The sequence below is a fragment of the Mesoplodon densirostris genome, chromosome 11 (genome assembly GCF_025265405.1).
Source record: "Mesoplodon densirostris isolate mMesDen1 chromosome 11, mMesDen1 primary haplotype, whole genome shotgun sequence".
Classification (NCBI taxonomy): domain Eukaryota; kingdom Metazoa; phylum Chordata; class Mammalia; order Artiodactyla; family Ziphiidae; genus Mesoplodon; species Mesoplodon densirostris.
In genome coordinates, this window is record NC_082671.1 from 47483644 (window position 1) to 47554784 (window position 71141).

The 71141-nt window shown below is 49.6% G+C and overlaps 2 protein-coding genes across 2 annotated transcripts in view; both read left to right on the top strand.

Moving 5' to 3' along the window:
• The window catches only part of KRT4 (keratin 4), a 6104-nt gene extending 4987 nt beyond the window's left edge, over positions 1-1117 (top strand). Inside the window, exons 7-9 of the mRNA XM_060113667.1 lie at positions 319-539; positions 793-827; positions 936-1117. Coding sequence (XP_059969650.1) covers positions 319-539; positions 793-827; positions 936-1117 — 438 coding nt within the window. The remainder of the gene's footprint in view (positions 1-318; positions 540-792; positions 828-935) is intronic.
• Positions 1118-26435: 25318 nt separating this feature from the next.
• LOC132499516 (keratin, type II cytoskeletal 74-like) lies at positions 26436-47172 on the top strand. Its single transcript, XM_060114178.1, is given in 18 exon segments — positions 26436-26906; positions 27546-27763; positions 28326-28386; positions 28881-28976; positions 35670-35839; positions 36592-36655; positions 37183-37282; positions 37621-37717; positions 37719-37773; positions 37954-38079; positions 39501-39586; positions 39588-39704; positions 40379-40413; positions 41219-41422; positions 41544-41606; positions 42182-42292; positions 42986-43088; positions 47115-47172. Coding segments are annotated over 18 exon segments (2235 nt in total).
• Positions 47173-71141: the final 23969 nt, after the last annotated feature.

Genomic DNA, 71141 nt, shown 5'->3' on the forward strand with positions numbered 1-71141 from the left:
GATTTGTAGCTCTTTGCATAAGTCATACCCAGATCTTTTCAGCAATATCCTAGTTAACATGACACAATAACCTCAGCAAATAAGTTTTCTTGGCTTTTTTTCATTGGTTTTGCTCATTTTGTCTAATCAGTCTGGTGGGGGCATTGGTGGACCCTAGCTGGAGTGAATAAAATGCATAAGAGTCAGGGAAGGTGGGGAGAAGGACAGACAGAATCCTGACATCCTAACCCAAGCAAAGCTGCTACAGGAGATGGGACAGATTTAGAGGTCTTGACAGCAGGCCCCTGGTGATTGCCTGTCCCGTGCCTTTGTCTGCAGTGCCAGACTCTGCAGGCATCCGTGGCTGATGCAGAGCAGCGTGGGGAGGGGGCCCTGAAAGATGCCTACAGCAAGCGCACAGAGCTGGAGGTCGCCCTGCAGAAGGCCAAGGAGGAGCTGGCCCGGATGCTGCAAGAGTACCAAGAGCTCATGAGTGTGAAGCTGGCCTTAGACCTTGAGATCGCCACCTACCGCAAGCTGCTGGAGGGCGAGGAGTGCCGGTGAGGGGGGCTAAGGCAGGGTGGGAACAGGAGGAAGGGAGAGGGTCCAGAGCCATGGCCAGTCTGGGACACCTCTGCTGGACCACTTGCTTCTGTGCTGGTGTGTTATGAATCAGGATGGTGTTATATAACAGGTTCACATTCAGGCCTCAAATCTGGCTGCTGAAGGATGGGAGGGTGCTTGACACCTGCTTGTTGAACGAAGTGTGGCTCCAGGTTTGCTGAGGTTCACTGCTCTTTTTGTCACCCACAGAATGTCTGGAGAATGCCAGAGTGCCGTGAGCATCTGTAAGTACCGTCTGCCCCCGCTGTGGCCACTTGTTCACCCCGATTTGGGGTGAGATTCCTGGTTTCCAGCACTGTTGGAATGACCTTGTTCTTGTCTTTCTCCCGCAGCTGTAGTTGGGGGTGCTGCCAGCGCAGGAGGCATTGGTGGAGGGTTAGGAAGCTGCTCCGGATTTGGCCTGGGTTCTGGCTCCGGAAGTGGTTTTGGGTTTGGTGGTGGTGTTGGTGTCGGCGGCAGTTCCAGCAGCAAGATCACGTCTACCACCACCCTGGCCAAGAGATCCCACCGATAGTGGAGGTGAGGTCCCTGCAGCCGTCTGAGGCCAGCCTGGCCCATTCCTGGTGTCTCTGCTTCCTTCACCCCCACCTCCACTCTCCCTTCCTGGGGCTCATCTTACCAATGTCGTCTCAGTGCCAGGGCATGGACTCTGCCCTCTTGGAGTTTGGTAGCTTCTTCCTAATTTGGGCTTGCTGACCCAGCTGGAATGGGAGAGATGTCAGCTGACTCTTCACCTCCCATGGACAGAGGTGAATCCAGCCAGGCGCTTCATCTTCAGAATTATTAGGGTCACATATGTCCCCTCCCAGCCCAATGCCGCCTCCTACCAGATCCCGGATCTCCCTCTACATCAGGACCAAACTCCTTCTCCATCCCTTGGCAGCAACTGACCCTTCAAGGTCAGGACAAGAGCCACTCAGTACCCTGTCCACCTCTTCTCCTTCTCTCTGTCCATCTTTGGGTGAATCTTCAATAAAAAGCTTTTGTCATTCACTTTGAGCAATCGTGTTTGTTCCTTGGAGAGAAGACTCCAGAATTCAGGTGAAAGTGAAGGAGGCTGGGGCCTGAGGGAACTGTCTGTCCAAATCAAGGTTATCAGTTAATTTCTCAGATCTCTACTTCTAAGTTGCCCAGCTTATTGGGAGAGAAGGGTCACGTGAGGAGCCTGAAGGCTGCCTACAGAACAGGAGCACAGTCTCAAAGCAACCAACAGTTGTCCAAAGATCGCGCATTGCAGGCAGTCAGGGTGGGGCCGTCTCAGTGCTGAGACCCAGGAGTATCTGGCAGGAAGGGGTGCAAGTCTGGAGGTGTGGGGTATAGGGCAGGTATGGGGACAGGCAGTCAGAGGTCTCCACTGAATATAGAACAAGAGGTTAGGGAGCTTATGGAGAGTTTATGCTCAGCGTCTAGCAAGGCCCTGTCTTCACGAAACTCCATGCATGGGCTTTCCCACCAGGCCAGCAAGGCTTTTGGGAACTTGTTCGCAGAATCAACAGGGTCACGACTGTTGGATGGAGAAGTGAAAACATGTCACTCTCACAGAGCTCTCGTGCTGAGGTCACTTGCCCTTGTCCTCAGGTGATTCTGTCAGAAGTTACGTCTGAGTGGCTGTCCCTGAGTGGTGGGAGAGAGGGGGGCGTAAGGCAGGCCTTTGGGGGCATTGGACGGTGTAGCTTCCTGTTTGGGGCCAGCCCTGGAGATTCCGGTTGGATATTCAGAGGTGGGGGTCTGGGTATAGCCTTTGTGGACATCCTGTTTTTATACTGGACCGATTCAAGATACCTGGAGCATCACAATCTTCCCTTCTTCAGAGGAAGTCTGCACAGCTCCCCTTGTGCAGTCTGACCTAAATTCCTCCTACTACGGATGCAGACTGCACTCACTCCCCTGGCCATCAATTGGTGCCTCCCACCCTCGACTGCCAGGGAGTGCATGCAGACTCCAACCCTCCACGTGGTGCCTCCCATGGGCCCTTACTATGTGCAGACTGAAGGGCACGCCATTCGCCCAAGGCTGGTCTCTGCCCACGGGGCCTTCGCCACATGCAGGCAGGCTCAGGGCAGCAGGGCAGAGCAGCGAAATGTTAACCTCAGGGGTTTGCATTCCCAGGCAGGGGCCTCCTGCCAGAAGCAGCTGCTCCCTGCTCCCTGGGCTGGCCAGCTGGTCATGCAAAAGCCAATCTCCCCAGAGACCTGGGGCTCACCCCGTGTGGCAGAGCAGGAAGCCTTTGACTTCCTTCCATCACTGAACCCCTCCCCTGGGAGAATGCTGAATCGTCTCTTTTCTGAGTTTCTGGGGTGGGGAGGAGGAGTCAAGGGTTGGAAGCAGGGGAGGGGCTTCTCAAGTTCACCCACCGGGAAGTTGTAGGTCGCCACGGGAGAAGCCGAAGCCCAGAAGCCGGGCAGGTTACTGCCTTTTTTGTGCCCTCTGAGTGCGTGGAGTGTGGGAGCGGGGAGTAGCCAGCCTGAGTATCACTGTTGGGTCTTTCAGGGCCTCCTCAGTTGCATTTAATGACTTACACTCAAAGTTAGATGGTAGAAATAAAATTAAAGGTCCCTGCCATCCTGTCATTCTGAGCCTGATGGGAAAGACAGAGAAATGTGTGATCATAGTACAGCGTGGTAAGACCTACAGACTGGTGTGCCAGGGGCTCTGGGCACAGAAGTGTACCCAAGCAGGGAATCAGAGAAGACCTCCTGGAGGAAGTGAGTCTTCCCTGAGTTGGAGCTGGTTAGGGAAAAAGGGAGGACGGGTTGGGGGGCATGTTTTCCAGCTGGAGGGAGAGGCTCACGCAAAGACTCAGAGACTTGAGAGCACATGGGCCCTTTATGGAACCTGGAACTGTTTGGCACAGGTGAAGAGCCAAGTAGGTGATGGGCAGGGGCAGTGAGAACTGAGCCTGAAGATCTTGGTGGATCTCAGATCTCAAAGCACCTTGATGCCAGGCTAGGAGTTTGAATTTGACCTTGACTTTGAAGGGCTATAGGCAGGGGAGTATCATAATCTAAGTTGTGTGTTGTAAAGCTGCAGTGTGGAGAGTATGGGAATTTCAACTGACTTTAAGGCTGAATCCAACCATCAGTGAGATCAACTGTGTTTTAAGGCAAATAAATCAAGCCAATGAACAGGTGGTTGAGTGGGAGGCAGGTGATAGGCCTGGCGAAGCTGGACAGATATCTACCTCTGCCACACTCCCCAGGCAAAGGCACAGTCTGCCAGGCTGAGCTCGGCTCCCTGCTTTGACCCCTCTCCCCGTAGTTCCAGGAGCTGCAGCTGGCAGCTGGCTGGCATGGGGATGACCTCAAACACAGCAAGAACGAGATCTCAGAGCTGACCCGGCTCATCCAAAGGCTGCACTCGGAGATCGAGAGTGTGAAGAAGCCAGTAAAGGGGCTTTGGGGTTTCCTGGCTCAATCCCAAGGGAGGGGTGAACTGTCAATCATATACACTCCCCCATGCCCCTTCTCCTTCTCTGGGTCCTCCATCTCAGAAACCCCTTCCTCAAATGGAGCCCCTGCTCTCATTGCCCGCACTTAGCTCCCACCTGAATTCTGGAACAATTGGAAGGGCCTTTTCAGAAAGCCAAGGGGCTGGGAATAACAAGCCCCCCAGTCCCAGGTTAACAGGACTCTATCGCCATGCATGGGGTTTTGCTCTAGGAAGTGGGGCAGGACAGGGCTTGGTCCAACCACAGTAAGCACTTGGGGCGGGGGGCGGGAAGGGAGGCTCAGGGTGCCTTAGAACTGAGGGGGCAATGCCACCTCCTGGCCCTCAGTGCTCCAACCTGGAGATGGCCATTGCTGATGCCGAGCAGCGGGACAACTGCACCCTGAAGGATGCTTGAGCCAAGTTGGATGAGCTGGAGGCCACCCTGCTCCAGGCCAAGGAGGAGCTGGCCTGGATGATGCATGAGTACCAGGAACTTATGAGCACCAAGCTGGCCCTGGACATCGAGATCGCCACCTACCGCAAGCTGCTGGAGGGTGAAGAGTACCAGTGGGTGATGGAAGGGGTCTTAGAATATTAGGGCTGGAAGGACTTTTGGAATCCTCTGACTCAATTTCCCAGATGTGGGGGGCAGGCTGATGGAGGGGCTGGAGATGCTTTTTTAGGTCACCCACAAACATAACATTATACAGAATCTGCTCAGGTAATAAGATGATGATTTCCTTTAGGGTTCTCCTTCCAGTCTTCACACTATGATGGGGAGAAAGTTTCAGTGTAGTGCTTCTGTATTTTTAACACTGCTGCCCTGACACCTGCAAATGTCCCTGTTAGTAAAGAGATGGTAGATCTCAGCTTCACAGCCTCTGGGCAGACAACAATATCTAGCCAAAATTTTTAAAAAACTGTTTCATGCATTATATTATTTTTACTGCTACAGTTTTTGTCTTTTTAGGTCCAGCAATACTGGTTTTCTGTTTACCCTGGTGATATGACTTCCTTTTAAGAGAAATGCGTTTTTTATTATAAAAGGCAGGATCACTGGAAAATACTAAATATATAAGAGTATGAGTTATACATGGTCGTAGCAACAATTGGAAGGGTGGTACATGAAGCACTGACATTTGAGAAACCCTGTTCTAACCTAGCACCATTTTATAAATGAGACCCAGAGAGGAAAAGTTATTGGTCCTAAAATCATACAGTTGGAGATACACCAGAAATACAGCTACACGTGGAACAACTCCTACAGAACACCTACTGAACGCTGGCAGAAGACCCCAGACCTCCCAAAAGGCAAGAAACTCCCCACATACCTGGGTAGGGCAAAGCGGAGAGGTTCCCGCACAGAGGAGCGGTGCCGGGCGGCGCTCACCAGCCCGAGAGGCTTGTCTGCTCCCCCGCCGGGGCGGGCGGCGCTGGAGCTGAGGCTCGGGCTTCGGTCAGAGCGCAGGGAGAGGACCGGGGCTGGCGGCGAGAACTCAGCCTGAAGGGGGCTAATGTGCCACAGCTAGCCGGGAGGGAGTCCGGGAAAACTCTGGAGCTGCCGAAGAGGCAGGAGACTTTTTCTTCCCTCTTGGTTTCCTGGTGCGCGAGGAGAGGGGATTGGGAGCGCCGCGTAAAGGAGCGCCAGAGACGGGCGCGAGTCGCGGCTGAAAGCGCGGAGCCCAGAGACGGGCGTGGGACACTGGGGCTGCTGCTGCCGCCGCCAAGAAGCCTGTGTGCGAGCGCAGGTCACTGCCCACACCGCCCTTCCGGGAGCCTGTGCAGCCTGCCACTGCCGGGGTCCCGGGATCCAGGGGCGGCTTCCCTGGGAGAACGCACGGCACGCCTCGGGCTGGTGCAACGTCACGCCGACCTCTGCCGCTGCAGGCTCGCCCCGCACTCCGTGCCCCTCCCTCCCGCCCGGCCTGAGTGAGCCAGAGTCCCCGAAGAGGCTGCTCCTTTGACCCTGTCCTGTCTGAGCGAAGAACAGACGCCCTCCGGCGACCTACACGCAGAGGCGGGGCCAAATCCAAAGCTGAGACCCAGGAGCTGTGAGAACAAAGAAGAGAAAGGGAAACCTCTCCCAGCAGCCTCAGAAGCAGCAGATTAAAGCTCCACAATCAACTTCATGTACCCTGCATCTGTGGAATACATGAATAGACAACAAATCATCCCAAATTGAGGAGCCAGGAGTCAGTGCTGTGCCTCTGAGGTGGGAGAGCGAACTTCAGGACACTGGTCCGCAAGAGACCTCCCAGCTCCACATAATATCAAACGGCGAAAATCTTCCAGAGATCTCCATCTCAACACCAGCACCCAGCTTCACTCAACGACCAGCAAGCTACAGTGCTGGACACCCTATGCCAAACAACTAGCAAGACAGGAACACAACGCCACCCATTAGCAGAGAGGCTGCCTCAAATCATAAAAAGTCTGCAAACACCCCAAAACACACCACCAGACGTGGACCTGCCCACCAGAAAGACAAGATCCAGCCTCATCCACCAGAACACAGGCAGTAGTCCCCTCCACCAAGAAGCCTACACAACCCACTAAACCAACCTTAGCCACTGGGGACAGACACCAAAAACAACGGGAACTACGAACCTGCAGCCTGCAAAAAGGAGACCCCAAACACAGTAACATAAGCAAAATGAGAAGACAGAAAAACACACAGCAGGAGAAGGAGCAAGATAAAAACCCACCAGACCTAACAAATGAAGAGGTAATAGGCAGTCTATCTGAAAAAGAATTCAGAATAATGATGGTAAAGATGATCCAAAATCTTGGAAATAGAATAGACAAAATGCAAGAAACAGTTAACAAGGACCTAGAAGAACTAAAGACGAATCAAGCATCGATTAAAAACACAATAAATGAAATAAAAAATACTCTAGATGGGATCAATAGCAGAATAACTGAGGCAGAAGAACGGATAAGTGAGGTGGAAGATAAAATAGTGGAAATAACTGCTGCACAGCAAAATAAAGAAAAAAGAATGAAAAGAACAGAGGACAGTCTCAGAGACCTCTGGGACAACATTAAACGCACCAACATTCGAATTATAGGGGTTCCAGAAGAAGAAGAGAAAAAGAAAGGGACTGAGAAAATATTTGAAGAGATTATAGTTGAAAACTTCCCTAATATGGGAAAGGAAATAGTTAATCAAGTCCAGGAGGCACAGAGAGTCCCATACAGAATAAATCCAAGGAGAAATACACCAAGACACATATTAATCAAACTGTCAAAAATTAAACACAAAGAAATCATATTAAAAGCAGCAAGGCAAAAACAACAAATAACACACAAGGGAATCCCCATCAGGATAACAGCTGATCTCTCAGCAGAAACTCTACAAGCCAGAAGGGAGTGGCAGGACATAATTAAAGTGATGAAGGAGAGAAACCTGCAACCAAGATTACTCTACCCAGCAAGGATCTCATTCAGATTTGATGGAGAAATTAAAACCTTTACAGACAAGCAAAAGCTGAGAGAGTTCAGCACCACCAAACCAGCTTTACAACAAATGCTAAAGGAACTTCTCTAGGCAAGAAACACAACAGAAGGAAAAGAACTACAATAACGAACCCAAAACAATTAAGAAAATGGGAATAGGAACATACATATCAATAATTACCTTAAATGTAAATGGACTAAATGCTCCCACCAAAAGACACAGACTGGCTGAATGGATACAAAAACAAGACCCATATATATGCTGTCTACAAGAGACCCACTTCAGACCTAGAGACACATACAGACTGAAAGTAAGGGGATGGAAAAAGATATTCCATGCAAATGGAAACCAAAAGAAAGCTGGAGTAGCAATTCTCATATCAGACAAAATAGACTTTAAAATAAAGACTACTAGAAGAGACAAAGAAGGACACTACATAATGATCAAGGGATCAATCCAAGAAGAAGATATAACAATTGTAAATATTTATGCACCAAACATAGGAGCACCTCAATACATAAGGGAAATATTAACAGCCATAAAAGGAGAAATCGACAGTAACACAATCATAGTAGGGGACTTTAACACCCCACTTTCACCAATGGACAGGTCATCCAAAATGAAAATAAATAAGGAAACACAAGCTTTAAATGATACATTAAACAAGATGGACTTAATTGATATTTATAGGACATTCCATCCAAAAACAACAGAATACACATTTTTCTCAAGTGCTCATGGAACATTCTCCAGGATAGATCATATCTTGGGTCACAAATCAAGCCTTGGTAAATTTAAGAAAATTGAAATTGTATCAAGTATCTTTTCCGACCACAATGCTGTGAGACTAGATATCAATTACAGGAAAAGAGTTGTAAAACATACAAACACATGGAGGCTAAACAATACACTACTTAATAACGAAGTGATCACTGAAGAAATCAAAGAGGAAATTAAAAAATACCTAGAAACAAATGACAATGGAGACACGACGACCCAAAACCTATGGGATGCAGCAAAAGCAGTTCTAAGAGGGAAGTTTATGGCAATACAATCCCACCTTAAGAAACAGGAAATATCTCGAATAAACAACCTAACCTTGCACCTAAAGCAATTAGAGAAAGAAGAACAAAAACATCCCAAAGTTAGCAGAAGGAAAGAAATCATAAAAATCAGATCAGAAATAAATGAAAAAGAAATGAAGGAAACGATAGCAAAGATCAATAAAACTAAAAGCTGGTTCTTTGAGAAGATAAACAAAATTGATAAACCATTAGCCAGACTCATCAAGAAAAAAAGGGAGAAGACTCAAATCAATAGAATTAGAAATGAAAAAGGAGAAGTAACAACTGACACTGCAGAAATACAAAAGATCATGAGAGATTACTATAAGCAACTCTATGCCAATAAAATGGACAACCTGGAAGAAATGGACAAATTCTTAGAAATGCACAACCTGCCAAGACTGAATCAGGAAGAAATAGAAAATATGAACAGACCAATCACAAGCACTGAAATTGAAACTGTGATTAAAAATCTTCCAACAAACAAAAGCCCAGGACCAGATGGCTTCACAGGCGAATTCTATCAAGCATTTAGAGAAGAGCTAACACCTATCCTTCTCAAACTCTTCCAAAATATAGCAGAGGGAGGAACACTCCCAAACTCATTCTACGAGGCCACCATCACCTTGATACCAAAACCAGACAAGGATGTCACAAAGAAAGAAAACTACAGGCCAATATCACTGATGAACATAGATGCAAAAATCCTCAACAAAATACTAGCAAACAGAATCCAACAGCACATTAAAAGGATCATACACCATGATCAAGTGGGGTTTATTCCAGGAATGCAAGGATTCTTCAATATACGCAAATCAATCAATGTGATACACCATATTAACAAACTGAAGGAGAAAAACCATATGATCATCTCAATAGATGCAGAGAAAGCTTTTGACAAAATTCAACACCCATTTATGATAAAAACCCTGCAGAAAGTAGGCATAGAGGGAACTTTCCTCAACATAATAAAGGCCATATATGACAAACCCACAGCCAGCATCATCCTCAATGGTGAAAAACTGAAACCATTTCCACTAAGATCAGGAACAAGACAAGGTTGCCCACTCTCACCACTCTTATTCAACATAGTTTTGGAAGTTTTAGCCACAGCAATCAGAGAAGAAAAGGAAATAAAAGGAATCCAAATGGGAAAAGAAGAAGTAAAGCTGTCACTGTTTGCAGATGACATGATACTATACATAGAGAATCCTAAAGATGCTACCAGAAAACTACTAGAGCTAATCAATGAATTTGGTAAAGTTGCAGGATACAAAATTAATGCACAGAAATCTCTGGCATTCCTATATACTAATGATGAAAAATCTGAAAGTGAAATCAAGGAAACACTCCCATTTACCATTGCAACAAAAAGAATAAAATATCTAGGAATAAACCTACCTAAGGAGACAAAAGACCTGTATGCAGAAAATTATAAGACACTGATGAAAGAAATTAAAGATGATACAAATAGATGGAGAGATGTACCATGTTCTTGGATTGGAAGAATCAACATTGTGAAAATGACTCTACTACCCAAAGCAATCTACAGATTCAATGCAATACCTATCAAACTACCAATGGCATTTTTCACAGAACTAGAACAAAAAATTTCACAATTTGTATGGAAACACAAAAGACCCCGAATAGCCAAAGCAATCTTGAGAACGAAAAACGGAGCTGGAGGAATCAGGCTCCCTGACTTCAGACTATACTACAAAGCTACAGTAATCAAGACAGTATGGTACTGGCACAAAAACAGAAAGATAGATCAATGGAACAGGATAGAAAGCCCAGAGATAAACCCACGGACATATGGTCACCTTATCTTTGATAAAGGAGGCAGGAATGTACAGTGGAGAAAGGACAGTCTCTTCAATAAGTGGTGCTGGGAAAACTGGACAGGGACATGTAAAAGTATGAGATTAGATCACTCCCTAACACCATACACAAAAATTAGCTCAAAATGGATTAAAGACCTAAATGTAAGGCCAGACACTATCAAACTCCTAGAGGAAAACATAGGCAGAACACTCTATGACATAAATCACAGCAAGATCCTTTTTGACCCACCTCCTAGAGAAATGGAAATAAAGACAAAAATAAACACATGGGACCTAATGAAACTTCAAAGCTTTTGCACAGCAAAGGAAACCATAAACAAGACCAAAAGACAACCCTCAGAATGGGAGAAAATATTTGCAAATGAAGCAACTGACAAAGGATTAATCTCCAAAATTTATAAGCAGCTCATGCAGCTCAATAGCAAAAAAACAAACAACCCAATCCAAAAATGGGCAGAAGACCTAAATAGACATTTCTCCACAAAAGATATACAGACAGCCAACAAACACATGAAAGGATGCTCAACATCTTTACTTATTAGAGAAATGCAAATCAAAACTACAATGAGATATCATCTCACACCAGTCAGAATGGCCATCATCAAAAAATCTAGAAACAATAAATGCTGGAGAGGGTGTGGAAAAAAGGGAACACTCTTGCACTGCTGGTGGGAATGTGAATTGGTACAGCCACTATGGAGAACGGTATGGAGGTTCCTTAAAAAACTACAAATAGAACTACCATATGACCCAGCAATCCCACTACTGGGCATATACCCTGAGAAAGCCATAATTCAAAAAGAGACATGTACCAAAATGTTCATAGCAGCCCTATTTACAATAGCCCGGAGATGGAAACAACCTAAGTGTCCATCATCGGATGAATGGATAAAGAAGATGTGGCACATATATACAATGGAATATTACTCAGCCATAAAAAGAAATGAAATTGAGCTATTTGTAATGAGGTGGATGGACGTAGAGTCTGTCATACAGAGTGAAGTAAGTCAGAAAGAGAAAGACAAATACTGTATGCTGACACATATATATGGAATTTAAGAAAAAAATGTCATCAAGAACATAGGGGTAAGACAGGAATAAAGACACAGACCTACTAGAGCATGGACTTGAGAAAAAAAAAAAAATCATACAGTTGGTTTCTTAGCGGCAACTCCTGATGCTAGCGTTTCTACACGTGTATTTATTCAGGCAGTAGCACCCCCCGGGATGAAGAAATGGGCTGAAGAGAAGCACGGCAGGAGGGCCCCTGGTAGGTGGTGTTGCCATGTAGGGGGGGCTCCAGGGTTGAAATTCGCACATCTCTGAAGGGGAAAGAGCAGAGTGAGGAGGGAAAGAGAGGTGCTTAGAGTCACACAGGTGCACTTCATGCCACCTGGCCAGCTAGCGGGCTTGTGGAGGCCGCAGTAGCCTGGCTGATGATTTCAGGCTGGGGTGAGCGTAACTTGGATTCCATGTGAAGGAGATTCACCTGTGCTTTTCTCCCTGTGCAGGATGTCTGGAGAATATACCAATTCTGTGAGCATACGTGAGTATTTCACGCCCTGAAAGAGTATTTTTAGCCCATTAATGAACACAAAGTAAGCAGTCCCCTACCATCAGGACCCCCTGGAAGAGCCTGAACTCTGCCTGGTAGAGCATCATTGTCCTAATTGCCTCCTTTGCTGAGACCTTCGGCCTCCTCCTCTGTGGAGTCAGCTTCCCATCACATTCTGACATTTCACACTGACCCCCTCCCCAGAAACCTCACCCATGCTAGGATGAGACTCTCAGCCCTACCCTCTTGTGCCACTCCCATCCCGGCTTTCCTTCATGACGGAAGCCATGAGCAGGAAGAGGGGCACCTCCTCAATCAGACTGAGATCTGCGCACGGAAACACTGCGTGAGCCGGCAAAAACTCCCCCGGAACGAGCAATCAGGAACTTCTTTGAAAAAAATTAAGAATGTCTTCTTGAGTTAAATGCAAGACTTGTTGGCTTATGCAATACTTGGGCATCATCTGTTCTTTGGGGGAAGCCCCTGCTACTCCTGTTTGTTCAAAGAATGAGGAGGCTCTGGGTTTGGGGGTCCTGCAGCATCTGGGCTGATTCTCCCAGGGCTTGAGCTGCCCAGGAACTGAGCATATATCACTAAACTCAAGTCCACTGTTGATGTGGAGTGTTTGTGTAAGAGGGACACATTTAAGCTAGTTGGGGCTGGGAGGTTGGAGAGGACTTCGGGTCAGCCCTGTCCTGGGACAGTGTTCTGGGGAGTGCACGTGGATTTTTTTTTTTTTTTACATCTTTATTGGAATATAATTGTTTTACAATGGTGTGTTAGTTTCTGCTTTATAACACAGTGAATCAGTTATACATATACATATGTTCCCATATCTCTTCCTTCCTGCGTCTCACACCCTCCCACCCTCCCTATCCCACCCCTCCAGGCGGTCACAAAGCACCGAGCTGATCTCCCTGTGCTCTGTGGCTGCTTCCCACTAGCTATCTACCTTACGTTTGGTAGTGTATATATGTCCATGCCTCTCTCTCGCTTTGTCACACCTTACCCTTCCCCTTCCCCATATCCTCAAGTCCATTTTCTAGTAGGTCTGTGTCTTTATTTCTGTCTTACCCCTAGGTTCTTCATGACATGTTTTTTTTTTCTTAAATTCCATATATATGTGTTAGCATACGGTATTTGTCTTTCTCTTTGTAACTTACTTCACTCTGTATGACAGACTCTAGGTCTATCCACCTCATTACAAATAGCTCAGTTTTGTTTCTTTTTATGGCTGAGTAATATTTCATTGTATATATGTGCCACATCTTCTTTATCCATGCATCCAATGATGGACACTTAGGTTGTTTCCATCTCCGGGCTATTGTAAATAGAGCTGCAATGAACATTTTGGTACATGACTCTTTTTGAATTATGGTTTTCTCAGGGTATATGCCCAGTAGTGAGGTTGCTGGGTCATATGGTAGTTCTATTTGTAGTTTTTTAAGGAACCTCCATACTGTTCTCCATAGTGGCTGTACCAATTCACATTCCCACCGGCAGTGCAAGAGTGTTCCCTTTTCTCCACACCCTCTCCACCATTTATTTTTTCTAGATTTTTTGATGATGGCCATTCTTTTTTTTTTTTTTTTTGCGGTATGCAGGCCTCTCACTGTTGTGGCCTTTCCCATTGCAGAGCACAGGCTTTGGACGCGCAGGCTCAGTGGCCATGGCTCAAGGGCCCAGCCGCTCCGCGGCATGTGGGATCCTCCCAGACCGGGGCACGAACCCATGTCCCCTGCATCGGCAGGCGGACTCTCAACCACTGCGCCACCAGAGAAGCCCCGATGATGGCCATTCTGACTGGTGTGAGATGATATCTCATTGTAGTTTTGATTTGCATTTCTCTAATGATTAATGATGTTGAGCATTCTTTCATGTGTTTGTTGGCAGTCTGTATATCTTCTTTGGAGAAATGTCTATTTAGGTTTTCTGCCCATTTTTGGATTGGGTTGTTTGTTTTTTTGTTATTGAGCTGCATGAGCTGCTTATAAATTTTGGAGATTAATCCTTTGTCAGTTGCTTTATTTGCAAATATTTTCTCCCATTCTGAGGGTTGTCTTTTGGTCTTGTTTATGGTTTCCTTTGCTGTGCAAAAGCTTTGAAGTTTCATTAGGTCCCATTTGTTTATTTTTGTTTTTATTTCCATTTCTCTAGGAGGTGGGTCAAAAAGGATCTTGCTGTGATTTATGTCATAGAGTGTTCTGCCTATGTTTTCCTCTAAGGGTTTGATAGTTTTGGGCCTTACATTTAGGTCTTTAATCCATTTTGAGCTTATTTTTGTGTATGGTGTTAGAGAGTGATCTAATCTCATACTTTTACATGTCCCTGTCCAGTTTTTCCAGCACCACTTATTGAAGAGGCTGTCCTTTCTCCACTGTACATTCCTGCCTCCTTTATCAAAGATAAGGTGACCATATGTGCGTGGGTTTATCTCTGGGCTTTCTATCCTGTTCCATTGATCTATCTTTCTGTTTTTGTGCCAGTACCATACTGTCTTGATTACTGTAGCTTTGTAGTATAGTCTGAAGTCAGGGAGCCTGATTCCTCCAGCTCCATTTTTCATTCTCAAGATTGCTTTGGCTATTCGGGGTCTTTTGTGTTTCCATACAAATTGTGAAATTTTTTGTTCTAGTTCTGTGAAAAATGCCAGTGGTAGTTTGATAGGGATTGCACTGAATCTGTAGATTGCTTTGGGTAGCAGAGTCATTTTCACAATGTTGATTCTTCCAATCCAAGAACATGGTATATCTCTCCATCTATTTCTATCATCTTTAATTTCTTTCACCAGTGTCTTATAATTTTCTGCATACAGGTCTTTTGTCTCCTTAGGTAGGTTTATTCCTAGATATTTTATTCTTTTTGTTGCAATGGTAAATGGGAGTGTTTTCTTGATTTCACTTTCAGATTTTTCATCATTAGTGTATAGGAATGCAATAGATTTCTGTGCATTAATTTTGTATCCTGCTACTTTACCAAATTCATTGATTAGCTCTAGTAGTTTTCTGGTAGCATCTTTAGGATTCTCTATGTATAGTATCATGTCATCTGCAAACAGTGGCAGCTTTACTTCTTCTTTTCCGATTTGGATTCCTTTTACTTCCTTTTCTTTTCTGATTTCGGTGGCTAGGATTTCCAAAACTATGTTGAATAAGAGTGGTGAGAGTAGACATCCTTGTCTTGTTCCTGATCTTAGTGGAAATGCTTTCAGTTTTTCACCATTGAGAATGATGCTTGCTGTGGGTTTGCCATACATGGCCTTTATTATGTTGAGGTAGGTTCCCTCTATGCCCATTTTCTGGAGAGTTTTTTATCATAAATGAGTATTGAATTTTGTCAAAAGCTTTTTCCGCATCTATTGAGATGATCATATGGTTTTTATTCCTTAATTTGTTAATATGGTGTATCACATTGATTGCTTTTGTATACTGAAGAATCCTTGCATCCCTGGGATAAACCCCACTTGATCATGGTGTATGATCCTTTCAGTGTGCTGTTGGATTCTGTTTGCTAGTATTTTGTTGAGGATTTTTGCATCTATATTCATCAATGGTATTGGTCTATAATTTTCTTTTTTTGTGATATCTTTTGCTGCTTTTGGTATCAGGGTGATGGTGGCTTTGTAGAATGAATTTGGGAGTGTTTCTCCCTCTTCAATTTTTTGGAAGAGTTTGAGAAGGATCGGTATTATGTCTTCTCTAAATGTTTGATAGAATTTACCTGTGAAGCCATCTGGTACTGAACTTTCGTTTGTTGTAAGATTTTTTATTATGATTTTAATTTCATTACTTGTGATAGGTCTGTTTATATTTTCTAATTCTTCCTGGTTCAGTCTCGGAAAATTGTACCTTTCCAAGAATTTGTCCATTTCTTCGTGGTTGTCCATTTTATTGGCATATAGTTGTTTGTCGTAGTCTCTTATAATCCTTTGTATTTCTGCAGTGTCAGTTGTGATTTCTCCTTTTTCATTTCTAGTTTTATTGATTTGCGTCCTCTCCCTTTTTTTCTTGATGAGCCTGCCTAAAGGTTTATTAATTTTGTTTATCTTCTCAAAGAACCAGCTTTTAGTTTTTTTTTTTTTTTTGCATTACACGGGCCTCTCAATGTTGTGGCCTCTCCCGTTACGGAGCACAGGCTCCGGACGCGCAGGCTCAGCGGCCATGGCTCAGGGGCCCAGCCGCTCCGTGGCATGTGGGATCTTCCCGGACTGGGACACGAACCCGTATCCCCTGCATCGGCAGGCGGACTCTCAACCACTGCACCACCAGGGAAGCCCACCAGCTTTTAGTTTTATTAATCTTTGCTATTATTTTCTTTGTTTCTATTTCATTTATTTCTGCTCTGATCTTTATGATTTCTTTCCTTCTACTGACTTTGGGTTTTCTCTGTTCTTCTTTCTCTAGTTTTTCTTTTTTCTTTTTTCTTTTTTTTTTATACATAAGTTAACCCATTTAATGGGCTTCCCTGGTGGCACAGTGGTTGAGAGTCCTCCTGCCGATGCAGGGGACATGGGTTCGTGCCCCGGTCCAGGAAGATCCCACATGCTGCGGAGCGGCTAGGCCCGTGAGCCATGGCCACTGAGCCTGAGCATCCGGAGCCTGTGCTCCGCAACGGGAGAGGCCACAACAGTGAGAGGCCCGTGTACCGCAAAAAAAAAAAAAAAAAAAAAAAAAAAAAGATTTTTATTTTACCATCCTAACAGGTTGTATAATGGTATCTTGTGGCTTTAGTTTCCATTTCGCTGATGTCTAATGATGATGAACATCTTTTTATGTGCTTATTTGTCACCCATATATTTTCTTTGATTAAACATTTGTTCAATCCTTTAAAAAACAAAAAAAACCCCAAAACCCAAAGGCAGCTGTGGCAGTGAGTTCAAGGATCCCCGTGCCAGAAACCTCAGGCAACAGATGTGCAATCAAAAAGGCCTCGAGATGAAGGGCAGGTGAACGCTGGCTCTGTGAGCAGAAAGCTGCAGACCTCATCCATGTCCTCCCTGTGTCCTCGTCTCCTCCCACAGGTTCCCTTCCCAAGTCAGGAAATGCTTCCTCCGGAACCACAATCCCAGTCTCATCCCCCCTCCCTGTTGTCCTCAGCAGGGCAATGCTCTGATGCAGGAAGTCCAGCCATGGGCTCTCTCGGTGAGCTTCTCCTTGGTCACAATTCACTGGGTCACTGCCCCAAATGCAGAGATAACACACATACCCAGGATGCTTCCCTAAGACCAGGGGAAAGCCCATCTGCCCCCGTGCCTTTCTGGGCCTTCACAGCCAGGGGCTCTCATTGTCCTCTGATTGGGATTGTGTCCAGGTCTCTGCTTCCCCCACAATAAACGACTGATATCATTTGATTCTGAGTGTTGAATATGTTGCCTGGGATGTCAATATCTGAGTTGCCCTGAACAGTTTTGCTTGGTCCAGCTCTTTCTTCCTTCTGGGTCCCTGCCCTGACATGGATCTTTGCCATCTGGTTCTGGCCAGGTAGGCTTTGGGAGAGAGGTGCTCCTTATAAACAGCAGAGATTTGTTACTGATGCGCCTCTGGGCAGGCTTGGGGCTTCCCATGCACTGGGGCACCTATTGCACACAATGGCCCTGCAAGATGGGCACAGTCACCACCCCCCACCATTATAAAGAGGCTCAGGCCTCTGTGATCAAGGAACCAAATCACCCCCAGACTGCCAGGCGTTCGAGCTTCAGCGTGGCTTCCTGCTGCACTTCTCAGAAGCTCTCACAGCGTCCCCCGCAACTGCCTCTTGTTGCCGGAGAGTCACTCCTTTCCTCCTCACACCTGCCAACCCACCCCCAGTCCTACTCCCCCACTCCAGCCCTGCTTTCCTCTTCTTCCAGCCGATTCTTTTCCACCCTCACATTTGAGGCCAGCATGCCCACCTGCTTATGGATGCATCTGTATCTACAGTGTCTGCAAAACAGTGGCTCACTAGACAGAGCTTCGGTAAGCCCGGCATTGTCAGGCACTGGGAATTGTGGAGTCAGCAAACGGGTGCACAGAGCCTGTCCTCACAGAGCTCACAGTCTGGTGGGGAGAATAAAAATCAGCAACTAACAAACGCAGGATACGCTGTCAGGCAGTGATGACTGCTGTGAAGAAAAATTAAGTGGAATAAGAAGGGTGCTCTTTGAAGAACATGTTTGTTTCTGTTAGTGTTCTCTCAGAAGCAGTTAGCACAGTCGCCTTGAGCAAGGTGCGGAAGGACAGAGTCCTCCAGGACGAGGCCACCTTCCAAGGATGAGTGTCATTCGAGGGTGACTTTCAGGGTGCCCGTGACCCCTTCTCCTCCCTGTCATTACCCAGCCTCCACTCCAGTCTTTCTTCCCAGAGGCCAGGACTCTTCACACTCCAGGACCATGGCAAATATGACTTCCAATCTCGATGCCCATGACCCATTTCCTGAAAGCCCCCTCATCCTTCGTGGCTCGGCTGAAATGCCACCTCCCATGGACATGCGTTTTCTGGTCCCTCCAGGTGGACTCCATCAAGTCATCAAGCATTAAATGAGAAGGAACATTAGAGCTGGTGGCAACAACTGCCCTGGTACCCCCACTATATAGGCCAGCAAATGGAGGCCTGGATGTCTAAGTGCTCTGCCCACGTTCACAGTGCTGGTGAGCAGCAGGTTGGGGACCGGAGCCCTGCACATCCACAGCACTGTTCCCGAACCTGTATTACAGTTGTTGCTTTATTTTCCTGGTGTCACGTTAGCTGCGCACATGTCTGTCCCCTCCCCTCCCCCCTCACAGCCCCGTGTTGTGTTCTGGGGCCCTCAGTCCGGCTCATGGTTGGCACTCAATGTAACATTTGCCACAGATATGCATGGGTCAGTCTTACCGACCCTCACTGGGGAGAAAGAGCTCATGGAACACACATGTGTCCTGAGGATTTGGCATGCAAGTGATGAAACACATTTGTGTTAATCAATTTGTGCTTTACATGCATCCATGCTTATGCAGCTTATAGAATTTATCAACCAAACAGAGACACCTTTATTCTGGACACATGCTAAGCTGGATCTGCAGACAGCAGGCATAAGCCAGGACTCTGTCAGGCACATGCTGTCGTAGGTCTAGTGTCCTGGCTGAGCGTCATATGCCTGGCTTCAAATCCTGGCTCTTCTAATGGCTAGTTGTGACTGGGTGCAAGATCCTGCCTTTACAAAATAGGGTCGATACAAGCTGGCCTTTACTGAGTGCTTTCTATGTGCCAGGTACTTCTCTCAGCACTTTATGTCTGGCAACGATGAATTCTCCCAACAACCTGATAGGTATAGTTGTTATAAGGTGCAATTCTAATAATGCAGATCTCACTTGTGAAGATGTTGAGACTCAGAAGGGTAAAATAACCCACCCAACGTCACACAGTTAGTAAATGGCAGAGCTGGGAGCTGACCCTCAGTCCAATCCCAGAGTCCATGCTTCCAGGCATGATACCTCCTTACCTGTCAAAGTTCCCACTGTAGAGAAGAGTTGAGAACATGAAAAGGGATAATGGAAGTAATACAGTGCCTGGAATATAGTTTGCAGCCAATAGATGTTAGCTGTTATTATAATAATTACTATTCATGCATGTTCTTTGGGCCTTTTGTGTTTGCCAGCTGTGCACTGGTTCATGAGCAGTCAGTCCCCAGCAGGACTGTGCCCAGAGACCTGGCTCAGGTGGGTTAAATGCAGGGCCAGGGCGAACACTGGGTCTCTTCACTGACACACGGTCCCATTCAGTCACCAACTGCTAATTTGCAAGCGGGAAGAGTAACTCCTCGGTGCCAGTATTTTTTTTTTTTTTTTTTTTTTTTGCGGTACGTGGGCCTCTCACTGCTGTGGCCTCTCCTGTTGCGGAGCACAGGCTCCGGACACGCAGGCTCAGCGGCCATGGCTCACGGGCCCAGCCGCTCTGCGGCATGTGGGATCTTCCCGGACCGAGGCACGAACCCATGTCCCCTGCATCGGCAGGCGGACTCTCAACCACTGCGCCACCAGGGAAGCCCCGGTGCCAGTATTTTGTGCATACACTGCCCTCTGCCATCAGCCTCGGGTACTGCACCTTCCAGCCCTGTGCCTCTGGAGGAAAGACTCTTCCCTAAAACGGAGAGGATGTGGGATGATCTTGGACAGGCTCTGTGCTCACCGTGGAGCTGCCAGCTGGAGGAGATGCCGTTTTGCTCCCTGGCGTACCCAGGCTGGCCCAGCCTCCTTGTTGCCCAGGCCCTGGCTTCTGTCTCCCCTCCGTCTCCTTTCCCATCTCTCCTCTCACAGGATTGGGGGTTAGGAACTGTGGTAGTGCTGGCATTGCTGCAGCCCGAACCTCTTTCAGGACCTTCAGACGGCTCTTCCTTGACAGGCACCTGAAAATTTTGGTGCTGGTCAGGAAGTCCTGGGAGTGAGAGCCCCCGTCCCTCAGCAATACTGTCCTCTAGCCTCACCCGCACTGTAGGTAAGCTCCTGTCCTGGCTGCAAGGGGGACCCTCTGAGATCTCAATACCACACCCCGCCTCCGCCCCAGTGCAGTAGATGATCCGGGCATGGAGGCACTGGTGAGACACAGCCAAGGGGCTACAGAGGAAGGAAGGATCAGAGCTGGACACAGACAGCCTGGGAAGGCTTCCTGTAGGAGGTGAAGGGGACATGACTTGTTGGAGACCGGGAGTGCCTTAAGACGTTTTAGCTCTCATCTGGCAGCTGCTCTGAGGTCTGAGCTGCCCTTTGCCAGCTGCCTCTATTTCCCTCCCAGGGCCTCCACCACTCCTGCCATCTCAGGACGACCGCCACTTGTAGGACTAACCCTCTGCTTATGGCACCATCCCTCAGACCTTAGACTCACATTTGGCAAGTGCTGCACAGACCAGAGAGACGCTGAGGGTCTCTCCTCTCCTGCAGACCAATTTCCACCACTCTGGCCCTCCCTCCCTGCTTGGTGCACTTCCACACTACACCCCCTTGTATATTCGGTCCCTTTTCGAGGCTCATCACCTGAATCCCTCCTTCTTAACTTCCAATCCATCCATCCCCAGGAGGGCTCTAAGGGAGTCCTGATCCTTCTGGCTGGAACTCCAGATGCAGCACCAAGTTCTAGATTAAAGCTGCTCCCCACTCAGTGCACCTGAAAGAACCATAGCTCGGTGGCTCCAGGCTGGAGTATGTCTGTGAGGACACACACTTTGCAGTCAGCCAGTCGAGAGTTTGTTTCTTTTGCCACTTATCATTGCGACTTGGTCAACTCGGTCTCCCGGCTCCTCTCTTTCCTCATGTGTAAAATGGGAAAAATAATAGGAGTATTGATTTTGCAGGATTGGTATGAGGATGAAATGAATTAAAATGTACTCAGCAGGCCCTCAACCAATGATCACTCCTTGTCTATACCCAAGGCATGACCGTCAGGATCACTTCCAGCTGGATTCCAATCCCAGGCCGGCAGCTTTTTCCTTGTTCTCCTCTGCCCTCCTGGCTCACATCCATTTCCAGGTTCTGTCCCATGGTTCCTGGTCCCTCTCAGCCCTTCCCTTGGCTCTCTGTTATGACATGCATCCCCACCCTTGCTCCACGCTGCCCCTCTTTTCCCTTTCCCTTAACTGGGAGCCAGTGTGCCCCGGCCCTCTGTGTTCCCTGGCTCACATTGAAGACCACTTGCAACCTGGCAGCTGTCGCTCTCCTTCACTCTCTGATTTGCAGGCTCTTGTCACAGCCAGCTTCCTGAACCCACAACTGCGTGTCACACCCTGTAGCCCAGACATAACGTCCCACTTGCTTCAATGGGAGTGGCCCATGACACTGGGGAGATGGGGGCTTTATCTCGAGGCCTCCTTCTCTATAAAGGGGAGTGGATAGAGCTCTCTGAAGGGGCTCAGCTGTGGTCTCAGCTCCAGATGGAGGAGCTCACAGGCTGACCCCAGCCTCAGGTGCCAGCGTTGTGTCACCTCAGCCCCACCTGCCTGAGCCCCTAAGTCCGTGGCAGGCTTGCATCCTGGAGGGCGGAGCTTAGGTCCCTCTGCCCAGCAGTGAAGAGGTTCCCTGTAGCCAGCAGGTAATTCATCCCTTCCACCCAGGCTGGGGCTGGATGGAAATGTATCTTGTCATACACTGTCATGTATCCACTGGAGGCGCAGGCCAAGCCCCTGTTTCCAGCCTCCGGGCTCATCCTCCTCCCTTTCTATGCTTTGGCTCCTCCTCTTAGGACCAACCCCTTCCTCCCCACTGCCCAGGGAGCTAGAAAAGCTCCCTTTTCCTAAAACACCCACTTCTTATTTCTTATACTTCTTTCTGGACATCCTACTTTTAGATTTTTTTCCTCCCGGTTCCTACTTTGCCTGTGGTCATCCAGGTCCCTTGGTGCTACTGCCCTGCTGCTGTCCCTCTCCTAACTCCTGTCCCTAGGACCACACAGGCTCAGTTATAACACGGACACAGGGAAGGGGGGATGGCTATTCCCCTCACACCTGAGGCAGGTGCCCCCAGCCCACACCTCCAGTTCTCCCTACTGGATGTGGTACGTGGGCTGTTCTGTCCTGTTTGAGGGCTTGTCATTAGGACGACTGGCTTAATTACAGCCTGCCTCACAAAGCCCGCTTGTTCGCTTTGGAAATGGGCAAAGGAAGAGACAGATAAAGCATCCGACTTCATAGCCACCATCAAAAGATTAAGACATTTTCCCTGGCCTCCCTGTTCTCTTTCAAAAGAAGAGTCATGCAACAAAGGGGTTTGGGGGTCAGAAAATACGATGCAAACTTCTTCCAGAAGTGGCTGGAGTTAGGGGGGTGGTCTGAGGTGAGGAGATGGATAGAATAATAGAGGCATGGGGGTTGGTGGTATTTTGAAAAGAGCAAATGAAAACCAATGTGTCCTTCCCAGAGCAAGACGGCTCTTGTCTCCACATACCTCTGTGCATTTGAGCTGAGGAAAGCTTTGATGATGACTAGTCAGGGAGTGGGGTGGAGTTGTAAAGAGTCCAGAGTGCTTTTCTTTCTAAAAAGAGGAGAGAAAGAGAACTAAAGCCTGCTTGATCTCCACTGCAGGGCAGGGGGTCTATCCAGCCATAAAAGCCTTAGGAGCCAGAGTAGGAGGAGAGAGAAAGAATCAAGAATGAGGAGTTTAGTGAGGCATATCCACGAGGTGTTGAAGGCTAAGGATACTCAGGCTGCATACTTTGAAAACTAGTCTGCAAATCCCTAAGCCAGAGGGCAGCGGCGCTGGGCAGAGTTCCTAGTGGACGGAGCCCAGAGTGGGCAGAGGCAGGTGGCGGGGGTCCATCACTTTCTTTCAGGAGCTCAGAGAGGAGAAGACCCAGGGGACTGGAAGTCAGAGCACAGGCCTGGAGAAGTAGGCGACAGCACGGGGATGGGGGTGGGGGAAACCAGGAGACCCTGATGACCCTCTCCCTGGGAGCAGGGAGGATTCTGGCCAGAGGCTCCCACTCAACTGTATAACACCAGCCTATCCTTGAGATTCAGGCAGGCACCAGGGCTGTCCTGAGGGCCGAGCGGGTTGTGTCCAGCACTAGGGCCCGGCGAGGGGGTGAGCAGGGGCTGAAATCCAGCTGTGCACTCCGGTGAAGGGCTGCATCTGCACAGAAGAAGAACTGGCACAAAGGCGCCTTAAGGTCCCTGCAGCCACTTGGCTAAACTGCTCTGACATTTGTCTCCTGAGCTGGACTGCAGCAGAGGGGAGGAAGGAGATGCTGGTGCTGAGGAGAGGATGTAGGGAAGGTCTGAGACTCAGAGATAGGGTTTGTGGAGAGATGGTAGAAAGTTCTATGAGACCAGCTGTGATAAGGAAGCTGCCACCAGGTTTCAGGTCACTGAACATCCTCTGCTAAGCTTTAATAAACAGAAGCTTACTGCACAATGTCTTCTACCCTAATGGTCACCAAGAAGTGGGAATTTTGACCACGCTGACTTCCTGTCTGGGTTTTCACTCAATACAGTGCCTTATAACAGGACTTGAATAAATGAGAGTGGAATTGAATTTAAATTGATGCCAGCCAGATACCTGTTTTCTTAATAATCTAGGGAGTTCATGTTAACAAGTGTATGCTGGGTGCAGGGGACGAAGGGCCAGTAGGGACGGAGAGAGGCCAGTGAACTGCCTGAGTATGTAAGTTTCACAGACTTGGACAGTTATAACTTCAGTGACCCCCATAAACTACTAGAGAATTTGGTACTCTCTACTCTGTGATATGGTGGGTGATGATAAAATGATCAACTGTCCAGATTTTCCAGAACTGTCCAGGTTGTGGCATGGAAAATCCCATGTCTTACTTGGAAAACCCCTCAGTCCCAGGCAATCTGGGATAGTTGGCCACCCTACAGAATGGTCTTTAGCTGCTTCAGTCATCTTGCTTGGGGTGCTTGCCCTCGTCTTTTGTGCCCAGAGTTGCCCCTTTCCCTTTTTGCAATCACAGAACTTTTTGCTTCAGTATCTGAACATCCTCTCCCATCCACCGTGTTCCCAGCCCTGTGTCTAGGGCCCAGATTGCAACTGTGAGCTCGACCCAAGCTTTCAGTCCCATCTGCTGTTGGACTTGATACCCTAGGACGCAGGGAATTTCATGTCAGGAAGGTGAAGGGTGTTGGGAGGGGGCGTGGGGATAGAGGGAGAAAAGCAGAAGACCTCTCTTGCTTGAGCTAGCTAACTTCGGACGAGAATGGAAAAACAGGCTCCTTTCAAACTGGTTCAGACAGGCTGAGAGAATTCGGTTTCTGCACTGAGCTCATTTTCAAAGGGAAAGCAGAGAACTCAGTTTCGTGTCCTTTCCATTCTAAGGTGCTGTGGTTTGCCCCCAAGTCTTATTACCCTTCAGGCTTCCTTCAAGAATCCTTCAAGCTTCAAGCTTCTTTTTCTTTTGTTAATTACCTTCTACAGAATGCTGACTTCCTTGACTGTGTCCAGGAATAGTCAAAAGGCCAATGGACTAGAGAAAAAAGACCTTTGGTATCCATTCTCAAACCAAGCAGCCATGACTTCGATAAGGTCCATTTGGGATTATTCGTGGCACTGCTTTCTTTTCCCCTCCAATGTGGTGTGCTCTGCAGAGCAGGACTCTTATCCTCCAGGAATAGCTTTAACCAAGATGGTGGGAGATTATGGTGTACATGGGCTCAGCTCCATCAAGGCTCCCTGGGCTACCAGTCTCCCCCACAGGTCTCCTTCTGCAACCCAGAGCCTGTTGGTCAATCGGAAGCACAGACTCTGTGAAGTGTCTTCCCCTGAGGACCCTTACATGATTCCACACTGTCTTCAGGGAGAAGGGAAGTGTCTTGGCCTGCTCTGTCATCTTTATCCCATCAACCTCTGCTTCCCAAGTCATACCTTCCCCTGCAGCCCTCCTGGGCTACTCACTGCCTCTGGGATGCACTGTGCATCTGCCCAGTCTGGCCCACCTTCCCATTCCCAACCCCCACCCCAGAAAGCCCAATGTATTTTATTCTGATTTTTTTTTTAAAAAAGCAGAATTTCAATAATGGCTTGTCTGAGTCACTCATTTAAACATATGGAATTAAACTATGGCAATAACAACAGCAAAGCAACTTTCACGTGCGTGTATTTTGTCTCCTGTTCAATTTCAATCTCTTGGAAAGAAGGAGAGGGTCTTAGATGTTTCTTGTTCGATGTCTAGCACGAGCAATTCACATAGTAGCACTCAATTTTCTACTTATTGAATGAACCAATCTCTTCAAGCCTTGGAACACTCTTTAGTCCAGTGAACTCAAAGACTGGGGTGTGGAGTGTGATGACTAATTAGAGAGTAGCCAGCACGGTGAAGATTGGGACTGTCAGAGGTCCTACCGTGTAGCAAAGGCAATTCCCTGCAATTAAATCACCTGGGAGGGTAGCTGTGTTTGGCCATGCTCACAACACTGTTACGGGGAAATTCCCCTCTGCCTTTTCCTTTTCCTTCTATGTTATAACCACCACCACCATGGCCATCACCATCCTCACCATCAATTGACTCTCAACTGCCCAGCCCCCAGCGCAGGGCCAGACCTACACCCCAGTTCCTCAACAAGACCGGGTAATAGGGAGATGAGTTCTTTGGGGAGGAAGCCTGGGGTTTTCCGATGAGCCCTCTCTGGACAAAACCGGGCATTTCCCCTACTCTTTATTGATAGATAAGCAAGAAAGAGGCAGCCCTGGAAAAATAAAGCTAGAAGATCTCTGAAGGGGATCACTCTCCAGGCTCCTAATTATGAGCACAGATAAATGCCCGATTAGACCACTCGAGTCTGCAAGGGCAGCATATTCCACTCGCTATCAGAACTGCTTTGTTGCGGCAAAGGGCTTGGAGATGTCTGTTCCCCAAATTGTCTACAGCTCCAGGCCCTTCAGCAGGAGGAAAGGAGATAGAGGAGAGACGCCCTTTTCTCGTGTCCAGGGATGGACAGGATGGAAGGCAGCCATGCTCTGGGTGCCCCATCGAGTGTTCTCTCTCTGTTGGTGACTGCATTTCTCCAGCTCTGCCAACTCCATCTTTGCCACCATGAGCCGGCAACTGAACATCAAATCTGGTGGTGACGAGGGTGGCTTCAGTGGGCACTCGGCAGTGGGGCTGAGGAAGGCTGTGGGCAGTGTGGCTTCTTACCGTGCAGCTGGCAAAGGAGCTGGGGCTGGCTTTGGCAGCTGAAGCCTCTACATTCTCAGAGGGAATAGGTGTATTTCCCTCAATGTGGCTGGTAACAGTGTTCGGACTGGAGGTTACAGCTTTGGTCTTGGCTCTGGGTATGGAGGGGCCCGGGCCAGTGGTTTTGCAGGCAGCCTGTTTGACAGTGTGGCCCTGGGGCCCATGTGCCCATCCATGTGCCCACCTGGGGGCATCCACCAGGTCACTGTCAACAAGAGCCTCCTGGTCCCCCTCAATGTGGAGCTGGACCCCGAGATCCAGAAGGTGCGTGCCCAAGAGTGGGAGAAGATCAAGGCGCTGAACAACAAGTTTGCCTCCTTGATCGACAAGGTGGGTCTCCCAGGAGGATAAGACAGTCCAGTGAGATGTGAGTGATTCCATGCTGCCTGGGAATGCACGGGGCATTGTGGATAGAAAGGTTGCTGCTGGACCTCAGGAAGGGCGGTGTGATCATAGCAGAGAGAAGAACAGACCTGTGAGCTAGGTGGCACGAAAGAATAAATGAATGTGCTGCTTTCTTTGGGGATTTTACAGAGAAGGGTGGGAAATTGGGTAAAGGGTAGCCCTACCTTGAGAAAGAAGTGATGGGAATCTGGAGAACAGCTGGATGCATCTCCGGCTCTTTAAGGCAGATGAATGGCTGATAGAATCAGCACTAATCAGAGGGAAAGGCTCATGGGAAAGGCTCAGAACAAACACTTAGCTGAGACAGAGGAAGAGCATCTCCTGTGGGCTGGGTCAGGCAACAGAAGAACCCTGTGGAATCTCCTTCTTCAGTGGGTTTTCAGTGATTGGTTTTATTCAAAAGGCTATGGAAGGAGCACTTGTAAAGGGTCTTGTTTGCATGGAATTCCATGAATGGAGAGTCAGGACTGGAGCCAAATGACTTTAGGAAAATCTATGTAACCAGGGACTGGGGGCTGTCAATGGATTTATCCACGGGACACGGTAGCATCCGTGTGATTCCAGGTGTGGTTCCTGGAGCAGCAGAACCAGGTGCTGGGGACTAAGTGGGAGCTTCTACAGCAGCTGGGCCTGAACAACTGTAAGAACAACCTGGAACCCATCCTTGAGGACTACATCAACAACCTGTGCAAGCAGCTGGAGATGCTGTCTGGGGACCAGGTGAGGCTGGACTTGGAGCTAAAGGGCATGCGGGACCTGGTGGAGGCCACAAGAAAAGGTCAGTGGGCCCAGCCAAGGTCATGGGTCATGTTCTCAAAGGAGGGGTGGGATGGGGAGGGTGGGAGGGAGGGAGATGCATGAGGGAAGGGATGTGGGAACAGATGTATATGTATGACTGATTCACTTTGTTATAAAGCAGAAACTAAAAAAAAAAAAAAAAAAGGTTCCTGGGCTCACTCAATCTCTGTGCCACTTTTTAGGAGAGGAGGGAACAAGCACCAGGGTCAGGGGCTCACACCTCTCCTCTGACTGTGGCGGAAGGACCCCCCTTGTTTGATGAGAACTTCCTACCTGGTTGATGGGAAGAAGTTCCTTTGCTCATTGATCCACTGATTTGTTCAGTGATGGGTTTGGGGAACCTGGATATTTTCCTAGGATCCAGAGAGTGGAATGAAAATGAGGCAACTCAGGGACACAGTACTGCCATCACCAGCCCCTGAAGTGCTCACTTCCAGGAGATCCTGCGGGGACTCTGCATCCCCAGCACTTGCCTGGCCAGTGGGAAGAGTAGGTCACTTGGCCGAGGGGACTGAGACTTCTGCTATCTTCTCTCCTTGTGCACAGGTATGAGATGTAGATTAATCTGCGCATGGCAGCTGAGAATGAGTTTGTGGTGCTCAAAAAGGTAAGGGAGAGAAGAGCCTATGGACTCTGGTTTCTCTCGAGTTCCCATCCTAAACAACCCTGCTCAGGACTCCAGCCCTGGCCTCCTGGGGAGAGACGGGTGCCTGAATGGAGGTGGAGACATATTCTGGCCTCTAGCAAGAAGGAGAAGACACACACCCAGGAAATGGACAGAGGCAGACAGGAGAAAATCTGGTCTGGAAATTGGGAAACTCTGGTCCAGCTCAGCCTTCCTGTGTGACTTGAGGAAACTCACTCTACCTCTCTGGGCTTTGTTTTCTCCAGGTGTCACAGAGGAAGAGCAGGCCCCTTCTTCTTTCCCTATTTCCAAAGATGCAGTGAATAGGAGAGAAAAGCAATATTGAGGAATTTTATTCATCAACATGCTTCCCTCTGTGGGAAAAAATAGGAAATCAAATGGTTTTTGGGGCAGGGACAGGACAGCAGATGGGATGAGGGTTGTATTGACCAACGGCTCTGGGTGCCTCTCAGCAGGATGCGGATGCAGCCTACACGGTCAAGGTGGAGCTCCAGGCCAGAGAGGACTCTCTGGACAAAGATATCAAGTTCCTCAAATGTCTGTATGATGCGGTGAGGACACTCCCACCCCTCCCCCACCCGCCTCTTTCCGGCTGAGGGCTTCACCTGGCTCTTCTAGGGAGATGCCAATAGGAGGGATTTAGGATAAACAGAATGTAGGGTGTTTTAATGGAAAAGTGCAAAGCCCTGCACTGGGAGACCACAGAAGTGTAGGATTCTGGTCCCTGGAGGCTATACACACAGGAGACAATCTCATTGGGACCATGGTAATGATCCCATGAGGTAAAAATGACCCCATGAGGTCCTACTAAAACACAGATTCTTGATACTGTGAATTGCAGGAAATGCCTCCCACGGCCTGCTACCCACGCAGGGTGCATCCTGCCATGTGAGCCTCTTCCTTGGCCCCAACCGACAGATTTGGGGGGTAAAATCCATACATCTATGACCATTTTGACAAGAGTACCAAGACCACCCAGTGGAGGAAAACAATATCTTCAACAGATAGTGCTGGGACAATTCGATTCCTACAATGCAAAAGAGTGAAGTTGGACCCCTATTTCACACCATATACAAAATTAACTCAAAATGGATTAACAACCTAAATATAAGAGCTAAAACCATAAAACTCTTACAACTAAATGTAGGGGATCGGATTTGGGTATATATTCTTAGATATGGCACCGAAAACACAGGCAACCAAAGAGAACATAGAGAAATTGGATTGCATTAAAATTAAAAATTTCTATACATCAAAGGACATTACCAAGAAAATGAGAAGATAGCTTAGAGAATGAGAGGAAATATTTGCAAATCATGTATCTGATTAGAGTCTAGTACCCAAAACATACAAAGAACTCCTACAACTCAATAACAAAAAGACAACCCAATTTAAAAATGATCAAAGGAATTTAATAGACCTTTCTTCAAAGAAGATATACAAATGGCCAACAAGCACATGAAGAGATGCTCAACATTATCAGTCATCAGGGAAATGCAAATCCAAACCACAAATTGGTACCACATCACACCCACTAGGATGGCTATGATAAAAAATAATGGAAAATAAAAAGTGTTGGCAGAGGTGTGGAGAAATTGGAACCTTTGTACATTGCTGGAGGGGATGTAAAATTGTTCAGCCACTGTGGCAAACATTTGGGCAGTTCCTCGAAAAGTTAAACATGGAAATGTCATATGATCGAGCAATTCCATTCCCAGGTCTACAGCCAAAAGAATTGAAAACAGGTGCATAAACAAATATATGTATGTGCATGGTCATAGCAGCACTGTTCACAATAGCCAAAGGTGGAAATAGTCTGCTATGGTCGGCATGTGTGTCTCCCCAAAACTCATGTGTTAAAATCCTACCTCCCAAACATGATGGTATTAGGAGGTGGGGCCTTTGGGAGGCGCTTACGTTATGAGGGTTGACCCTCATGAATGGGATTAGTGTTTTAATAAATGAGACCCCACAGAGCTCCCTGGCCCTTTCCACCATGTGAGGACAGAGCAAGAAAGCATTGGTTATGAATCAGGAAGATGGTCCTCTCCAGAATTCGACCATGCTGGTGCCTTCACATTGGACTTCTCAGCCTCCAGAACCCTGAGAGAGAAATTGCTATTGTTTATAAGCTGCCAGAATGGTATTTGTTAATAGTAGCCTGAAAGGACTAAGACACAGCCCTAATGTCCATCAATGTATGAATGGATGAAAAAATTGTGGTATACACTTTACAACGGAATATTATTCAGCCATAAAAAGGAAGGAAGTATATGCTAAAGTGTGGAAAAACCTTGAAAACATTCTGCTAAGTGAAAGAAGTCAGACCCCTAAGGTCACATATTGTATGATTCCATTCATATGAAATGTCTAGAATAGGTAAATCATAGAGGTTTGGTGATTGCAGGGATTGGGGTAGGGGGGATGAGTAGTGCCCGCTAGTGGGTACTGGGTTTCTTTTTGGGGTGATAAAAATATTTGGAACTAGATAGAGGTGGTGGTTGCACAGCTTCGTGAATGTACTAAATGCCACTGAATTTTCACTTTAAAATGGTTATTTTTATGGTATGTGAATCTAACTCAAATAAAAAATAAAATTGTGTGGGGGGGGGTAGCAGAGAAGAGGCCAGAGAAATGGTGTCCCTGGAGTTGGCTTCCAGCCTTTCTCACCGTATGTCAGATAGCAACCTGGAATACAGATAGGGCGAGCAGTGGCACCCAGTAGAGAGATAGAGATAACTTACCCTCCACTTGATTGGCAGAGGGCAAGCCTGGGGGTTGGGGGACCTCTGTCTTCACCTGTCTCTGGTATGTGGCAAATGCCTGGCCCTGAATGCTTGCTCAGTAATTGCAGAATAAGTCACTGATGCAAAAGAGGATGGCAGTCACAATGGCTGTGCCCTGTCTCCTGGAACCTCCTCCACTCTTTCCTGCCTCTCCTCCCTCTGCCTTTCCTTCTGCCTTTCATCTTCCCATTTCCTGATCTTTGCAAACGTCCCAAGCTTGCTTCCAAGCCTGGTGTAGTGTGAGGCTTTAACTAATTCATCCACGTTAATTGGTAGAGAAAGTCCCATTAAAACGGATGCTCTGACCTTGAGAAGTCAGTTGGTCTACCCTCCTACCCGTGGGAAGGGATATTCTTTCTTGCTTTCATGGTCTCAGGGGTGTTGAATGAATGAAAGAATTTGATTCTCTCAGTTGGTTTCCAGCTGGGAGTCACCACATTCCCCATTATTAAAAAAGGATATAATAAAAACAGGACAATCTGATCTCACCTGTGTGCCACTAACAGCGAGGAATGGAGACATGGAGATCTGAAAGCAATAGCTAGTCTACTATGGGGCCCATTGTCGGGTGGACTGTCAACAGAAACCGGGGTCCACATGCATAGACACACGCTCATCGGCTCACAGATTCAAGTCTATGGAAGATATTCAAAATACTTAACAACTGGTACAATCAGGCACCAACTCATCAAAGTAGTTGTCAGCCACAGACAACCGAGACAGTCATGCCAGTCCCTGGGCACCATTCTGCTTAAGTTCGTGTTAATGACCACCCGCATGTAGCTGTGGACCCCCACGTGGCCTCTGACACATATGGGAGAACATCTTTCAGCTGGTGAGCAGTGCTCACAATTCATATCATGATCCTGAGCCTGGGTCCAAGGAGCAGAGAGCATCACCCGGCCTCGGAGGGAACTGTTAGGCTGGAGGGATGCACACAGCACTTAGGCAATAGGGTTGTGTGCAGAAAGGTGCAGCTGACCCAGGGAGGGCTTGGGGGAGGTTTCTTAGAGGACGGGTGTCTTGGTTTGTCTTAAAGGGTAGGACAAGCCTGCCCTGGTGGGCAGGAGGCTGGAAGAACAGCCCAGAGCATGTCATCAGAGAAAAGCATGATGCATGTGAGAAACATGCAATCGTCTCATAAGCACACCTACCCAAGTCCTGAAATTACAATTGTCTTCAAAAGAGTAAAGCAGGCTGAGAAGGGGAGCGGTGGGGGGGGGGGGTCAGTTCTGCTACCTAGAGAGTCTGGGACAGGAAGAAGAGTGTGGGAAAAGTGAGTGCTGGTGAGTTCAGTTTTTCACACCGTGCAGGCCCCTGCACTGGACATTTGCACATGAGAAAGCCAGGAGAGTGTAGAGGCTACGAGCACAGATGGTAGCCAGGCTGCCTGGGCTGAACCCTGGCTCAAATCCTGGCTCAGCTGCTCACTAGCTGTGCAACCATCAGTAAGTTACTTAACTTCCTTGTGCCTGAGTATCTTCATCTGTAAAATGGGGATAACAACAGTACCTGCCTCACAGGGCCACTGTGAGCATTAAATGAGTTAATATATGTGTAGTGCTTAGAGCAGTGCCCAGCAGAGCTCACACTGTGTGTTAGCTATTATCATTACCATCATCATTATTATTTACAAGGTGCCTCCCATCCACCTCTGGGAGTAGGTGGAGCAGGTATTAGCACCCTCCTTTTTAGGGATGTGGAAACATAGGCTTAGGAAGTTGGGAGACCTGTCCGTGGTCACGTGGCAGGGACAAGACCTGGGTCCTCAGAGTCCTGAGTCCACACACTTCACCAGAGGCTTGGGGTGGGGCTGGAGGAAGGAGATGGCCAGCAAAACTCAAAGGAGATGGTCCCGGCCATGGAGTTGAGCAAGGAGGAAGCGAGGGGGATGGGGCTGCCCAGGAAGGCACCTCTCTGGCAGCCAAGCAGCAGGATGGGAGCAGAGCTGAGTGTCTGGCAGGACAGTCCTCCTCGGCCTTTATACTCCAGCTCCTCTGGGGTGAGCTCACCTTCAGCTTTGCCAGCTGCAAACCTGCTGAACAGCTGTCCTGACCCCAGATGTGTGACTCTGATTGTGGCCAAGTCCCCCAGGGACTGTGGTCCATCCAGCTAGCTTGGGGCTGTGTAGTCTTTCCCGAGAGAAGGTAGGTCAACTGCTACTGGCAGAGGCTTGTCAGGGTTACTGGCAGGAGCTCCAAAGAGAAGACAGACCCTTGCTTCTTACTCCTGAGGGCCAGCTTGGTGCTATTGGTAAGCCTGGGCACATGCAGGCTGTGCATAGAGAAAGCCAGTGAGAGGGAGTCTGCCCCTGATTGGTCAGGGAAGCTGTCCTCCTCCCATCAATTGTAAGCTGATTTCTCTGCTAGTCATTTGACAGGTGGATTGCGAGCATCAGTGTGTGGTCATTCACAGGGGGCTTGGCCATGGGCATTAGTTTTGGTGGTCTAAGGACTCTCTTGAGAAGCAGAATAGTGTGGTGGGGAAGAGGTCTCCACAGTGTTCTGAAGTCAGACCTGGCTTCCACCTTGGCCCCACCACTTACCAGCTGTGTGACTTGTGTGGCTAAGCCAGCCACATAGCCAGCTATGTGGACATGTGGAGAGTCATTCATCCTGTCTATGCCTCTGTTTCTTCATCTCTACAATGGAGATACTAACCTACCTCTTGGGGTCATTGTCGGATTCACGAAAGAAAATGCATGTGAAGATGTTGGCACGATGCCTGACACATACTAAGTGCTCCCCAAATGGTGGTTATTGTTATTGTCATTTTTATCTCCGAGAGCTAGGGTAGGGATGTTGAGAAGGAGAAGAACCAAAGGTCTGGAAGAGGCCTCAAGGGATCATCCAGTCCAGATAGGCCCTGACTTTCCATAGATAAGAAATGATTGCTCCCATTTTGTGGGTCGGCAAAAGCATGGAGGTAATGCCGTGCCCAAGGTCATCTCCAGGGTAGGGAAGGGAAGGTTGGATGCTCAGCCTCCTGCCTCCAGACCTAGTACTGGGGACTGGAGGGCTATGCTGGCCACATGACAGTGAGGCACCAAGGACAAGTCAGCCCAGGACAAATCCTATGTTGTGATGGCCAGTGGCCATCAAAGCCTCACCTCCCCACGGCTCTGGACCCTGGCTCGGAGGATTCCCTGCTGCCTCTGCTCTCTTCAGGGGCTGCCACCTTCTCTGTGGCTTCTTACCTCTAAGCCTTTTCACCTCTAGGAGATCAAAGTGTTCTGAAGTTTGAGGTCTGGGGGGATGGGAGTGGACTGACTTTTGGCTGGGCTGGTCAAACCTCATATTAAGGAGTAAAGTCTGGAGACATGGAAAGAAAGACAAACATGAAGACAGTCACCTCTGTGAAAAAGGTGGTCTGCCTGGGGTGAGAGGGAAACAGGCTCAAAAGCCTGGAGGGTTTCTAAATAATTTTAGTCTCTAGAGGAGTATAATCCCATAACCCCAGGCAACCAGAGAAGATGGGTGCATCCTATCGATCATCCAGATGTGGAGTCCAAATGTGGTGTCCTGGGTGTAGGGTTTTCTCTTTGGTCAATGCTTAGTCCTATGAATAGACATGAAAAAGTCAAGACTGGTTAAACCAAACCAGATCTGCTGGACGCAAGCTGTTTGGTGACCAATTCCGTCTCAACACTGAATACCAGATGGTTTTCTAATGTCCTGTGTTTCTGATTTTAAGGGACACAACCTTGTTTAAACAGTAGCTGCGCTCATGTACAATTAAGGGAAGTCACGTTAAAGAAAATTCCCAAACCAAACAAGAGAAGTGTATGCACACCCACCAGCTCTGGTCAGTTTCCTGGCCCAGTGAGGACACAGTGGCATGGGGAGCTCCATCTGTCCATCTGGCTCTGTAAGCCATGCTTGCTCTAGGGAAGATGGTTCTGAGGAGCAGGACTAGGGGAGGAGGAGGAGGCATGCGCAGAGATGCAGTTGGAGGCTGATGCAGGAATTTAGAACACCCAGAAGTCCTTGGTCCGTTGAGCCTCGCTGAGCTTGAGATGTTAGAAAATGAAGAGCAGACTCCCTTCTTTAGAGTGGTCAACCTTTTCAAAGACGAACCCTGCCTGACTCTGTTCCAGTACTTTCAAGCTCACCCCTGCCCTGGGCTGGTTTGGCCACAGTGGGTTCAGAGTGATCCGATGCATGGGTTATGGGGATACATATCTGGGTTCAGTTCTGGGCTCTGCCACTTATTAAACTATTGAACCTTGGAAAGAAGCCCAACTTCTCTATGCCTCAGTTTCCTTTACACAAAATAGGGCTAATGACGCACCCACCTCATGCAGATGTTGTGAGGGGTAAAGGAGAAAATTCAGGGGAGCGCTTTGCAAAGCTCCCTGGGAATGACGGGTGTGACTGTTTTTGTGGTGGCTCAACACCTCTGGGCGTTGGGCTCCAGGTGCGGATCCTGGAGCAGCAGACCTAGGTGCTGGGGACCAAGTGGGAGCTGCTGCAGCAGCTGGACCTGAACAACTGTAGGAACAACCTGGAGCCTATCCTCGAGGGCTGCACCAGCAACCTGTGCAAGCAGCTGGAGACGCTGTCCGGGGGCCGGATGAGGCTGGACTCGGACCTGAGGAACGTGCGGGATGTGGTGGAGGACTACAAGAAGAGATGAGCTGGGAGGGGACCCCCTGTAGCTACACGACTGTCCCTGTCCCTTTTGAGTTCGTCAAGCAGGAGTGGGCAGCTGCCCCAGCTTAACATTTTTGGAGGTGGAGGGAGGCAGTGTTCCTTGTCATACTAAGCAGAATCACCCCCCAAGAAAATGGAAACTTGCTCCCTGCTCCTCCAGCCTGGCACTTAGGACAGATGTGAGATTTCCTACAGGAGATTCATGCCACACGCTCCTTCCTCATTTTTTAAAAAATTAATTAATTTATTTTATGTTTATTTTTGGCTGTGTTGGGTCTTCGTTTCTGTGCGAGGGCTTTCTCCAGCTGCAGCGAGCAGGGGCCACTCTTCATCGCGGTGCGCTGGCCTCTCACTGCTGCGGCCTCTCCCATTGTGGAGCACAGGCTCCAGACACGCACGCTCAGTAGTTGTGGCTCACGGGCCTAGCCGCTCTGTGGCGTGTGAGATCTTCCTGGACTGGGGCACGAACCCGTGTCCCCTGCATTGGCACGCAGATTCCTAACCACTGTGCCACCAGGGAAGCCCTCCTTCCTCATTTTTGAAGCTGGATCTTCAATAATCTCCTTCTTCCAAAATTGGTGACCACATCTCCTCCTCCTGGAAGCCTTCCTTGCCTGGCTGGCTGTACTGGCCCTGGACTCTGCAGCCCCTCAGCATCTGTGCCCTCTCTCAGGGTCTTCCCTGGGCAAATGTGAGACATATTAACTGACAGAGCACTGGCATTCCTGCAGGTATGAGGAAGAAATCAACAGGCAGACAGTGGCAGAGAATGGGTTTGTGCTGCTCAGAAAAGTGAGGGGTAGGCAGGTCTTGGATCTGGGGCTGGCCTGGGACCTGGAGGAGCTGAGCCTGCCAGTGTGCTCTGCTTTCAAAGAAAGTGAACTGATTCAGAAATAGCGAGGGGAAGGCAGGGGAAAACCACGATGCAAGAGTATCCAGAGAAGGGAATAAAACGGCAGAGAGGATGATGGCATTCTTGAGTGTTTAATGGGGTCGGGGTTTGTCCACAGTGAAGAACAGTGGAGGGTGACACACAGGGGCTCTCCCTGCAGTTGTGGGCCTGGCTCAGATGTCACAGTGATGACTGACAGCAGCCTCGATGGGTTCCCTTCCTTAGAGGGGCACCCCACCCCTACCGCCATGGGAGCCCATTCTCAGGATGGGGCAGGGCTGGGCCTTTTGCTCCTTCCTCCCCTTTCCCAGGAACCTCCCAAAGAGAAGAGGTGGCTATTTCCCTGCGCAGGGGACCCAGGCTGGGGTGTGTGCTGCCTTCTGGGCTGCACTGGCAGTGACTTGGGGATGGCTGGGCTATCTTTCAGGACGTGGTTGCAGCTTATGCTAATAAGGTGGAGCTGCAGGCCAAGGTGGACTCCATGGACCAGGAGATCAAGTTCTTCAAGTGTCTCTATGAAGCTGTAAGTCCGTCTCTTCATTCCACCCCTCTGAGGGCTGCCAGCAGGTAAAACTCTATTCTGGGGCTGGGAGGGGCACCCAGGCCCCAGCTCTCAACCACTCATCTCTATTTCAGCCCTCAGAGGCTCCTCATGTCCTCTCTGGGTGGGAAGGAAATGGTCCTGGCCTTATCTCCATAGCAGCAGGACTCTGTCTGGGACCTGGAGGGAACTCGTTTTGCCCAGAGAGCAACAGCCTTGGTTTGGAGCCCCTAAATTGGCATCACCAGGATTTGCTTACCTTGGGAGGGAGGTTGTTGGCCTCCATCAGTCAAGTCCTGAGACCATTACTGTTTCCCCTTCCAGGGATCGCTCAGATCCAGTCCCACATCAGTGACATGTCTGTCATCCTGTCCATGGACAACAACCATGACCTGAACCTGGACAGCATCATTGATGAGGTCCGAGGAGATCACCCTGCAGAGCAAGGCCGAGGCCGAGACGCTATACCAGACCAAGGTGAGCTTGGCTGAGGCCAGGCCGGGGAAGGTGACCCCAGTAGGCATGAGGGCTGGGCCGGAATGTCTAGTTAAGTGTCCAGCGTGGCCTGCTCCCATGACATCGCCAACCCCAAGCCACCATGTATTCCCACGACACGCTCATCACCCCCATCCATGGCTCTGCCCTTTGGGTCCCCAGTTCCAAGAACAGCAGCTGGCAGCTGGCCAGCATGGGGACGACCTCAAAAACACCAAGAAAGAGATCTCAGAGCTCACCTGGCTCATCCAGAGGATCCGCTCAGAGATTGAGAATGTGAAGAAGCAGGTGAGGTGGCTGGTTGCCTTTGCGTGGGGTGGACAGGCACAGTTGGAGGAGGATGAGTGGGCCGAGAGCGTCAGCCTCCCAAATCTCTGCCCAGGGGAGGAAAGGGACCAAAGAGGTCACTGTGTCAAACCCTTAGAACAGGTGTCCCTGGGGCGTCTCATCTGCAACTTGCCCCAAGGACCCCTGCTTTGAAGCCCCCTCCCCTAGGAAGATTCCTCTCACCCGACAGGGTGGGCTAGGACCACATCCCTCTGCCCCTCCTGCCCTGATCAATGTGCTCTCCTGGCACTTGTGTCTCCCCTGTACTTGTCAGGCTTCTGTAATTGCCAGACACCTGCATGTCCCTTCTTCCACTGGACCAGAGGGAGGCAGAGAGCTGGCTACTTTGCTCCCGTTGTTTTCCCAGCGTCTAGTACAGTGCCGGGCACAGAGTAGCTGCTTAATAAACATTTGTTGATTCAGTGATTGAGGAGAAGGGGGCTCAGAGAGCACCCCTTCAAGATCCTTCCGTGGATATCTATTAAGGCCTTACTCGGAGTACTGCTCCTGGGAACATAGGCAACAGTCTCAGTTCTAGTAGGTGGGGAGACAAGATTCTCATATACATTAACAATAGCAGCATCTCCTGTCATTTTATCACACTGAATCCTCCCAAAGACCCTGTGAGGCAAGCCTTACCTGTTGTTACAGATGAGGAAACTGGGGTTCAGAGAGGTTAAGAGTGTTGCACTGCAGTAAGTGGTGGCGTTGTGATCCGAACCAAGGTCTCCTGACTCCTGGTCCAGTGCTCTTTCCACTCTCCCATGGGTTTTAACACTTAGAAGCTCTGGGACATTGGGCAAGTTACTTGTCTGCACTGCAAAGGGTGTTGTGAGGACTGGATGAGTCAAGTTATATAAAAGCCATGTGTAGGGCTGAGCACAGTGCCGGGCGTATGGTAAGCACTTGGGAAATAATTGTTTGTCCTGGGGTATCTCCTTCCCCATGCCTTCATCTGTGACCCCATGCACCTGAGAAGCCACTGTTGTTGTACCTGCAATACCATATTCCAGTGATCTGTCCTCCTAGACTTTAAACAACTCAAGAGTAGAAGGCTGAGCTTACTCTTACTCATTTTGTATACTCAGAGCAGGGTGGCCAAATAAAGACTTTGCAAGGTACTGAGTGGCACTGAATTAGCCATCAACTCAGGGGGGCAGGATGCACTATTTTTCATCACCACCAATGTCTAAACAGAGTGGAGATAAAGCTAAGAAAGGACTTGCTGACCCCAGAAGGGGCTCCAACTAGAAGAGGAACAGGGAGTCTGAAGGGTGGAGGTAGGAATCTCTGCTCCAGAATCTGAAAGAATGAGTGGGACTTGGAGGTGGACGATTCCAGTGAGCCCTTCCAGTTTCCAACCTCTGTAATTCCCCATTTAGGCTTCCAACCTGGAGACGGCCATCGCCGATGCTGAGCAGCATGGGGACAACGCCCTGAAGGATGTCAGGGCCAAGCTGGATGAACTCCTCCAAAGAGGAGCTGGCCAGGATGATGCGTGAGTAACAGGGGCTCATGAGCCTGATGCTAGCCCTGGACATGGAGATCGCCATCTACCACAAGCTGCTGGAGAGCAAGGAGTGCCGGTGAGGGAGCGATGCTCTGGCAGGAAGGCCACAGGGGTTTGGGAAGGACCAAAGGAGAAAGTCTAACACATCTTAATCCAGAAGAGATGAGTTCTTGGGGAATGAAGGGGTGGTGATGCTAGGAATAATAATAGAATTAATAATACTACCCAGACACGAGGGCTTACTTCATACCAGGCACTGTGCTACGTTGATTTGTTCATTCAGTCCTCACCACTTCCCTGCCTGTACCTGGGTACACTACCCACACCCCCCCCACCAAAAAAAAAAACTTTACTGTGTTAGGCCTTCTTGTTCTCTCTTCCTTAATTGTCCAGGTACAAGATGAGCTTGTGAGTGCTGTCCCAGGGCGGCCGCTCCAGCATCACCAATGCTCTTGGGAGAACGAAAGCCTCAATGCCTGGGAGGCTGACCCTTGGGAGGAGTCCATGCCGTCCCCACAAGCACACCTCAGGAGAACTACTGTTTGATAGATTTTTGCCTGGTTACCCCAAAGATTCAGGGGTGGCCCCCATAGCTTCTGGAGCTCTGCTTGTGCCAAAGGAGCCCTGGTATTTCCATAGGTGCCTACTGAGTTCAGAAACCCACATTAGGCCGGTGGGGGCACTAGCTTTGAGGTTAATAGATTGTGGGTTGAATGACTGCTTGTTCTTATTTTATTTCTCCCCTAACAGGATGTCAGGAGAATTTCCCTCCCCTGTCAGCATCTGTAAGTACTTGTGTTCTTGGACCTAAAATTGTAGAATGTGTGGACTTGAAAGGGCCTTAGTTATACCCTGTGTGTGGAAGAGATGAGGAATCTAAGGACCAGAGAGGGGAAACCTTTGCCTGAGATCACACAGCCAGACGGCAGGGGATGTCCAGCAATCAGGCCTCCTGACTCCCAGCCCAACGCTCCTTCCTTCTTATCATTCTGTCTCCCTGTTCGGAGGGCAGCTAGGAAGGTTATCACTATGGTGATGAGGAACCAAAGGACACAGTGCAAGAAGGTGAGTATGGGTGTGTGTGAGGTCTGGGGAGCCAGGTTGCAAGTTATGATGAGACCTGGGCTGGGGAATTGGTAAATGGGGGACCTCGGAGGTCAAGCTGAAAGTGTTCGATCTCTGGATTTCTCATCAGGGCTAAGAGTTAAATCATAGCTTCCAAAAGATGCCATCTGGAGGACAGACGGTGGGAGGGAGAGGTTGGAAGCTGGGAAGTTTAGAAAAATACTAATAAAAGAGGCAGGGTGTTCAGAATGACAGGTGGGTCCATTGGTACCTGGACCAAAGAGGTGGACCTCTGAGAGTTAAGAATCAGCTAGATTGGATATAAGCTGGGCAAGCCGAGGGCAACGCATGGAGGAAGCTCTCTCTGAGATATTTTCCCCAGTGGGGACGGGGTTGGCTGTGACTGGGTCCCCCACCCAACCCATTGTTCCAAGAAGAGCCCCACCTGTCCTGGGGAAAGGCGGCCTCCTCCGGTCACGTCCCCAGCTGTGCTTGTGGGGTGTTGACCCTGCTCTCCCCCTGCAGCCATCATTAGCAGCACCAGCGGCAGCAGTGGCTATGGCTTCTGGCCCAACTTGGTCAGCGGAGGCTATGTGGGCAACGGCAGCAGCTGCATCTCTGGAGTGTGCAGCATCCACGGCAGGGAGGGCCGGAACCAGAGCAGCACCATTGACTACAAGGATGCCCTGGGGAAGGGCTCCAGCCCGAGTGCCCCCTCCAAGAAAGCCAGTCTGTAGAGAGGGCTGCTTTCCTGCCACCTCTTCATCCCAGCTCTGGCTCCCACGTGAGCTCTCCCTAGCCTGCTCTCATCCCCACTCCTACCCTGATGGCTCTGCTTTTGTGCCTCCAGTGCTGGCCTTGGCCACCCACCTGTGTCATCCTGAACCTGGACAGGTGTGGACGACTAAGCCTGGTGAAATTCATCCCCACACACGCTCGGGGTTCGCCTCCTTGGCTGTGGTCCCCGAGCCATGCCACCAGCTCCCAGTCTTCGATCCTCTGCACAGCCTCTGGCTCAGTCACTAATTACTTTCTCTGGCCCCGTGGGTCTCAGACTGAGGCCCCCCTCTCACACTGGGGCCTTTGTCCCAGCTCCTACTAACTGCCTGTGGTAGGAGCGGCTCTGCGTTCAGGAAAAAGAGGGGTGAAAGACAAACGACCAAGTGAGGTCATCCCTGCCCCTCCCTGGCTGGCTCATGACTCATTCTGAGTGGACCAAGTACAACTCAGGATCTCTTTCTTCATTCTCCTGCACCCACAAGCAGGGAAGAGGAGGCCTGTTTGTTTCTACTTTCCTCTTAAAGGCCCTCCCGCTGCGTCCTCAATAAACAGCATGATCTGATGCCTTGGCCTCTTGAGTAGTTAAGGTGTGCACATGGACCTCAGTCCAGATGCTCACGTGAGCAGACACCACACACCCACGAGGACACACTACACCACTGCATATCGCCTGTGCAGCCTGTATTTCCAGGTTAATCTTCTCCGTAGAGCAGAAAAAGAAGACATTCTCAGATCACACACAGCAGAGGGGCCGGAAGAACTTCTGGGGCTGGAGGGAGGTGAAGCGCGGAGAGGACTTTGGGAAGAGGGCAGAAGAAGGTGTGGGGAGAAGAAAGGAAAGAATAGAGGGGGGTGTGTGCAGCCTGGTTTGTGGTTTTCAACAAAAGTGTTATCTGTGTCCACTGGCAGAAACGGTCCTGCTCCTGACAGGGGTCCTGGCCTCTCCCTGAGAACTGGATCTTTCCTAGAGGGAAGGTAGGGGCTTGGTGGACAGGTATCTGCCTTTGTTCAGCCTGTTCCTCACTCTCACTGACCTGGCCTTCCGGGGGTGGCGTGTCTACAAGGAAGGGTGGAGCTGGTGGGAACCACACATGCTGGCCCCACTGTTAGAAAATATAAGATAGGGAACCAGAGTATTGCGAACCTGAGCCTGGACTGAGGGGGAGTGAGATGGGGGTGGGGAAGATTGTGACTTTAGTGACTATGCAGTTGGTACTTCTCCAGACACCTGTCCACCCTGGAACTACTGTTGGGGTGGCCGGTCTTGCCCTGTGGGGAGGAGGGCTGGAAGGAAGACAGATGGACAGATTCCCCAGTGACCAGCAAGAGCCAGCAAAACTCAGTGAGGAAGTCTTTGGGAGTCCGAAGGGCTTCCAGAGATGGAGGTGGAGGGATTGGAGGATGGAATGGATGGGCTGGGTTGACGGACTGAACCTGAAAGTAGTGGTTGGGGATTAAGGCAAGGCGGCAGGGCTAGGCTTGAGCACCCCACCTCAAGGAGGCCACCATCAGCTGCCTTCAACCAGCAGGTCAACACCACAATTCAGCAGGTGTGGGTAGAGGAGGGCAAGCAGATCAAGACTCAGAAGCAAGTATTGCTTCCCCGGTTGACAAGGTGAGGCCAGTGTCTTGTACTAACCTATAACCTAACACTAACCCGTACCCTAACGCGTACCATAAACCTAATCTGTTGTCGTACCCTAAACTGTACCCTAAACCGTACCCATTCACTAAGCCTAACCCTAAACCTAAACCTTACACTAACCCATACGCTAATCCTAAACTGTACACTAACACTAACCTGTACCCTAAAACGTAGCCTAACACTAACCCGTTGTGGCACCCTAACCTGTATCCTAAACCATACCCGTTATTAACCCTAACCATAACCCTAACCCTAAACCTTAACCTAACATGTACCCCAATCCTAACCAGTACACTAACACTAACCCATACCCTAACACGTACCCTAACCATAACCCGTTGTTGTACCCTAACCTGTACCCTAAACGGTATCCATTCCCTAACCCTAAACCTAATCCTAAATCTTACCCTAACACATACCCTAAACCTAACCCATTGTCGTACCCTAACCTGTATCCTAAACCATAACTGTTCCTAACCCTAACGCTAACCCTAACCCTAAAACTTACCTTAACACGTACCCTAATCCTAACCTGTACACTAACACTAAACCGTACCCTAACCCGTACCCTAAATCGAACCCGTTGTCATACCCTAAACTGAAAACTACACTGTACACGTTCCCTAACCTTAACCCTAAAACTTACTCTAAACAGTACCCTAATCCTAACCCATACACTAACACTAACCCATACCCTAACACGTACCCTAACCCTAACACGTTTTCATACCCTCAACTGTACCCTAAAGCTTACCCGTTAGCTAACCCTAAACCTAACCCTAACCCTAAACCTAACCATAACAATAACCCTTACCCTAACCCGTACCATAATCCTAACCCATACACTAACACTAACCCGTACCCTAACACGTAACCTAAACCTAACAGGTTTTCGTACTCTCACCTGTACAATAAACCTTACTGTTCACTAACCCTAACCCTAACCCTAACCCTAACATGTAAACTAACCCTAACACGTTTTCGTACCCTCACCTGTACCCTAAACCTTACCTGTTCGTTAACCCTAAACCTAAGCCTAAACCTAATCCTAAACTTAACCCTAACCCTAACCCTTACCCTAAGCCATACCCTAAACCTAAACTGTACACTAACACTAACATGTACCCTAACACATACCCTAACCCTAACACGTTTTAGTACCCTCCCCTGTACCCTAAACCTTACCCATTCGCTAACCCTAACCCTAAACCTAAACCTTACCCTAACCCGTACCCTAATCCTAACCCGTACACTAACACTAACCCGTACCCTAACAGGCTTTTGTACCCTCACCTGTACCCAAAACCTTACCCATTCGCTAACCCTAACCCTAACCCTAACCCTAAACCTTACCATAACCCGTACCCTAATCCTAAACCGTACACTAACACTAAGCCATACCCTAACACGTACCCTAACCCTAACACGTTTTCGTACCCTCACCTGTACCCTAAACCTTACCCTATGCTAACTCTAACCCTAACCCTTACCCTAACCCTAACCCTTACCCTAACCCATACCCTAACCCTATCCCCTACACTAACACTCACCCTTACCCTAACACATACCCTAAACCTAACTCGTTATCGTACCCTAACCTGTATTCTAAACCGTACCCATTCCTAACCCTAAACCTGACCCAAAAACTAACCCTTACCCGAATCCGTACCCTAATCCTAACTGTACACTAAAACTAACCTGTACCCTAACACATACCCTAACCCTAACCCGTTGTTGTACCCTAACCTGTACCCTAAAGCCTGACCCATTCCCTAACCCTAACCCTAACCCTAACTCTTACCCTAAATCGTACCCTAATCCTAACCCATACACTAACACTAACCCATTCCCTAACACATACCCTAACCATAACGCTTTGTCTTCCCTTAACGTGTACCATAAACCGTACACATTCCGTAACCCTTACCCTAACCTGTACCCTTACCCTAACCCATACCCTAATCCTAACCCTTACACTGCCACTAACACGTACCCTAACACGTACCCTTACCCTAACCTTTAGGTTACAGCTTAGTGTACGACAACGGGTTAGTGTTATGGTACATGTTAGGGTCCTGGTTAGTGATAGTGAATGGGTTAGGATTAGGGTAGGGGTTAGCATAAGGTTTAGGGTTTGGGATAGGGTTAGGGTGAGGGAACGGTTACTGTATAGGGTACAGGTTAGGGTACAACAATGGGTTAGGTATAGGGTAAGTGTTAGGGTATGCGTTAGTGTACGGGTTAGGATTAGGGTACTGTTAGGGTAAGGTTGAGGGTTAGGGTTAGCGAAACGGTAAGGTTTAGGGTGCAGGTGAGGGAACAAAAACGTGATAGGATTAAGGTACGTGTTAGGGTACAGGTTAGTGTTAGTGTATGGGTTAGGATTAGGGTATGGTTTAGGGTAAGGTTTAGGGTTAGTCTTAGGGTTAGAGAACAGGTAAGGCTTAGGGTACATGTTAGGATACTAAAACGGGTTAGGTTTAGGTTACCTAAACCGTATGCATTCCCTAACCCTAACCCTAACCTGAACCCTTACCCTAACCCATACCCTAATCCTAACCCATACACTAACGCTAACCCGTACCCTAACACGTGCCCTAACCCTAACCCGTTGTTGTACCCTAACCTCTACCCTAAACTGTACCCGTTCCGTAACTGTAACCCTGACCCTAACCCTGACCCTAACCCTGACCCTAACCCGTACCCTAATCCTAAACCGTACTCTAACACTAAACCTGTTGTCGTATCCTAATGTGTGCTGTAAACCGTTCCCGTTTATGTACAGTTAGCAGGTTTGTTTTTGTGTGTGTGTGTGTGTGTCCAGAACTGTCTTGAGACCCTGCCATTTCCTCAGCAAGTGATCCACACACACCTGCTGCCCCTGCCACCCTGTTCCCTTTGCAGCAGTAAGGACTGAGGTGGGATAGCAGAAAGAACTTCCCAGTTATGAGGCTTAGAGGAAATGCTGGATTCACAAATATGGGGATGGTGGCTGCTTCTCTAGATGCTACGGTTTTATCACCCAGATTGTGGGTGGTGGTTGTGGTGGAGTGAAGAACTCTCCCACATCCCTTTCTGCCTCAGGGCTCCCAGGGGTCTCCTGGGTGGGAAGGTGATTCTGGGTTCTGGGTCTGTGTTTTAGAACAGCAGGTCAAGGTGCTGGAGACTGAGTGGAGCTTCCTACAGGAGAGAGTCAAGAGCCCCACAGTGAGGCCCACGGTTGGGGCCTGAATTAGCTTGGTAGGTCTGAAGGTGAGAGGGCTGGGCTGTATGTGCATTACAGACCAGATAGGACTTGGTGGACGGTTTGGGAAACAAGAGATGGCTCTGGGGAAGGGACTAAGGACAATGACTAGCAAGCAGTGTAGTCACTATGTTACATGAGTCTATGTGTTCATTGGACTGTGGTTGCCAAGAGCAATATGGGCTGAAAAATAACCTGGGAACTTTTAAAAAATGCTGATGTCTGAGCCTCTATTCTAAACCAATTAAGTCAGGCTACTGGGATGAGGCCCAAGTTTCACTGGTATCTTTTGAAAGTTAGTGATGTGGTTCAAGGGAGTGGCCATAGCTGAGAACTATAGGCCTAGGGTGTGGCCTTAACCATCCAGAAGGGAAGAAGGGCGTGATTGATTAGTAATGCCTGCCATGGCCGCAGGTGGAGTGTGTCACAGCACACGATGCCCTCTCTCATTGGTGCTCACCTGTGGCTTCACAGTTTACCAAGTACTTTCACACCCACTGTCTGAACAGCACTGAGAGTGAGGGAATGCTTCTGTTGTCATTTTACAGAAAAAAAAAATGAGGCTCAGATCCCCTGTCTATCAACAACCACCCTGGGCTAGAGAAGACCCCTATGGTACCCTGTTTCTTGCCTGCCTAATTTTAGAGGGCTGAGGGGAGAGTGGGGGCAGGGCTTCGGCTCCAGCGCATGAGTCTGGTTAGGAGTTTGTCCTTGGCAGTGCTGCCACGTGCCCGCTCCCCACCTCCTGGCAGGTTCCAGGAGGAGATCAACCTCAGGGTCACTGTGGAAGAGGGCTCGGTTCTGCCCTGACTCCTCCCATGGTCCTAATGTGGTGGCCCTTCTGTGCTACATAGCAGGAACCTCTATTTATTTCACCAGTGAACTGAGACACAAGGAGCACCAGGGGCCTCATCTATGGTGACCTAGGTTGTCAGGGGCAGAGCCAGGCTCAGACCCCAAAGCCCGGTGCTCTTTCCAACACATCCAGGGCAGGATGGCATGGATCTCCAACATGGGTGAGGGGGGCGTGCCCTTCAGGTTGGTGGGTTAGGGACCTGGGTAGCCTCGGGAGCAGAGGGGATGCTGGACAGTCATAGAGGGGTGAGCACTTTACAGCCTTCAGTGGCGTCCGTGGGTGAAGGAGTGCAGGTGGATCTGCGGCAACTCAGGGAGGCTCGGGAGTGGGCAGCCAAGGGAGAGGCAGGGCAGAGGCTGTCTGGGGAAGCAGGAAGTGCATCGCATGTAGCCGGTCGGCTCCTCCCCACTCAAGCCAGTGCTCCCTGAAGCCCAGGAGGAGCAGAGGGAAGGAACAGGGTCTCTGGAGACATTCAAGGCAAGGAAAAGAGGTGTGGGTTCACTGTAATAGAGATGAGCCCCATGTGGAGGGGCCTTCAGTGGAGCTGGAGGCTCAGATGGAAGGGCTGTGAGGAGACCTGCTTCCCAGGGGGTCCCATTGGGGCTGGCCCTGGGGGTCAGAGGTGCAACTGAGCTGGTTGACACGGGGCTAAATGTGCCCTTGGAGTTAACATGGCCTGGTTTTCCTCAGCTATTGAGCTGTTTCCATTTCCCCCACCCCCAGGATCACATTTCATGTCCATTTTCCACTTACACACCCCAAAACTGAACCTCAGAAGGGGTAAGTGATGGAGCCTGACCCAGGTCACTGACTCCAAATTCATTGCTCCTGAAGGGTTCCTACCTGTCATAACAATTCCTGCTGGATCCCCAAATCCTTCTGGTGTGGGGACCAACAGGGTAAAGACTTGGTCACGTGCATTCGGAGTATGAAGTGTGCCCTAAGTCAGGGAATTCCTCATGCTACTGTGTCATGAGAGCTGGCCTGCTGGCCTGGAGCTGAGCTTCCCACCGCCTTGCAGAGGGGACCAGCAGGCCTGGGCCTCAGACACATCCATGTTCCTGTCCACAGGCAACAAGCAGCTCCTGGACCGGGCTGCATCAACCCAGTAGGAGAATATGGTCGGGATGGGGGGGCGCAGGAGGGAGGCCTGGGCCCTGGAAGACCAGGGGGCCCTGCATTGCTCTCTGGCTGGGCTCCCTCTGCCTTCTGAGAGCTCCAGGGAAAAGGTCTGTAGTGCTTAAATCCAGGCTTAAATGACATCAGGCAGGAAGGTTAATAAAAATTGGGCAGGGAGATTCACAGAAATAGGATCTCCTTTGACCTTTGGAGTGGGTTCCTATAGATTTGGGCTTGGGGTGAATTCCTGGGGTGTTTGCTATAGGTATTGAGTCCCCGGATCCACAATAAAGTGACACTAAGGGATGGGAAGTGGGGAAGCCAAGGACAAGAACGAAGTGGGGGAATCATGCAGTGAGGACTGTTATGAACCATACTCAAGATGGAATGGGCTGCTTTAAGACATAGGGTGTTCACCATTATTAGATATGTTCAAGAACAGACTCAACAACTTTTGATTGGTTTTATAGGGGACTTAAGAATTGGATGGACAGTTTGACTAGACAAATGCTTGTCAGACTTTCTTTTGCCTATCAGTCTTCTGGGGATCTTGCTGAAATGCACCTTATGCTTCAGTAGGCCCAGCTGGGGCCTAAGAGTCTGCATTTCTACCGAGCTTGCAGGTGTAGCTCATGCTGCTGATCCTTGGACATCACTTCCAACCTGAGAGCTTTAAATTCCCTAATATCTGAACTGTTTCTGCCCCAACTTGGCTACTAAGTCCCAGCAGGAGATTTCATGGAGAGAGCCAAGCCCAGAGTAAAGGGATGAAGGGCTTTTGTATCTAGAGCAGTGTTTTCCGATTTGGGTTTTGTTTTCCCTTTGGTTTCATCATTGGAACTTTGTTAAGTTTCTGTACGGTGGGCCAAGCCCATCTGGGCAGTTGGGCATTTTCCCGAGGGGCTGGGACCCTTCTCAGGGAGAGGAGAGAGGGGAAGAATCAACAGGGACCACCTTGGAATCTGCCCACCATAGTGACTGTGGGTAGGGGATGGATAAGAGTCTAGGGAGATATTGAGGTTTCTAGCTTAGGTGACTGGGCACTAACACTATTTACAGGGAAAGGGAATATAGGAAGAAGATTAGGTTCTGAAAGGAAGATGTGGAGTTCAGGCTTGGAGAAGCTGAGTTGTACCTGTAGTACAGTCAAATGGAGATGTCCAGTAAGTGACTGAATTAAAAAGTGACAGACCTGGGATTCAGATTTGGAAGCATCAGAATTTGGGGACAAAGAGGACACTCAGAGAAATACTTAGGGGGTCTAGAACAGAGCCCTGGGGCAAAGGGGGAAGATCCAGCAAAGGAGACTGAGGAGGAGTGATTGGAGAGAGAGGCGGAGAACAGGAGAGGGCATTCAGGAATCAAGAAAGGAAAAATTCTTGAAGAAGAAAAGGATCAAGAGGGGCAAATATTGCAGAAAGGCCAGGAAAGGGAAAGAACCAAAGGACAGCTTTGGGTCTAGTGATGGGGATGGGAGGAGACCTTGCTTAAGTGGGCTCAGACAAGTGTTGGGCAGAAGGCCTATTGAAGTGGGAGTGAGGTGGATCGGAGTCAACTTGACCATGAAGGGAGAGAGACAGATGGGGCAGTATGAGGTAGAAGGTAAGGAGCACATGGTGCATATTTATAGTCTCTGGGAATGTGATCGGTGGAGAGAGTGGTTCAAATTCCAGCTGATTTTGTACAGCAGAAACTAACAGAATGTAGTACATCAACAAGAAAAATAAAGTAGATTTTGAGATGTCAACAAACAAACAAAACAAAACCAAATTCCAGCCAATGTAGCAAGGTCTTGGAATAAGGGAGTAGAGATGGTATCAAGGGACTAGAGATGGCAGGATGAGCTCTGAAGGGGACATGGGGATGGGAAGCTGAAAAAGCTCATATCTAATAGCCTAGCCTTTTGGGTCAAGTAAAAGGCATGGCCCTGTGCCGAGTGACGGTGTGTTGCAGGGTGTGGGCACAAGCAGAGGGCGAGGGGCAGGAAGGGAGCTGATCCCAGGGTTGTAAGAGCATTGTGATGGGCCTCAAGTCCTGCCCCCAGATCTGTCCCACTTTGCTGTCTTCCTCACATTGAAGGGATGCTCTGTGCAATGGGTGCAGGAGAAAGAGAAAGCAAAGGTATAGTCCCTGCACCAGGAAGCTTCTGGTCCTACAGGCAGGAAGAACCACTCAGGAAGAATGCAGGTGGAGGAAAAACTGGTGCAAATGACTAAAGTATGAGATGCGGTTGTAGAGACTGACTCTAGAGTGGGAGACACAGAACACTACGGGACACAGAGCTGTGTCCCTCCCTGACTAAAGGGCCAGGTCCAGGGCCCAGGACACTTTAAATGGGCTCCCACAGTGGGAAGTGGGTGACAGGGCCCACCTGATACCTCTCACACAATGCCTGAGGCTGCAGAGAGGAACTGGAATGTCAGGTCAATCACCAGGTGTGACGGAGTTGCTAGGGCAGCTCTTAGGCTGGAGACTGGTCTAAGACAGCCCTAGAAACAGCTGGACAGCTCCACTGGACAGGATAGTTTGTGCAAGAGGGAGCCTGGAGTGGGGCTGAGGGACAAGGGCAGGGCTAGGATGGCAGCCCAGGGGTATAGAGGCTGTGGTTGGCCATGACTATGGGAGAAGAGGAAAGAGAAGAGTCATCATGTGTTCCTTTCCTCAAATGCCGATAGTGAAGGCCTTTGATACTTGGCAAGTGGCCCTTGCTTTCTGAAATGTCGTCTCTGCTCCCCTACCCACCTTACTCATCACCTCCCCCCAAACCAGTGACAGGGACGGAATCGTACTCCTTTTTACTCCTCTGCCTGGCACACCATTTGCACTCAGCACAAGCTGGTGGACTACGTACCCCCCACCTCTCTGCAGGCCCTGACTCTGGGCTGCCATCATGGCTCCTGACGGGAGCTGGCCTTTGGGACACCCTACTGGAGGCCCCTGCAGCAGGAAGGCCAGGAATAGCAGTGGCCCAGCTTGGGGACTATCGGGGGCCGCTCGGAGTCAGGCTGTAGATGTGGATGTTGGCACCCTCTGGACAACTCTGGAGCACAAGGAGAGGAAAAGGGGTTCCATGCTGCACCCAGGGGTCCTGCCGAGGGGCTGAAGCCTCCCGACACTGACCCCTGCCCAGCTTCTTTTCCCCATCTCTGAAGCCTCATCCCTTAGACCCTCTCCTATACTTTAGGCCCAGAGTACCAGGTGGGAGTCTGAGGGGAGGGATTGGAAACTAATGTTTACAGAGCCCCTACTACTGGATCAGAATCTCCCCTGGCTGGACACCTCTCCAAGGCAGGTGTTGTTCCTAAGACAGACACCCTAAATGCAGGGCCACAGAACCGGTACCTGAAGACAGGATTCCATGAGCTCTGTCTCTCCAAAGCCCACTCTCTTTGCACATCGCCACCGTGCCTCCTGGTGTGGAAACTGTCTGGCTCTGCCCACCCAGCTGCTGTGTGTTCGTTCCCACCCTACACTGACATCCCACGGGCTCCCTGCCCGCTCTTTGTTGGAACTTTCGTCATATTCCGTCGTTCGAAGCCTGACGTCTCTGAGTCCTAGGCACCGGGCTGGGTTCCCTTTCCATCTCCTGACTGCCGTGTAAGCCATCTCAGTTTTACATACTGCAAGCTTCCTGCAGAGACTGTGGCCACACTGTCACTGGTCCCTCCCAGAAGCTCATCCCCTCAATGGTGGGCGTCGTCAAGGCAGCACCTTGATCAAGCTCCTCTTGAAGTCCTGATCTCCCATGCGCCAGAGGCAGCCAGGGCAGTGGGGCGGTGTTGCCCTGGAGCAGGAGCAGATGAGGAGGGAGGCTGTGAGCCGGTGGTGGAGGTGGGCCCAGGGGAGGGGGGTAGACGGGGCTTTGGGAGGGAATGGGGCTGAAGCAGACGGGGGCGGGCCGTTTATCCCGAGAGGCTGGCTGGGCTCTGGGAGCAGAAGCAACAAAATGAAACCCTAGATCAGCAAGAAGAATCTGGAGATACACGAAGACAGCCCCGGCCATGCAAGTCAGCCCTTCAGGGCGCTGTCCTTTGTCTAGGCGTCAGTGTGGCAGCCAGCGCAGCCAGCTGGAGACGGCCGTCACCTCTGTCACCACCCCCAACAGAGGCATCCCCATTTTTCTTGAGCGCCTTCCGAGGAGACTCTGGAGTCTTCATGTCTCACAGCCTGACCCTAGAAAAGTTCTGCTTCCTGTCTGACCGCCACCCCTCCTGCCACACAGGACCTGGTTCCCTACCCTGCGTGCATTACCTTGCCCGGCAAGGAAGACTGTTTCTCGTCTGGCTCACTCACCTGCTGCCTCTCAGGGCTGGAGATTCTCGGGTTCCGTAGCCTAACCCCACTGGCCCAAATCTCATCAACTGTGGGCTTATCAACACCAGCTCGAGGAGACAAGATATTTTCAAGTCTAAGTGTCAACCCTTTCTCTGCCTTAGCTCTTTCTGTTCCCCCATTCTAGACTGAATACAATCACTGGCCACTGCCAGTGCTGGTGGAAGAGGGAGAAAAAGCCATCCAAAAATGAAGACTAGGCCACAGAGCAGGTGATTCAGAAGCATAGATGATCCAAGGATTATTTCCATTACAAGATACAGAAAATATATTTATCCTCTAGGAACTAGCTCCCCTTACTTGGTCCTGATTCTTTTCTTTGTTTGAATAGCTCATAGATAGTCCTGGCATCCAGCCAAATCAGGATAGAGGGACCTCTAGGTTGCTATAGAAAATCCTCAAAGCAAATAAAATGTGGATGAATCATGGCTTTGACTGCCTGAGGGACGGATGCATGGTGGGAAGATTCCTGTTAGACTTCCCCTGCCCCCACCCCTGCCAGCTTCAAGTCAGCAAATGGAGCGTCAGGGCAAGGGGCCCCATGCAGGATGAGGCAGGTTTGAAAAGGAGGGTTGGTGGGGACACCGCACCCTCTGAAGCCAGAAAGACCGGGGTGTTCCCTCTGCACCTCCTCAGCTGGCAGGTCAGCCTAGGCCCAGCGTTTCCTCTGACACCCTTTTCTCCACAGTCAGAGATGATGGAGGTTGGGGATCCTTCGTATTTTCTCAGCAGCCTAAGTGCACTGGATTAATTTCCCCTGCCCGGAAGACGTGTGTGGTGAGAGAGCACCATGCCCAGAGTCCACAATCCAGCTGGATTTCAAATCAGATTGTACCATCTACTGCCTTTATCCTTTCATAAAAGAAAAGGACCATTTAACAGTAGGAAGGACACGCTCTCAGAGTAAGTTCAATCTTCAAGGTTTAAATTGTTAGTCACCTGAGAAACTTACTGCCTGGCACTCCCTTAGCTCCAGACCAGTAAAAACTGCTTCGAGTGTGGGCCCTGTCTCAGCATTTATTGTGCGACCTTTTCCTATCTTAGGCCCTCATCCAAACAATGAGAATAAAAGCACTCTGTCAACTACACGCCATTGAGAAAATCATCAAAAGGAACAATAAAGGGGAAGCCTGTAGAAAAATGAGCTACGGAATGAAAGGAGTGATAACAGTGATGATCCTGCAGAGGGATGCCTTTGGGCAGGGAGGGGCACGGGCACTGGTCCCAGACTCCACCCTGCAGGGCTGCGCCTCACAGCAAGTGCCTTATTCCCTGTGTCTTCTTCCTCTTCTGCAAAAATGGGAATAATAATAACCACCTCCTGGCATTGTTGTGGTTGGGACATAAAATACCAGGCCCACAATAAAGGTTAGTTTTATTATTACTGTTATTATTATTATTACTATTATTAGGGATAATGATAGCTAGGAAACACAGGTAATTTTTAGAGTTTAACTGGGACTCCCATCCTGATTTGTTTTCCCAGCAGCAAGAGTGCTTATCTCCTTCATCTTTGGCTTGTCCCACAGACTGATGTATTTGAGCCCATGTTTCTGAAACTGCCTCTGCCAGGGAACTAGCCCAGTTCTTCAGAGCCCACGGCTTCCTTCTCAGTCTCTCCCTACCAGAATGGAGCTTTTGCCCCTGGACTTTTCCCAAAACCAAACCCCTGGAATCTCCTCCTAAAACTCTGCCTGGCTCCTGACACATATATGTTGCTCAGCTTGTTGTTTACTTTAAACAGGATTGCTACTTTGCCCCCAAGGACCCCCTGCCTATTTATTAGTAGTCTTGGTGGTGGAGCTGTCTTTTCCTCCAGGGTCCCTGGTGGGCAGAGCCTGGGACGTGCAATGTCTTCTTGTGTGGTATTCAGGACAGAACTCGCTGTTTTTGATGGTGGTGGGAAGAAGACACTTGCAGAGTCGTGTCTCAAGAGCTCTGAACGCCACGCCCATGCACCATGCCCCTCTCTGCCGCTCAGTCGCCCCTCTCTGCCGCTCATTCACCCCTCTGCCTCGCTGCGGACCTGCCTGTCTGACGGGGCTGGAAACGGCCACTTTTCATCCCCGAGGGCCAGGTGTGCAAGGATTAACTGCCAAAGCTGACTTCCAGCTGACAGAGTCTCAGGGCAAGAGTGGGCAGGCAGGGCTCGGGCTAAGCACTAAGCTTGGGAATGGAATCTCCATGGCACCGTGATTGACTATTCAGGGCTGGTGTCTGGAAACTGGGGTGTGAGCCAGGATGGGTAAGAGGACAATAGGCTGAAAAAAAGATGTACTGAGTGGAACAAAGCTGGGCGGGGGACGGGGAGGAGGGCCTGGGGAAGGGAGGTAGAGGGGCTGTCAGTCACATCGCTGAAGCCTGCAGATTTGGAAAGTGAAGGTTAAGGAGGGACAGTCAGTACCACAGAGGGCAGAGCCTGGGTGCAAGAGAGTCAGAGACAGTGGTGTGCTGGTTAAAGCTTAATCAGCTCTTTGAAAAAAGTATGTATATGTAAATACACATACACACACATATATGTACATACATAATTTTACATTTTACTGATATATAAGGTGTGTAACACAGAAGTTATAAATAATAATAAAATATTCAATACTCTTTATTATAAACTTTGTAATAGCCTACTGATTCTCACGAAATGCTTTCAATTGATTTTTGTTAAGTTCTTACATCCATAACCAGCCTGTGGTTACAACTGACAAACAAGTATAACTCTGACAGGAACGTTAGTTCATATTTTCATGCTAATGCTTAAGATGAAAGTGAAACAATGAAGATGGTTGTTAGAGCTTCCCTTGTTCCTCAGTGATGTGAGTGACTTCATGGCTGAATCAGGTAACAGTTTATGAATCCTGGAAGATTATTTGGTCACTTTTTTTTTTTTGCTGTCCACAATGTAATGGCTACAGACAGGACACACTTTTAAGTTTAATCTGCATAACATTTTCACCATCACTTCATTAAATCTAGACCAGAGCTGTCCAACAGAAGTGTAATGTAAGCCAGACATATAATTTAAAATTTTCCAGTAGCCACACTAAAAAAAAACCCAGCTGAAATTCATTCTAATAATGTACTATACTTAACCCAATATATACAAAATATTATCATTTCAACATGTAACCAATATAAGAATGATTAATGATATATTTTACATGCTTTTTTCATACTAAGTCTTCAAATTCCAATGTGTATTTTATAATTATAACATGTCTAAATTTGGACCTCCCACATTTCAAGTGCTTAATAGCCACATGGGGCTAGTGGCAACCGTGATAGACAGTGTAGCTCTAGACAACTAACAAAACAATAAAATATATACATATATACATATATGTGTATACACATGTATGTGCACACACATGTATACACATATATAATCATTTTATTGTACACCTAAAACTAATATAATGTTATATGTCACTTATATCTCAATTAAAAAAATACAAAAAGAGAAAAAAAAGAAAAACAGTAAATTAAGCTCTGATTTGCAGTGTTTGGTGATTCCTTTGGTATAGATGCTCCCACAGGGGTGGTTTCAAGCTACCAACACGATGTCACTGATCTCAGAGTTGCAGAAATGTGCAAGGGCCCATCATTGTGTAGTATTTCCACCCTACAGATTCCATAGACGTAAATAACGTCAAGAGCTTAGAGAACAGTAAAATAGTTAGGAAGTTATCAGTTTTAAGCATTTCTTACCTTTGCTTTTGATTTAATTAATTGTAAGTTGATATAATTTAATTTGAATGATGGCTATGTTTAAAAACCAGCTCACAAGATTCTTGAAAATTTATCAATTGGCTATTGTAAGTCAGCAGAACTGGGTCCAGCACAACACTAGTCAGAGATCAGAACAAAAGGAGCTTTCAAATGAGACATATGGGTTTTGGGCAGGGATCAAAATGGGACTTTTCTCTGTTAAACTAAATAGACATTTATTGGTTATTTTTATGTGTCAGCTTGTCTGGACCATAAAGTGCCCATACATTTGGTCAACCATTATTCCAGGTGTGTCTGTGGGGATGCTTCTAGATGAGATTTACATTTGAACCTTTTGTAGGTTGAGGGAAGCAGTTTGCTCTTCCCACTGTGGGTGGGCCTCATCCAATCAGCTGAAGACCCAGACAGAAGCAAAGTGCTGAGTAAGGAGCAAGTTTGCCAACTTGAATATGCGAGCTGGGACATTGGTCTTCTCCCTAGGACTGGAATTTACATTGTTAGTTTTCCTAGCTCTTAGACCGTCAAACACAGACTGGAACTACACCACTGGCTCACCTGGGTCTCCAGCTTGGCAACTGTAGGTCTTGGGACTTCTCAGCCTCCCTATTTATGTGAGCTAATGCCATATATATATATATATATATATATATATATATATATATATATATATATATAGAGAGAGAGAGAGAGAGAGAGAGAGAGAGAGAGAGAGAGAACTGGTGCAGGGCAGGAGTGGAGGTGGGGAATAGAATGAATACAGTATGATTCTGGCCCTCAGAGGTCTTGTGATCTAAGGGAGGCACAGAGACCTATAGAAGCAATAATAAGTACAAGTTATAAGGGTGGCCCTGAGGGTTGTGGACCCAGAGGTGAAGAGGTAAAAGGACATTTGACTCTGTCTCTAGTTCACTGCCTCAGTTTGCTCTCAGTTTCCTTGTCTGTTAAATTACAGGGTTGGGCTGAGTGAATGGCCAGGTTCCCTTCCAGCTTTCAAGGTGGGTCTTCTCGCAGGATGAGTTGGGGGTCGTGGCCCCCTGGATGAAGTGGCACTTGAGCTAGCCTTGACAAATGCTGTTCTCAATGCATGGAGATGTAGAATAAGGGACTCCTAGGCATCAGAAACAGTGTAAGCAAAAGTAGAGGGGCAGGAACAGAAAGGACACTTTGGGAAGGAGATGAGTGACCCCGTGTAACTGCAGAATAAGGAAGGAGTTTATCCAGAGAGCTACTAGATGAGGAAACCGAGGCTTAGAGAGTTTAACTAACTTGCTCAAGGTCACACAGCTAGCAGGTGGGAAAATCAGATCCAAGTGACTCGATATACATAAGGATATACATAATTAACACATGCATGTCCAAACTCACATATTTATCTAATTATCCTGCTTAGCTACTTATTTCCACACGTTTGAGTGTAGGATAATCATTGATGAAAACAAACCTAAATTCTTTCACTCTGTATAAAATGCTTGGGTCCAGGATTCTCAAAAAGGCATCTTCAGAAAAGGGCATGGAAAATGGGGAAAATGCCTAAGCAAAAACAGTGAAAACATCTGATAAAATAATTAGCTTATATCAGCCTCTGAGAGAGGGCTCAGGTATTTGGACACCTCGGCTTTGCATCTGCTGTTGTTGGGGGAGATCCCAGCAGCTTCCCTCTGCGTCCCAATCCTTAGCCCAGGGACCTTGAAGGATCAAGCTGAATACAGTCAGCAACATCTGCCATCTGGATATCTCTTGAGAGCCCCAGGCACCCCCCAGGCACCCAGGTAACCCCATCCCCTCCACACACTGAGTCAAAGACTTGATTTCCAAAATGTCTCCAGCCTGGTGGCCCAGGACCTGGCAGAGATGGTCTCAACCCTACTGAGATGTCCAGGCTTTGGGTCCCCAACAGGCTGGCCAGCCAGCCTCAAATGGAGTATTCTTGGACTGCTCAGAGTTCCAGGTCAGAATTGTGGCAGCAGAGAGCACTCCCAGCTCCTGCCTTCACCCTGCCCCTTTCGCTTCCTAGCCCTGGCTCTGTCCTCACTGCAAGGACCCCATGTAAACCCCAGCCTACATCTCCAAACTCCAGCTACAACCCACAAGCAGCCTGGAGGAGTGCCCACCAGCAAGGCAGTCTGTGCACTGAGGAAGGCCCTGGGAGGAGGCCTGCACAGGCCTGGATGTGGGCTGGGGGTACGGGGCAGGGAATTCTGTGGTCTTAGTTACTTAAGCTGGTCTAGAAGGGGAGCGTGGCTTCAGAAGATCTTGTCCCTGTGGCCCTGCACACTCCTTGCTTTGTGGGGAGAGGGTGGCTGAGAGGGGCCACAGCAGGGCCCGCTAAAGTGGGGTCCAGGGCAGGAGCCCTTCGTGCCCAAGTATAAGGTGCTCCTGGACGTAGGACTTACACTTGGGACACTGACAGAAGCAGAACTAAGCACCAAGGTCAAGCTCTGGGTGTCGAAGGCCAAGAGGATGAAGTAGGGGTGGTGCTGAGCCCATCAAGGAGATGAGAAATAAGTACAGAGAGAACATCAGAAGGTAAGAATAATGATAATTGCTATTGTCTCTTGAGGGTTTCCCGTGTGCCAGATGATGAGCTAGGTTCTTTAAGGATATTTCCTTATTCAATCCTCATCAACAACTCCATTAGTATCCCTATTTTATATAAATAAAGAAACTTAGGGCTGGAGAGACTATGAAATGTGGTTAGGGTCACCAGCCAGAAGTGGCCCCTGCACTCTCTCCTACCCTGATGGGGTACAGTGTGCTGGAGAGGGGTGACAGGAAATTCACTGTCCTCATCTTGTGTCTGCTCCAGGGCCTGGCTCCATCTCCAGGACGGAGTATTGGGAGAGTTGTTCCAGAGCAGTTGGGGACTCTGTGTGGGACCAATGATACGGGTCTGGGAGGGTAAAGGGTAAGTCTGCAGCAAGCACTGTGGACTGGGCAGGACCGCCAGACATGGTCAAGTCCATGAAAGGCTCCTAATGCCCACGTGATCAGGCCACCCTTAGGGGGTAGCCAGTGTGGTCATTGTCATGAACCCGGTGCCCTGGGGAGGTGGCAGATGCCTCGAGGTGAGCAGCTTTTTAGGAATTCTTCCCTGAGGCCGGGGGAGTGCTTCTCAGCATCTCTCTACCTGTTTCAGGTGGGGATGGACTCAGGAGCCTCAGCCACCTCCCTCTTCCCTGAAACACACCTGGGCCAAACTGCCCACAGCCCCGGTTGTTTTGACTGCCTGGTCAGAATCTGCTGCTTGCTACACTCACCCTCTTGTCCTCTAAAGACTGTAATTTGCCTTTCTAAGTGCTCATTTGTGGTTTCCAGACACTCAGTGGTATAATTACAGAAATGGACTCTCCACCTCCCTGACTCTGGGTCAGGTGTACCTGTTGGCCCAGGTTCACAGCTGGATGTTCTGAGAATATAAAGCAGCCCAGGTTATCGCCCCGGCCCCCATCTCTCCTAAGTGCCCCCGAGGGGGGTCCTTGCTTGGCGAGAGTTGAGGCCCAGGAGCAGACAGCAAGACCTGGCTATATGGCTGGAGAATGGACAAAAGTAGCCAGGAAACGGAGGGGAGGGTCTATTTCTGTTCCAAAGCAGAGATGGTTAGCAGTTAGCACTGCTGGCACACAAAATCATTTCAGGCTGTTTTGTAGTTCTGGCGTTATTTTGATGTGTATTAGAAGAGATGTCACTCAGTAGTTAACAAAGTTGCCTTATAAAATAAATATATTAGGCAAGCCAGTTTAAAGAAAAAATATTAAAGAAAATAACAGTATAACAAGTTTGGAGACGTGGGCAAGATCCTGATGGTGGCACTTGAATGACTATAGTTTGGGAAACACTTAAGGAGTAGTATCCATATTAGAGAGGAGCAAACAGGCACAGGCTGGAGAGGCCAGAAATCCCAGCCTGGGGCTGGGTTGGCTAAGGGGGCTGCAGCCAGAACCTGAGGCAGTGAGAAGAGCAGGGTCAGGCAGGCTGCCGCAGTGTAGACAGCTTGGGAGATAACCGGATTATTCTCCCTGGGAGTCAGTGTCCTCCAAGTCAGAGAGAGATCGTGACTGAGAAATGTCCCCCAATACAAAAAAATTTCACCAAAGGGAAAGAGGAATTGATCTCCTGCGTAGTTCCATAGAGCAGAACAGGATGCTGGAAGGAGGCTGATTTCAACTCACAGTGAGGAAGAACTGTCTTCTAATGAGACATATCTGAAATGGGCTGGTGGATGGCGGAGAAGACAGCCCCCTCACTGACCTCCAGAGCACCTGGGAAAGGGCGCCCTCTCTGGTCCCTCCCGGCAAGTTCAGTGTGACCCTCCAACGAGGGAAGGTGGGAGGGACATAACTATGGTTCTCAGAGGCAGGCTGAGGACAGGGAGGGCCGGGTGGCTCCTTGGCCATATTCCCTGGTGCCTGAGGGGAGATGCTTGATAGGCCAGTTAAAGGCCAGTTCTGATTGCTGGGAGCAGATGAAGGAGAACAGGGAGAGAGACACTCTGAAACCTGATAGAATGGGCTCCCTCCCTCAGCCCTCAGGAGATTTTTGGATGCAGACCCTGCATCAGTCGTGTCAGGATTCCTGTCCATGGAAAACAACCACAGCCTGGATCTGAGAGTGTCAGCTTGAAGAATGTGGCCAATGTGCCACACAGCCTGAGGCCCAGCTGGAATTGGGTACCAGAGCAAGGTAGGTAAGCTGGAGGTCTTTGAAGGTGCCTGCCCAGCTGACTCAGCAGATGGGGCCCAATTTGGTACCATGAACCCAACGTTTGGGTGTTGGGATATGCATGCTGCATCACTTTCTTCAGGGAGCAAACCCAAGACAACACCTACTTTCCTCCTTCCACTGCTATTGGGGCTGTCCCCAGCCATGGAGGAGCCATAGCCCAGCTGCTCAGTTATCTGTAGGGACATGGTAGGGGACACAGACCGTGGGTATCCTCACGAGGGTGTAGGTCAAGGGGAGGGCACAATTCCCGAGTAGCCCAGAGCTACTTTAGCTTGTGCTCCCAGATGAGGTCGTTATGAGATAGACCTATCGGGTACACCCTGGTTCTCCTCCAGGACTAAACCTCTGTCCTAATTCTATCACAAAAGTGCTCTCTGTCCTTGCCAACCGGGAAGGCTGTGAGGCTTTGGGCAGATGGACAGAGTCCATGACATTTGAAGAAAGCCCTCTGGGTACTGTCTGGGGAAAGGGTGGGGCTAGTGTCCACAGCCTCCCTCTCAAGGAGCTGGAACACTGGGAAATGTCATCATCTGTCCATCGGGTCAACATCCTCAGGAAGACGGTGATCATGGTGTCATCTTCTAGGGCAGACACATTTTTTACCAGCTGGCAGAAACTCTTTCCCTACGAACTGCCATCTTCCCTTTCTTGGCCTCACCAGTATGAAGACCAGGAGCTGGCAGGTGATGGGGGGAGAACCCAAGGTGGACAAAGGCAGCAATGGGCAAAGTTAACTGGCCAGGAAGTGAGCCACTGAGCTGCTGAGAGACCAATCCTCTTAAAAAGACAGGACAGACCCTGGCAAGGTGGGGTGATCTTCACCAAGCAGCCTGTGCTCACTCCAAGAGGCCAGGTCCCAGGGTGGAGCAGGTATGGCTTGATGGCTTGCTTTCATCAAATAGGAAGCAAAGACTGGGCCTGTTCCAGCCCGAGTTCTCCCTGCCCTCAGCCAGCGGGTGAGCTACTGTGCCAGTCAGTGCACACCGGGCACTGCCCCTGCTGAGCTCTGGGCAAGGGGATGTGGACAGGTTGGAGGGAAGGTCAGTACTGAGGAAGGTGGGATTAGGGACCCAATCCATACTGAACTCCAAGCTGAGAGCAGTGGATGAAATGCATACAGATCCCGGGGCAGAAAAACAAGCATCCAAGCAGAGGACCCCCAGCAGATGGTGAGTGTAGCCTATTCGCTGTTGTCCCGTAGGCCTAGTCCAGCTCCCAGTGGTACAACTTGTGGGATGGATGAGTAAATGAGGTGACAGGTGAGCCTGGGCAGTGGGCAGATTTTGGAGGGGAACTGTGAGGAACAGAATACAGGGAGAGGGAGGGGCAGGCAGGGCTGGGTGGAGAAGGCAAGGAAGACATCTTGAAGTGGGGGGAGGGTAACCTGCATGTGGAGGATGCAGGGTGGATTTCCTTGGTCAAAGCAGAATCTGGATAGCATGGTGTATTTATTTTCTGTTGCTACTGTAACCAATGACCAAAACCACAAATGTATTCTCTCATAGTTCTAGAGATCAGAGTCTGAAATGAGTGTCACTGAGCTAAATGTCGGCAGGGCTACGTGTCTTCTGGAGGTTCTAGAGGAGAATCTGTTTCCTTGCCTTTTCCACCTTCCAGAGGCCACCCACATTCCTTGGCTCACAGCCCCTCTCCTCCCTTCTTCAGAGTTGGCAATGGTAGTCAAGTTCTCATTTGACATCACTCTGACCTCCTCCCCCTCCTGCCTCCTTCCTCCACATTTAAGGGGATTACATTGGACCCACCTAGATAATCTAGGATAGTGTCCCAATTTTTAGGTCAGCTGACTAACAGCCTTAATTCCTTCTGCACCTTAATTTCCCTTTTCCATGTAAAATACCATACTCCCAGGTTCTGGGGATTAGGGCACGGACATCTGAGTGCCATTGTTCTGCCTACCATAGATGGTAGGAGGGATGGTGAGTAGGGGGACCCAGAGGAATGTGGAAGTGAGTTTAAGGCCAGTAAGAAGCTATTTTATGTTCTTAAGCAAAAGGGGACCGCGCTTCACAGAGAGACTGGGGCTAACCTACATTCACATGGTTATCATGAGATCATTTTCCAGTCTCAGAACAATGGAGCCATGTTCTCTCTGAGGGCTTGCAGACCATAACATGTTACTGTTCTCTGCTGAGGGCAGTGTGCCAACCTTCAGGGGGCCATAGCTGGTGCCAGAGTGAGGAGGCCCAGCCCTTGGGGATGCCCAGGTCAGCTGGAGGCTGTCCAAGAGGCTGGATAGGTCATGACATTCTGGCTGTGAGGCATGGAGAGCTGCTGAGTGTCTCCCCAGCTCTGAATGGTGAGACTGCCCCTTCCTGGGCAGCCTGGAGGGTGAGGAGACCAATGGGTGAGACAAGTCTTTCGGGCAAACTCTGGAACCGGTTGGGACTCCTGGGATGCTGAGGAGGGAAGCGGGGCATGTGGGGGCAGGGGGAGGGTCAAAGTGAAAGGAGCTTTTGTTCACTCCTTGGCTCATACCCTGCCTGGGAAGCGATGGATCAGTGGAGAACACTCAGGCCTGTAGATCCAGACAGTTGGGAAGTTCCGTCTTGCTGGGGCATTGTGGTGTTGATGGTCCTAATGGTGCCTCCAGAATTTTCTTATGGGTCGGGCTTAGAGTTTAGGAGCTGTGATCTAGTTAGAGAGAGGCAATTGTATGGCAGCCTTGGTCTCAGAGCTAGTTTGCCTGGGAGCATACTGTTTTCATTTAGGTGGTATGTTTATTTAAAGAGGCTTTGGTGTATGGGCTGCTGATGGAGATCAGGGGTGCTCTGGGCTCCTCAAGGTCCGCTGGGCACCAACACTCGTGTGCTGGTTAAGAACATGGGCTCTAGGACCAGCCAGACCTGGGCTCAACTCTCAGGTGTGACACTTATTAGCTGTGTGACCTTAGATAAGACACATTTCCTTTCTGAGGTTCAGAAAATGGGGATAATGATGCTTTATTGCCTATCGGTAACATGAGTAGCAAATATGACAATGTATGTTAAGTCTTAGCTCAATGTCAGGCACAGAGCAAGCCTCCAATGGTCATTCATTTCAAAGAGGGGCTAGAAGAAATCAGGCCTAGTGTCACCCAAAGAGATAAGACCACCTGTCTGAATGAAATGGGGTTCATTTCTTTTCTGAGTGGGGCAGCCTCATGCAAGGAGTTGGTGTAATACCTGTGAGGCCACTGGCTAGCTCAGCCCATCCCAAAGATTACAAATGGCAAATGAACATCAGGCTGGGTCATCCCATTTCATCCTCTCCTGTTCGTGGCCTCTGCTCATTCAGAGCAAAGTTCTGTGGGGCCCCGTCTAGGAGTCTTGGCCATAGGGACCTTGGAGGATGGGAGAGACGAGACATAGAAGAAAAACTGAAGGTTGAACGAAGGCACCAGTCCACACATGAGGTTATTAGACATGTCTGGACCTTTGGAAGAGACTACCCCAAAGGCACCTGAACCTTTGCTTTGTGTCTGGTGCTAGGGAAGTGGGCAGAGGAACAGCAGTAGGCCAAGCTTCACTCCCAGGAACATTGTATAGAGTGACCCCAATTCACGGGAACCTTGTCCCAGGGTCCCAGCTGCTTCACCACAGGTTCTGACAGTTCAGAGAGGGGAAGGGTCTCCCCAGGGATCCATTCCCCTATCTCCACTCAAGGCTAGAGCTTCTTCTCCCTGAGGGTTTCTGGAAGACACTGAGAACACTGACTGCCGAGTGGCATCTAAGGCCCTCTGTGTTTGCTGCCCTCACAGGTTGGCTGGAGACCAGAGCTGCAGCTAAAGGCCTCCTCTTCAGGGTCAAGTCAGGGTCACCGGCCAACAACTTGAGTATCCACAATGGTGAAGACAAGGGCTCTTGGAGCCACACTTACCTGGATTCCTATCTAGGCTCTGTCACTGACCATCTACTTAACCTCTCTGAGCCTCAGTTTTCTCATCTGTAAAATAGGGATAATGAATAATAGGCCCATCTCCTGGGGTTGTAAAGATTAAATGAATTGATACATCCAGAGCCATGCCTGGCACACAGTCAGTGCTCTATAAGTGTGGCTGTTGTTATTGCCTTTTATGATGCCACAGAACACATCCTGGGCACTGACCCAACCCATATATTGAGCTGTTTTGGGATCATGGAAAGTTCAGAGTTTCAGAGAGGCACTCCATATAGCAATCATCAGACATGTCTCCCCCATTTGGAAGAGACTGTCTGGGAAAACATCTGGGCCTTTGCTTCATGTTTGTGGGACATCAGGACAGAGAGGGAGATAGAGAGACACAGAGACAGAGAGACAGAGATGGAGCCAGCACTCAGCTGGCTGTTGCTCTTAGCATGAAAGCAGGGGAGCAGGTAGGCCCTGGGGTGTGGGTGTGGATGGATCCCTCTGGCTGGGGAGCTGAACAGCCATGGGAACCCAAGGACGGTTGAGTGGAATGGGGAGCCCTTGGAACTGTTTCAGAGGATACGATTTGACTAGAGCCAGCAGAGAGCACTGCGGGGCTCTGAACCCTGGCAAACGGAGTGAGGTGTGAATTCTCACTCAGTGGGAGTAGGAGGTGGGGAGAGGGGCAGGGCAGAAAGTGGTTTCCATCAACCACTCCTCTTCCCATCTTTGGTCAGCGCCACAGCCTCTGGGACCTAGAGGCCTGGCACAGGCAAGGGCCCTGGAGAAGGGCCCTGGTGCTGACTTTGGCTGAGGCTGGTCTTGCCCTGAGGCTGGTCTCGCCCGGGAAAGACCGGCTCAGCGTCAGAAGCTGCCAGGGCTCTGGATGGAGGTGAGGTGGGAAGCAGTAAATTTGCATCACCCATAAGTGGCCTCATACACGCAGGCCTCCTTCCACACTGGCCTGGGGAAGTGGTTCTCCAAAGGGGGCCGAGACACGCATCCTCGAGTGAGACATGCGTGGGCTTTTGCTAGGGTGCAGGCGAGGCAGCGCAGGGCAATGGCAGCACGTGGGACGGGCCCTGGCTTGGTCCTGGTTCTGACAGCAGCTCGCTGGGGGATTTGGGGTTAGGTCTTCCCTCTCTGAACTCAGCTTCCTCCTCTGGGAATGGGTTCCTGGTGGACACCTGGGCATGGACAGGCAGGGGGAGAGTGAAGGTAGGAATCAGTGTCAGAAGATTCACATAAGCAAGTATGGCCAAGGCTTGCCGGGAATGGCTTGTGGGAGCTGAGTTTTCCTGAAAGCAAGTCAGGCAGGATTCCCTAAGCCCGCCTTGGCATGGCCACCGCCTGTCACCAGGAGAGTGGTGTGGGTAAACCATCCTGCGCCTGGCAGGACCCAGGCCTGTCCTCAGACCCTGCATCTCCCCCCGGGCCTGTCTTGTTCATGGCTGTACCCTGACTGCGGCCCAGTGCGTGGCACCCCACAACTGCTCAAAACACACGTTCTGGATGAAGAAGTGATCAGATGATTGGTACACGTGTTCCTGTGTTCTTTCTTTTCTCAGGTGCCTTTGATGCTGTGTCTCTCTTGGAAAAGCTAACCTGGTTCCACGAGCCCTGGACAGTGCCTGGTGGTCCCCGTGGACAGTGGATGAGGCCAGCGATCTGTGTACCTGGGGGATGTGCAGGAGCTGAGAGCACGTGCAGAGGGTATGGCTAGGCTGGGAAGGCGACCATTTGCCTCTGGGACTGTCCAAACTCCAGATGTGTTTCAGAAACCAGCCCTGGGAGGGATAACATCTCCAGCCTCTGCACTGTTGTCTCTTTCTTTTCTTCCCTATCGTATCATCACTCTCTACACTGAATCATGCCCCAGTAATTGGACCTCGTCACCTGGGAGATGGAAACAAGCCTCAGTCCACGCACCTTGCCCTACCTCCTCAGGATGCGGAAGTGGTACACCAGACACGTACTCCAGGAGGGCAGCTCCCGTCTCTACCTTCATCTCCTCATCCCTGGATGAGAAGTCACTAGTATGCTGGGGGTAGAGAAGGGAACAGGAAGGGAAAAAAAAAACCATTGGGGAGGTTAGGGATGTAAAAATGTTTCCCAGCATGCCTCTGACCCTATAAAGGTAGAAGCCTGGTATAAATGAATCATGTCCCTGCCTCTCCATTGTAGAGAAAGTCTGCGAATTCCTGGAGTACCAGGCATGCCCACACCCACGTGTAAGGAAAAAAGCAAAGGCCAAGAAAATGGTAAAAGCCCTTCTTTGTAATTTTAGATTCACAGATGCGGAGTTTGTAGGACAGGGTCTGGTATATGGTAAGTCCTATATGAGTGTTTATTAAAAGAAAAATAAAACCACCCTCCATGAGAAAGCAAAGCACAGAGGTTTTTGCTGTATGTCCCTTTTTTTAGTCCCTCTGACTAATTAAAGTATTTGTTGATATCCAGTCCATAGTTTCAATCAACTGAGGGAGACTTTCAAAGACTTTGCTATGCCGTGGGCAAAATACCTTTCCAATGAGGAAAGAACATTCCCCAGACTTGCAGGGACCTGTTGGAGGGAGGCTGAGAGCTCTGCTCTGTGGTTCTCGCCCCACCAGTGCCAATCGCCAGCTCAGTCTGAGGGGTGGGGGCCAAGGCTGCTCCCCACAGCCTCCTACTTGTTGGCCTCACCCTTCCAGTCAACCCCAGCCAGCTTGAAATTCCCATTCCAGCTCCCACGGCCTCCTCCAATGAACCCAGACCCCTTTCCTGCTGTATCACCCAGCCCCAGTGGGGGAAGCTGCGTTGAAAGCTGGGCTTTGTGTCTGGGATCCCAGCAATTCAAGGGCTGGATTAGGACCAAGACATGGCCTGGGGGGTGGGCACGGTCTTTTGTACCTCTGCTGGGACCCACAATTTGTGTGAAGCCCTTGCACAAGAGAAGTCAACTCCAAAGGCCCCCTTGTCACCATGACCCAAATAATGGCAGCAGGGGACCCCTCCAAGCCACTCCAAAGCCAAGACATAGTGGTTCCTTTACTTGTGGACATGTGCATTTCTACCCAGGCCTCTTCTCAGACGTGAGGGTCCTAGAGAGGCAGGGTAGTACTTGTATCGACAAGGCAGCCTCTGCCAGATGTGGCCACATGAAGGAGGGGTGGTGGATCCTGCTCTCCCATCCGCAAAGGGGCCCGACTCCTCTCTGCCCCTGCAGTTCTGAGAATCCAGAATCTGAGATCAAAGCTGGGACCCAGAGTTCCCTCTGGCTTTGGGTGGAGGCAGGAGAATTCTTCCCTCAATTCCTCCCTGAGGCTAGGGCTTTGTGAGGAGTTGAGAGGGCTGGCTCTGGGCTCCGTCCCCCATTCTGCTGGATCTGGCTCCGTGCTCCCAGATGAGGAAGCCAACCATCATCCAATGAATAGGTGACTCATGCCTCAACTATTGCTCCCCACTGTCTGTGCTGAACAAGCATGGGATAGAAGGTCCACAAAGACAAGGACACTGCAGCTTTCTTTCTCTCCTGGAGGGGGATGTGGCTGCTGGGGCTGAGGGCTGGGGGAGAGGAATAAAGGGAAGTCCAAGGGATGAAGAGTCATGAACTCTGTCCTCAGAGGGTGCCCAGGCTAAAGGGGACAAGAGATCTGCTCTCTGGACGGGAAGCCAGGGACAGCAGCAGATGGACAGGACCCTGGGACTTGGCATGGGGCTGGGGAGGGCCTCCCACAAAGACCTAGGGAAGGGAGATGACCTTATTCTGTCAGTTCAGTTCGAAACTGTTTGCTGAGCCCCATCAGTGTGCGCGGCTGGGCTGAGGGTGCGGCAAGGCGAGCCAGGTGTGCTCCCTAACCTGGGGGAGTCTACTGTCTGGGGAAACCTAGAGGGCGTGTGCCAAACCATCTCCCATTAAATATGTCAATTCCATTGTCTTCTATGAAAGGCACACAGATAGCGCTGGGGGATCCATGGAGGGAGCTCTAGGCTGGGATCACAGGATTTGCCTAATCCTTGTCCCACGGTCACCTGGACCAATCCTACTTCCTGCCTGGTCTGTGAGGTGCGTCCCTGTGGACAAATGCTGCCCATGTTCTACGTTCTCACACCTTATGAGGGAGGACAAGGCAGTTGCCCCTGTCCCCCTCTGACACGGAGACCAGCAGGGACAGCCACTGCAGCTCCTTCAGTCCTGCACTTGCCTCTTGCTGATGAGGAAAATGATGCCTGGAGAAGCTAATTAACATGTCCTGCCAAGCCTTGGTAACTGTCTCTGTGAGAATGCCTGGCAGAAAAGCTCGGCAAGCTCTGTGTAATCTCTCTCTTACTGCCATGGTGAAATTCCAGGCTGGGGTGGGACTCTCCTGCACTGTAGTGGTGCTGGGGCCTGGTTCCCCAGGGGAGCATCACCACTATTAGTAGCCATCCGGGTCTGGCATTGTGAGAGGGGCTGCCCTGCCAGCTTGCGGGAGAGTTCCCACAGAGAGAGATGCTTTTCCCCCAGTGAGGCATCCAAACACTCCCAGCCACAATGACTTGTCCCTGGCATCTGAATCTGAGCTTGGCACACTCCAGCCATTCTCAGGCTGGCCAGAATGCATTCCTGTTCCACCGAGTCCTGCTCCTTTCTGGGAGGAGGAGGAATGGGGAGAAGCAAATGTTCTGGTGGGGCTTCCCAAGGTCAGTGGAGACTAGACCCAGGATGTGTGTGTGTTGGTGGGGAGTGGGCAGCGGGGGGACATACCCTGAGAGTGACCTTCCATTGGAGGGAGAGGACTCGTGCTAGGAGTCCCCAGATCTGTTCTGTCAGGGGCTGAGAGTCTACCCGTATGTCTCAGGGCCCCCAAGACACTCACGTCTGTTCCCTGAGAGGCAAGAAAGTGTGAAATTGACAAGCTCAGTAAAATGCATCTTTGAGTATCTCAGGAATCCTTCAGGGAGGGAGGCAACCAAACCTCATTGTCCAAGACCCGTAAGGCCAGCTCTGGCCATTGACCTGTCTGTCTGGATTTACCTGTCCACTGCTTTCTCATCATAGTCTCTGATGAGCAATCACCTCTCGGCTGATACCAGCGGCTCCGAGTCATTTTTCCACAGCCAGGGCTGCCTTGTGGCCAGCTGCAGGCCCTGACTAGAGATTCCTAAGCCACGGCTGGGTCCTCACTCCTTTACCCTTGAGAACGTACCTGCTTAGCCTCAAGGCTTCAAACCCACCTTCACCCTACCCCTTCATCCAGCCCCAGCCCAGGGGTGCCCCCCGGTCCGGCCCACAGCTCTTAATGGCCGAGGCACTGCCTGAGAGTCCTGCTTCTGTTCTGGGGAGGAAGAGATGTGAGCCCACTCAGGTCTGCAGCCAAAAAGACGGGGTGTGGTCTAAGACAGACACTTGTAAAACCCAACTAGACTCCTTGTCCTCCGTCTGGTACCATAGCCCATCCGGACAAGCTTTGAAGAGGTGTCTTCCTGGGAGGTGGGACATGGGGGCTTTCTAAGACAACTTTAGCAGATTGTTAGGCCAGCTGTCTGGTCGCCCAAACCTGCCCCTTCTAGTCTCTCTGGCAGGACGATCCATAGATTTAGAATTCCTTTTTCATTCTCCAGGCCCTGAAGGAGGGTTCGGGCTGGAGCTCAGAGAAAGCCCAGCAATTCCCGCTGCTTGGAACAGGGCGGTTCACTGGTTTAACAGTCCGGCCAACTCTCAACATGTTCCTAATGAGAATGGAAGCTCCTGTAGGTATGTGTTTGTGGCAGCCTTCAGCTTGTATCAACAGATACGATGACTCATTTCTTCCCTAGTGGAATCACTGAGGGCTTGCTGGAACACACCTGGGGTGCTGGGGAGCCGGCAGAGGAGCTCCCCCTGAAGAGAGACGTGACTGCCAGGCTGAGTCTCAGGACTTCACGGGCGGGTGGGGGGCTATTGATTGCATGGGACACCTGGGTTTACTTAAACCCACAGGGTCCTGGCCAGGCCAAAGAGCAAGGGAAAAGTTCAATGCCACAGAAAAGGCCGAATTAGGAGGCGTTGTGGAGGGATGGGTCTGCCCGTGCAGAGAACAAAGTGGGATAGACTGGGGGCTGGGGGTCTCCCACATACTCTGTTTCTGGAGCTTGGGGCTTGGGGAGTCTTTATGGCCCGAACCTTGCAGGAGAA